The 71,141-nt window shown below is 46.1% G+C and overlaps 2 protein-coding genes and 1 long non-coding RNA gene across 3 annotated transcripts; 2 read left to right on the top strand and 1 right to left on the bottom strand.

Annotated features, from left to right (window-relative positions):
- Positions 1-13,002: 13,002 nt before the first annotated feature.
- Positions 13,003-20,947, top strand: GPRC5D (G protein-coupled receptor class C group 5 member D). Its single transcript, XM_044226354.1, has 3 exons — positions 13,003-13,897; positions 19,688-19,755; positions 20,876-20,947. The coding sequence occupies exons 1-3, from the start codon at positions 13,003-13,005 to the stop codon at positions 20,945-20,947; spliced, it is 1,035 nt and encodes a 344-aa protein (XP_044082289.1).
- An 18,001-nt stretch (positions 20,948-38,948) lies between these two features.
- Positions 38,949-61,962, bottom strand: GPRC5A (G protein-coupled receptor class C group 5 member A). The gene is made up of 4 exons (XM_044227765.1): positions 61,876-61,962; positions 42,560-43,488; positions 40,243-40,301; positions 38,949-39,916 (listed from the first exon to the last, which is right to left on the bottom strand). The coding sequence occupies exons 2-4, from the start codon at positions 43,479-43,481 to the stop codon at positions 39,824-39,826; spliced, it is 1,074 nt and encodes a 357-aa protein (XP_044083700.1). The 5' UTR covers positions 43,482-43,488; positions 61,876-61,962; the 3' UTR covers positions 38,949-39,823.
- A 500-nt stretch (positions 61,963-62,462) lies between these two features.
- Positions 62,463-62,904, top strand: LOC122892424. Its single transcript, XR_006381403.1, has 2 exons — positions 62,463-62,527; positions 62,619-62,904. It is a non-coding gene; the product is annotated as an uncharacterized LOC122892424 (long non-coding RNA).
- The last annotated feature ends 8,237 nt before the right edge of the window (positions 62,905-71,141 follow it).

The raw sequence follows: 71,141 nt of genomic DNA, 5'->3' as shown, positions 1-71,141 counted from the left end.
CACATACCAAGCTGTACAGATGGCACCTGACTGAGCCAGGACTGGAGCTCAGGAAGTTGGACTCCAGGACCAAACACTCCTAAACACTCAGTTCACTGCCTGGTTTCCTCCTCTGGCAAGAAGGAAATGAGACTGGGAGGGAGTGTACGGGGCGAGGGGGCGGGGTGCTCCCTCCTCCCTGTGTAATTTATTCTGAGGCTCAGCCAAAGTGGCAGTGATATCATCCCTATATCCCTAGGGTATATGCCGCTGCCTGAAATTTCATTGAACAAAGCTCAGGAACTTAGAACTGCAGAAACAGCACAGACACCCAGCAGCAATCTGTTTGCCACCTGTCCAACCAGCAGCCTCATCTGTCTTGTCTCTTTCTACCTCTATAGATCAAAATCCAGCTAAGAGAAGGTGCCTGTGTGGCCCAGATGGTTAAGCATCTGCCTTCATTCTTGTTGTGATCCAGCGATCCTGGGATCAAGTCCCATGTTGGGCTCCCAGCTCAGTGGGGAGCCTGCTTCTCCCTCTGCCTCTCTCTCTCTCTCTCTCAGGAATAAATAAATAAAATCTTCAAAAAAAAATCCAGCTAAGAGAAGGTCTTGTGTCACCCATGCAAACACAGGACCATTGCCCTTTCATAAATGACATCTACAATATACTTTTGAATATATAATATGTGTCCATAATTATGTTGACTCTGATTTTAGAGTCCTCTTATGGGCCACCAAATGGGGGCATTCTCACGGGATGTTTGCTGGATAAGCAGAGTGTGCTTCGTGAACAAAGAGGCTTACCCTAGGGGGAGAGCCCTGTCAAGCCTCGACCATTCTAGAAACTAAGAGGAACCTTCAGCACTTGGTTGTACCTGCAAAGGCCCCATAGAGGAAGTGGTCATGGGAGTCCATGTAATTCCTAAGAGAAGGGCTTGGGGGTCACTGGAGAACACCGTCCTTGATTCCTTCCCTCTCCTGGATGATGAGGGGTCCCAAAGTCCATCCAGGCTGGCTGGGGTTGGAATTCTGGTCCATCGTACTCCATCCTTGTGATTTCTATCCTTCCCTCTCCCCTGGCTCTCTCTTCTCAACATGGAATTATCTCACACCCTCCAGCTAAAGAAAAGAAACGTCCCTCGGTCCTCTCCTGTTTCCAGTACCATCTCAGTTCTCTCATTTCCTCCACAGATTGCCTTACAAATTACTTGACACACAGACTGTTCATTTCCTTTCCTTTTGTTCACTCTATTGATAGACATTTACTTTCTCTGACCTTCTCTGATCTTCATTTGCAAAGTCCAGCAGGTGCATTTTCGTCTTTGTCAGGGTAGATGACTCCTCTGTACCATGTGACAGAGAGCCCCCCCTCTCCCTGGCATTCCTCCTTTGGCACCTGTGATCTGTCATTCTCAGGTGCACCTACCTCCGATTACCCCCTACCACTTTTGTGGGCTTCTCTCTCCCTGCCCTGCCCTTAAGCCGCTGGTGTTTCCCAGGGTGGGGCAGGCATCTTCTACCCCACTCCTGCCGCATCACGCCACTCTGCATACCCTCCCCAGGTAAGCCCATCCACGATGCCACAGATCATACCTGTGGCTTTTGCGACCAGCCAACTGATGGTCACTCCCGAGTATTCAATCCCAGCCCATCCTCTGACTTAACTTCTTTCTTTATTTTTTTAAATTAATTAATTTATTTATTTGACAGACAGGGATCACAAGTAGGCAGAGAAGCAGGCAGAGAGAGGAGGAAGCAGGCTCCCTGTTGAGCAGAGAGCCCAATGTGGGACTCCATCCTACGACCCTGGGATCATGACCTGAGCCAAAGGCAGAGCCTTTAACCCACTGAGCCACCCAGGCACCCCTGACTTAACTTCTGTATGCATCCCATCTCCTTCCAGAATGTGTCCCCGCAGGAGTAAGAAATGGATCCATTGCTGAGACAAACACTGAACAGCATTCCCCGCTCTGTGACACAAAGACATAACAAAACCTTTGAAATAATCACTCATGGGGGTTAATAGGTCATTAATAAGATGCTCCCTCATTGGGGTTCTTTTTTCTGGTAGGAAACGAAATGAATGTATTCATTTATTCTTCAAGTGACACACGCCACAGAAAGCATAAATCTCAATATTTTCAGCATATCTCACCAAGGAGACGTGATTTCTTGAGTGCCGATATATAGTGTTCTTCGTTCTTGTCCTCCGAGCTCCCAGAAGAACAGGAACTCTTAACGAAAGCACGCTGTCTGATTGTGCGATGAAGAAATGCAAGAATGTGCTTCCTAATTCATACAGTTGCTGAGAGACAGCTGGAAACTGAGGGTGGAGGGGCACCCTGGCCACCTGTCTCCCTGTCTGCCACCCAGCTTGGTGCCAACAGGAAGCTGGCACATAAAGAAAAGGACGAAAAAGCAAAAAGAAAGCTATAAGCTCTAGGTTGCATTTATCCAACAAACTACTTGACATTCACACATGCGATTCCCACGTACCTCAGACTTGTCGTGTCCGAAACTGAGCTCTTGGTCCCCCAAACCTTTTCCTCCCTCCATCCTCCTCATCTCTCTAAATAGCACAACATCTGCCTACTAGCTCAAGGCAAAGACCTGGAAATCACCCTGGGGAGAGACAAGTCTTCCCTGGTTGCTGGGCAGTCCTCAAGCAGCTGCTTCCTATCCCACATGGCTATCATCTGAGATCAGAATGCTCCTCTTGCCAACAAGGCCATTCTCCTTCTTAGAATGACCCTGTTTTAATTTATTTTTGTTTTTTTTAAAAGATTTTATTTATTTATTTGACAGACAGAGATCACAAGTAGGCAGAGGGTCAGGCAGAGAGAGAGGAGGAAGCAGGCTCCCTGATGAGCAGAGAGCCCGATGCGGGGCTCGATCCCAGGACCCTGGGATCATGACCTGAGCCGAAGGCAGAGGCTTTAACTCCCTGAGCCACCCAGGCACCCCGAAAGCCCCTGTTTTAACTTGATTGGTTACCCAGTTGTTTCCCAACTTCTCTTACAGAGAACGGAGGGCTGGGTTGGGAAGGATGGAGACGCTCTCCCGGAGCACAGACCCACAGTGCCTCCAGCCAAGCCTGGCTAAGAGCAACGGTCTGGGGGACGGCATGTGTTTTGCTGACCCCCTGCATCTGAGTCTTGCCTGTGAACCATGGCTATGAACCATTAGGCTCTACTCTCCGGTGTAAGGCATTCGCCATCCTTCTTGCATTCATTCATTTCACAGATAGTTATCAAACCCCCAGTAGATGCCAAGCACGGTTGTGGGTGATGAGATTCATTGGTGACCCAAACAAAGATCTTGTCCTTGGGGAGCTGGGGATATAGGAAGTACACAGTAGACATAATAAATCACTTACTACCTTATATTTTAGAAAGTAATAAATGCTATGGCAAAATTAGAAGGTAGAGCAGGATGAGAAAACAGGCATTGTCAGAGGATGGTATGAGATTTTCACTAGTGTGGAAAGGCCCCAGAGAGAACAAACACGAAAGACAGCGAGCGTGTTAACTGTGTGGGTCTCTGGGGGAGGCACCTTCTAGGCTAAGAGCCTGGAGGAAAGAGCCAACACAAAGCCCTGAGACAAGGTGTGACTGAGGAACCTGGCTGGTGAGGGGGGCTGGAGCAGTGAAGGCGAGTGCACAGAAGGTGAGGTCAGAGAGGTAACGAGAAGGGCAGGTCATCTGAGGCCTTGAGGCCACTTGAAAGCATTGGCTTTTCCTCTGTACAAAAGGGGGAAGCCCATCACGGGATTTTAAGCAGAGGAGAAACATAATCAAAGCCAGCCTTTGAAAGACTCCCTCTGGCTGCTGGACTGACTATGTCCCGTGAGAGGCACAGGCCTGGGGGCAGGAAAGGGACGGCCAGCTAGGTGTCTTCTACAGCCTTGTAGGCAGCGATGACGGTGACTGCAGCCGGCCCGCCACACTGAAGTGGTGAGAAATGATTAGAGTCCGTATATATTTTCATGGTAGCACTTCCATTAAACTGTGTGCGGCGCAGAAAAAGAGGCAAGGTGACGCCAATCTGAGCAACTGGAAACAGGACTGGCTGTAAATTGCGAGGTGGAAAGGGCTGGCGAAGCAGGTTCGGGGCTTTGGGGGTCCAGTCTTCCTTCATTGTCTGTCTCTCAACCACCAGCAAGACCGAGATCCCACTGCCAGTCTGTCCCTTGAATCTCACGGGCTCTCTCCCACCGCCCCCCACCCCCAGACGTAGGAAACTAAGAGCCACCATCACATTCCCCTCGCCTCCTGCTTCCCACCCCGATCCTCTCCAGTCCACTCTCCCATGCCCCCAGTTCCTTGGCCGCTTACAGGGTCAACAGCCCAGCCGCATGGCATCCCGGGGTCCCAAGACGTGCACATCTGGCCTGTTCCACTCTCATCCGTTGCTGCAGACATGGTGGCCTTCTTTCCATTCCTCAGACACTCCACGTTTGGCATCTTCAGGCTCCTGCTCATTGTCCCCTCCCTCCTGGGATGGCTCTTCCTCCCATTCTGCATGGCTGTGGTCGCGGCCAGCTCTTTCCTGTCCCCACCCAGGTCTTCAGGCTGCAGGGTTGTCTTCTCGGAGGGCCTCTCCTAACCCGCCCTAACAGAGGCACCCCACTCCCTTACTCCCTATTATGGCATCTTTCGTAGGTCTTGCCACAATCAGTAACTATAGATACTTTGTATTTGCCATTTTACTGTCTGCTCTCCCACCAAACTGTAAGCTTGACAAGATGAGAAACGTGTCTGTCTTGTTCACCGCTATACCCACAGCATTCAACACGGGACCCTCACAGATGCTTTGTGATGATGTGTTGGGTAGAAGAATAAAGGAATTCTATTCAATGTAATGCAACATAAAGCTTAAATGCAGTAAATAAAATTACCCTCAGAATAACATCTATACCCTTCAAAATACGAGGCCCTGGGCCCCTCCTCCTCTCTCACCCGCTCATGCCCCGCACCCCCCTCTGACCTACTTGCCATTTCTGACCTTGGCCACTGCTCGGGCAGGCTGTTTCCTCCATCTGGAGCGCTCTGACCCTCGTTTCACATAGCTTAGCTCGGCTTAGATATCTCCTCCTCTGACAGGTCTTCTCTGATCCTCCCCTCTGGCATACCCGCAGATTATTTACTGAGTACCCGATGTTTCCATTATCCATTCACTCTCCACCCACCCCCATCTGTAAGCAACCTGAGTACGGACAACGGGTCCTAGTTCTCATGAGCTGTGGCAGCTCGGGCACAGACACGGTAGTGGCACAAAACAGACACTCAAAAAGAGTCACTAGAAGAGCGAATACGTGAATGAATGAATGAATGTCATAATACATTTCAAGAGAGAGGCTCTAGAAGTAAATAAATAGGCTACGTTATTCTGTAGACCTAACATTTGAATTAAGCATAGTAGTTTGCACGTTGAAAGTCCTTGAAAAATATTATCTGTACTTCCACTACAGAAAAAAGCTGACCTGTCACTAAGACATCTTTATCAGTGGGTTTTACAGAGCTTTCTATTAAAATCCAACAGTTTGTTAAAGTGATATTTATCAGGTAGGCCTGATGTGCACAAATTTTCCACAAATATTGCTGTCCACAAATTTTCCAGAGATATTCATTACTTCTAATATTAACTAAGCCAATATTTGCTCTCCTTCTAAGTACCATGCACTCCTTCAGATGGTAATTTTTGGTCATTTGACCATTCAGTGGGTAAGAAAGTAGGTATTCACCTCTAGAAATGAAAAAAAAGAAAAGCGCATTGGCAAGTCAGTTAAGAAAAAAAAAAAAAAAAAGACCAACCCAAATTTACTAGTGTAGATCTTTCTAGACTTTTGAAGTCATATTCCCTTCTGCAAATCCACTCAGTAGTGATTGCTAATGTCACCTCTGCCTTCAAAGTGGCTTTCCTCACCCAGTATTGACTTGGCTCTTTTAGAACTCTGTAGAAATAAACACGAACTTGGAGAAAACTCATAGTAATGCGAATAATTCTTGCGTATAAACATGTGCATAAAATCTGTTCAGTGAACTTTCAGTTGAACACCTGGAACAGAGGATTCATTTCCCAAATGGCTTTTCCATTCCCATGTCTGGTTCTTTGGCGTGGATGGCTGGAAGACCGGACTCGACTGGTGCTGTTGACCAGCAAACCTACATGTGGTCTCTTACGGGGCTTGGGAGCCTCAGAGCTGTGTCTCAGGGAAATCATCAGGAGACCAGGTATTCCAAGGGACCAAAGAAGAAGCTGCCAAGGTTCATTTTGACCCAGCCTCAGAATTCATACATCCTCACTTCCACCACATTTTATTAGTTACAAGAAAGTCAGCCAAGATTCAAATGGAGGGGAGTTCCGTTCCATTTCTTGAGGGGAGGAATGTCACATAATGACAGCCATCTTTTAAAACTGCTGTGTCTTTTGGAATCCTTGAATGCACTTGACATGTTAAAATATAGTTTTCTTCCAAAATTGTAGTGAAGAATGTTCCGAAATCAGCCAAATATGCACTTTAACTATCCAAGTATCAAGTCCCCTGATATTTGCCAAATGAGATATTTTCCCAATTGAAGAAATCTAAATCTTGGGACACCTGGGTGCTCAGTCATCAGGCATCTGCCTTTGGCTCAGGTCATGATCCCAGGGTCCTGGGATCGAGTCCCGCATTGGGCTCCCTGCTCAATGGAGAGCCTGCTTCTCCCTCTGCCTGTGCTCTCTCTCTTTTTCTCTCTCTGACAAATAAATAAATAAAATATTTTTTAAAAATGAATTCAAAAAAATTCAAAAAAAATTAAAAAATAAAATGAATTCACCTTCTTTTAAAAAAAAGTCTAAATCTTATTTCCGAGTTTATGTATCACGCTTTCCTAAATATTTTATCTTACAGCAACCAGGAATTCTACCATTTCTAGTAAGTAGATATGGTCAGCTCCAACATCTGAACAAAATATTTAAGTTTTGTTAAATGTCATCTCATTTGATTTCAATAAATCCATGAGGTTCAAGAGAAATTTCTCTAGCCGTCAAAGATTCATGATGAATGAACCATGGTTGTTAATGAGTTTTTAATAATTCTGACATAGTTCCTGGTCATATTTGTTGTCCAAGCCTATAATCCCTTTACAATTTCTCCAGTCTAAATAATACTGAATCAATGACATATTTTTTCAACTCAGACATTATAGCTTATCCAGTTGTAAGTAAAATTAAATCTATATAACACAAAAAAGTCCTCCACCAAAATTGTCTTGTCATTCAGACCTGATCTAACTGGAAGTGTTGACAACTTACATCAGTGCTTTTATCAAATCAATTCACAGAATTTATCTGAGACTATAATTATGATAAAACATAGCTTCTCTATGTTCTGCAATAGTACAGATTTGATGAGACATTATACTACAAAGATCTTCCTCAATTTATCATTGAGTCACATCCCAATAAACCCACCGCAAGCTGAACATCTGGTAAGTTGAAAATGCATTTACTACACCTAACCTGGGATGCCTGGGTGGCTCAGTGGGCTAAGCGTCTGCCTTTGACCGAGGTCATGATCATACTCCCTGCCGGGTGGAGAGTCTACCTGTCCCTCTCTCTCTGTCCCTCTCTTTCGCTTGCTCGCTCACTCTCTCTCACAAATAAATAAATAAAATTAAAAAAAAAATACACCTAACCTACGCAGCATCCTAGCTTAGACTTGCCTATCTTAAATGTGCTCAGAACAATTACATTAGCATAAAGGTGGGCAAAAATCCTCTAACAATCCAACTCAAAGCCTATTTATAATAAAGTGTTGAATATCTCAGTTAACTTACTGAACACTCTACTGTAAATGAAAAAGAGAATGGCTGTATGGGTACAGGCTGGTTGGAAATGTACAGGTTGTGGACCCTTGTGATCACGTGACTGGCCGGGGGCTGGGGCTGCCACTGCCCAGCATCATGAGAGATGTTCATTTAGCCCATCATTAGCCTGGGAAAGGATCAAATTCAAATTCGAAGTTCGGTTGCTACTGAATGGGTGTCTCTTTCATGTCATCATAGTCAGTCAAAAATTAGAAGTTAAACCATGGTAAGTCAGGAGGCTGTTGTACTAAGGGGTATAATTTTTAATTTGTCAGCTGATTTATCATTTTATTTTCAAAAATTATAACTTTGTGGGCCTATTTTCTTTTTTGCCACCTAATATATTACTAAATAGATGACTAGAAGGCTCTTTCATGAATAATAGTTGACAACCTAGAAACTATTGATCAATGTATGAATTTTTCTTTGGAAACATGTGAGGGACTTATTGACAGGATGTCCTGCTGTGTTCCAGGTGTGTTTTTAATTTTGAGGATTGTAGGTTTTCATTTGTAAAAATTTCATTATAAATGATATATGGACGCCATCATTTTTGTTCACCTTTCCTGGTTAATTAAACCCCATTTAAATCATCTTCATATTTAAGGTCCTCCATCTACTTTTTCCTTTTTATAATGCATCTCAAATAAAATCAAAGTTTTTATTAGTCAGCATTGTTCTCAATCTTGGTGTGTTTACATTCTCATCCAGCAGTTAAACTTGACATACCTCTATATTTCTCACATCATCTGCTTTCTTCTAATGCTGATAAAACATCCCAATATGAGAGCAATGTATACTAGTTCAATTAAAATGTTATAATAGTTACGAAGTGGAAAAAACTGTCAGATCATTTCTTTTCCAAAACACACCCTGCACGTTCATAAATGACATTCAGTTGAGTCTTGGCAATTTGCTCAGTCAGATAAAACATTGCATTTCTTCACAACTAACTATGCTTTCTATTAATATACAGCTAAACTGTACCCTGTTAATATCCCAATATAATGTTCATCAAATTAACCATCTTATACCAGAAAGTTTAATGAGATCCCCAAAGAAGCTACATAATTTGCAGGACCCAGTGCAGAATGAAAACATGGCACCTCCCTCAATGTAGGTGGGTCAATTCCCACTTTCCAAGAACTCACCACCTCAACCCGTGAGGACAGGTGACCACACAGGTGGAGTGTGGCAGCAATCACGACAGGGGCAGAAATGGAGAAGCCAAGTGACCCAGGGCACCAAGTGGCAATAGGGAGAGGAAAGCAGGAAAGGAAAGGGAGGCAGAATCATCCCCGAGCCCTGGCTCCAAGTCCCCAGTGCATGCTCCATTGTCGCATCTGACTTCACATGGAAAACACAAATTCACAAAGACAAAATTAGGAATTTCAAGATAGCGACCACAAAGCCTTAAGTTTCCAGCATGGGCTCCTTCTGAGTGGGAGTTCCTGAACAACCCTACTGGTTGAACACCTATGAAGCCAGCCCAGGAGCTGACAGAGAGTAAAATGAGCAAATAACCTCTCCTTGGCCAGCAACTCCCGCCATCACACAGCCAGTCATGACAGCGATAGTGTTTCTCACAGGAGGCAGAACATCTGATGCTCTCTCATAGCCTAGGCTTTTTCCTTCCTCCTGGTCCTGACCCACATGTCATGTCTAAGTGCTTGTCTCTTTCAAGGCTTGTCCTCCTGAGATGGGAAGCGTCAGGAAGGCAGCCGAGGATGGCAGCAAGAACATGCCAGCAGCCGGACAACCCTGGCTGGGCCCTCTCACATTCCCTACCTTGGGTACCTCCCTTCCTCCCTCTGGGCCTCTGCCTCTGTATTATGAAATTCCTCGTGCCATAATTTTGGTTTCCTTACTGTTAATTATCAGTGGAAGGGTTAGACCAGGTTACCTTCCAGCTCTGCTTCTGGAAGAGAGAGACAACACAAATGGGTGTTTGGCAAAAGGAATTTGACCTCTTGACTGTTTTGTCTTCGTCTTTATTGGACTTGTTGTAATCAATATACTTGGATTCATCAAAGCCGTATCTGAGCTGTCTGGTGTGATGCTGTTGCTGCATAAAAGTCAAAAGAAAGGAAACGTGAGTAATGTGGATTTGTGTAGGCAAAGGGAGACCTCGTTTCCTTAAGGCCTAGCAGCATATGGGTTAATTCCGTGACCCCAGGTTTTAGAATAGCAGTAATTAGTACCTGAGACGAGCTCTTTTATCTAAGGTGCTCAAAGGGCTTTGTGGTTATTAACCCATTAATTCACCAGCCTCAAGCCATCAGGTCAGGAAGAATCTCCTTAGAAGACAAGCATGCCAGAAATGGAAACAGTCACCAGTGAGGAGTGGCCATGAGTAACTAGATGGAAGGAGGGAGAGGGGAAGGGGACACCAGCATAGTTCTCTTAGAAGAATTAAATGGAAAACCCTCTGCCTTTCTAAAGATAGTAGTTTAACCACTCACCAAGCTCTTTGAGTGAATTCTCATGGATGTCACAACTCCTCATCTATCAGGAGAATCTCTTTACCCTAATGTACACTTTAGATTTACTTTTACAGATTCTGACAGAAACAATTATGCCTAAAATAAAGGAGAGGACTCTCCTCCATAAAATATTCTTCTCTCAAAGGGGAAAAAAAATGGCTCTTTAAAGTTGAGGAGTCCCTAAAGATAGAATGCCACTTCAGAATGAATTTGTCTGGAGTTTGTTAAGGTCCTGACATATTTGCAGGTGGTTTCCTTTAAAAAGCTTCTGTTGGAAAACCACACTGTTAAAACATACCTTCACAAGGCCTGGAATTCTGTCGTTAGACTCCGTCCTTCAACTGAACAGTCTACCCATCACCTGGGAGGTAATCGCCTCGGGGCCAGGTGCTATGAGGGTATAAAACGTGGAACTTGACCCCCCCCCCCAAGCAGCTATAAATCGAATCAAGGGGATGAGGCTAGTACAAATAAAATAAATTAATAAATTTATTACTTACTGCTATTTTTAATTTATTGTTTTATTTATTAAAATTAATTGATGCAGATAAAATGGGCAGAAAATATGGTTTTCATAATCATGAACAGCACAGCCCCAACAGGCTGTGGAATTGGTGGTAGGAGGTAGGAGTTGCTGGTGGGAGGTAAGTGGTGAGGGCTCCAGAGATTAGGGAAGGCAGGAGAGTTCTCTGAGGAGATATCTTACAGGTAGGGGAAGTATTTGGTTAGGAAACGGAATCGGTGGGAATAAAGCAAAAGGCAACTCAGACCACAGACAACATCCAAGAGAAGGCAAGCAGATGGGAGCTTTGTTTCTTTATGATGCAGTGGGGAAACTGACCTGGGGAAAACACAGGGCCAGAAGACCTGAAAAAAATACGTTGGATGAGAAAGATAAGGTCAGATCACAGGGATGACTTGAAACCAGACCAGCAGGTACTGATTTGGAGAATCTGGAAGTCTTCTGTCAAAATGCAAATATCCAAGGAAAAAAAACAAGGAGTCAGTTGCAGTGGGGAGTGTGGGGGTGCAGTCAGTATAGGCTGAACACTGCTATGTGCTCCACCGTATGTTGTAGCAGGAGGAACAGAATTTTTATACCAATAGCAGCTGGTAGATTCAACTGAGTTCTGTCCTGGGCCATGGGAGGGACGCCCCAATGGAATGAAACCCAGAACAAGTATGTTCTGATGGGGATGAGGAGAGGAATGATAAAGGGAAATTCTACCAAAGCCTTCAGTATTACCAGGACGAGATGATCCAGGTAGGGGCCCGCACTTGATGGACAGCCGAAGCCTGAGAAAAGACCTCCAATGGAGAGGAAAAGGGAGTAGGAGAGAATACAAATTTCCCCTAATTCACAATTTTGCCAACTACTGGCCCTTCTAATGCCCATGGCCCCTCTTTATGGCCCAGTAAAGCTCGTATTCCTTTGTTGAACGGATGCTCTTTTGGCTCTCACAATCAAAAATCGAGTTGTAAGGAGGACTCTAGAGAGGGCTTTTTAGGGAGTAGGTCAGAAGAAGAATGAAGTGTCCTGATGTACTGCCAACCGAGGGCCACTGGGGCTTCCTAAACACAGTGCAGTCTACGGAGAGGAAGAAGTCTTCCCTAAAGTCACCTCCAGCACCCCCTAAGGCCAAGGTGCCTCTGGTTAGCAATAGAATAGAAAAGAAAATAATTGTTCTCACCAAAGAAACTTCTGTAGAAAAGTTGCTGGGAAACTGGAATAGGCGTGTCTTTCTGACCTTCCGGTTCTTTTTATAGGCAGTGCAGGAACCTGAGTGAGGGCCTCTACTCCTTCCGCCCATTTGGGGAGAGATTAAAGAAGCTGAGATTGTCTCCTTCTTACTCATTGGCAGTTACAACCTTGCAGCCAGTAGAGCCTCAACTTCCAGCGTGGACACAGAGAAGGTAGGTCGGGATGAAGGGGCCATGCCCGTAGCTATAAACCCGATGGCTCCAGCCATCTGGCTTGGCAATAACTGAAGAGGAATAGAGAGCTAGGAGTATTCAATTGCAAGGTACTATTTTTCCTCATGAATAGGTGACATTTTTTTCCTAGGCAACCTCAGGAAAGACATAGATTTTGGTGCTCAACTGTTGAAAGAGTTATCTGATGGCAGGGACCATTCTGTATAATTCTTTGATGAAGAAAGAACAGATTTTTAGCAATAACATGTTGCGTTGGAATGGCTTAGATTAAAAGAAGGAACAGCCACTAGAACTAGGAAGAAAATGATCTGCCTGTCTCCTTCAGGCAGTGCAGCAGTATCTTGAATGATCCAGTGATCCATTGATGTTGACAACCTTTGTTCTGGAGCCTGATATAACTGTAATCTCGCCCATCAGGCAAACGTTGTCACACACCCTATTTTATGAAAAGGGTTCTGCCTCGAATTTCAAAAAGCCTTGGTACAGACTTCGACATGAAAATGGATGATGTATCTGGAACCTCCAAGTGAAGAGTGTTCTGTTTTTCCCGGCAAGACAGAGCTAGGAGAGGTTTAAGGAAGGGTCTGATGGTTTGGGGCTCTTGCATATTTGGGAAGGAGAGACATTACGGTGCCCAAACAGGACTAGCTGACAAGCGCTTCTGCGTGAGGTTGTGGTCCTAAGTCTGTCCCCTCTTTCTTTTGCAGGGAGACAGAAGTCCGTTCTCGTGAGGTCCACCCACAAGTCACCATGTATGAGGACTGCGTCAAGTCCACTGAGGACTATTATTTTGTCTGTGAAAACGAGGGCGCGTGGGGCATTGTGCTTGAGTCCTTGGCAATAATCGGCATACTGGTCACAATTATACTACTCTTGGTGTTTCTCTTCCTCCTGCGAAGGGTTCAAGACTGCTGCCTGTGGAATACCCTCCCCACTCAGATCCTCTTCCTCCTGGGTGTGCTGGGACTCTTCAGCCTTGCCTTTGCCTTCATCGCTCAGTTCAATCAGCAAACTGCCCCTGTGCGCTACTTTCTCTTTGGGGTTCTCTTTGCTATCTGTTTCTCATGCCTCTTGGCTCATGCCTCCAACCTGGTGAAGCTGGTCCGAGGTAGAGTCTCCCTCTGTTGGACAACAATTCTGTGCATTGCTATTGGTGTCAGCTTGTTGCAGGTGATCATTGCCATTGAGTACGTGACTCTCATGATGACCAGGGGCATGATGTTTATGCATATGACCCCTTGTGAGCTCAACATGGACTTTGTGGTCCTCCTGGTCTATGTCCTCTTCCTGATGGCCCTCACCTTCTTCGTCTCCAAAGCCACTTTCTGTGGCCCATGTGAGAACTGGAAGCAACACGGAAGGCTCATCTTTGTCACTGTGCTCATCTCCATCATTATCTGGGTGGTGTGGATCTCCATGCTCCTGAGAGGCAACCCACAGCTCCAGCGGCAGCCCCAGTGGGATGACCCCGTCATCTGTATTGCCCTGGTCACCAATGCATGGGTTTTCCTGCTGCTGTACATCATACCGGAGCTCTGCATTCTCTACAGATCGACCAAGCAGAACTGCCCTTTACCGGGCAACACCTGCCCTGCCCCAGCATATCAATGCAGCTTCAGAGTGGAGAACCAGGAACTCTCAAGAGGTACTTTCCCAGGGGATTTGGGGGGCAGGGAGGCTCTCCCGAGGGAGAAACAGGAGAGAAATTGAGAAACCGGGTGAACCAAGAGGGAACAATAAGGAAATGGCCATAATTTAGGTGGGTGACTTCAGAGTTCCTGCATGGAGATAGAAACACCCAGAATTGATGTTAAACTTTTATGAGAAATCGGTGCTTCCAAAATACCGAGATTTATGGGGAAGAGGCCAAGACAGAAATGAATCAAAGGCCCTAAATAAAGAGGGTGTGGCTCTAAGTGCTCACGCTGGGTAAAGAAAGGTACCCCCTATAAAGTGAGTTAACCAGCCCCAAATTAGGCTTGGACCAAGCAATTGCATGATGTATGATGCTAAGTCCAGATGTTTTGGCTATCAAGGGCACAAGTCAATCCCAGCAACGGGGATTGATTTTTTTTTTTTTTAATTTAAGTCTTGAAGTTAGTTTGCCCAAACATCATAATAAACTGATTCATAGGACTCATCACCTCATTAACAGCACAAAGCCCAATAACTCCTGGATTTCTACTTTTCATACCATTCACTGCATGAGAGCCTTCAAGGTTTGCAAAAAGTGACAGGAAGAGCCACTGAATCAGAATTCTAATAAAGGCTCAGATGTGTCATCACTAATAGAAAAAAAGCAACTTGCTTATGTGACATTTTCATAAAAATTTCTGGTCAGATTTTTATCATTCTCGAAGACCAAGCCACCTGACTACACTTTTTGCTAATGAATAAAGTAGATTAACTTTGACAACAAAAATGCTCGGACCCTAACAACCTGGGGGAAATAGTGGCTAATTCTGATTATCTAGAAATATGTCAAAACACATTCGTTCCTTTCTGAAACATCTGGCCTATTATTCATAACCCAATATCATAGTTTTACATCAATTTTTATGTCTTAATAGGCATCTGATTCCTTACAATTTATTTCTAATGTGCAAAAATTATGTTATTTTCTATATTGTAGAGCACACATAATGTTCACCAGGCTCAAAAAAATTAATAGAAGCCTTCCCTTTAAGTGCATACACGTTTTTTAAGCTATAATCTATGGCTAATTATACATTCAAATTAAATGCTGCTCAGATAGATGCATCCATTAATTCTTTTCAGTGTAGTTGACAGAGTCGGAAATTGACGCTATACATCCTTCCTATAAGAGTTTTTCTTTCCTTGTTGATGGTGCATCATCAGATCACTAAGGTTTGTGGCAGAATTGCAGAGTCAATCCCCAAAACTACTTCTCAAAGTCCTCATCAGCAGATAGGATAAAACTTCTGTGTCTGTTTTATTGTTGTCGTATGTTTCCAGGAAACAAAAGTCAGAGAGAAAGAGAGAGGAGTTCTCAGAGTTTTATAATACCCCAAACATACCTGGATTTATAACAACCAATATTCTATACCCCAAAACACAGGTGTTTCAAGTGTTCTCGGGATGTCTTGGTGGCAGAACAAGGGCGTGCAAAAAGCACGTTTCCCGGTAATATCCTCATTACTCATGCATGGTTAGAAAATTCGTTTCTGAGCAGGAAATGGCCTGCCAGTGACAGTCATTATCAATGTAGTTTCATATCTTTTTTTTTTTAATTTGACAGAGATTGCAAGTAGGCAGAGAGGCAGGCAAAGAGAGAGGAAGGGAAGCAGGCTCCCTGCTGAGCAGAGAGCCTGACTTGACTCGGGGCTCGATCCCAGGACCCTGGGATCATGACCTGAGCCGAAGGCAGAGGCTTTAACCTACTGAGCCACCCAGGCACCCCTTGATGTTTTATTTTTTTATTAAAAAAATTAATAATGTAGTAAAGAATATACAGATTGCTTTCCAAATTGGGCAGAATAACCAGAAACTTAAAGTTGGACAACAGAATCAGATTTTAGATCAACTGGGAAAAATACAAATATCAAAAATTAGAAGAATGATTAAAACTTAGTACAAAATACAGGATTACACCAAGCTGGGAAAAACATACAACACAAGATAGATAAGAACCAGACAAGTTGAGTCTGATAACAGGAACTTGAAGAACCCTAAGTGTGCCCTGTAGGTCACAAGCTGGTGAGAGGAAAGCAGCTTACCACTGTCTTTGTTTTCATTGGCTCAAAAAACAGTCACGGTACCGTATCAACAGACGTGTGGTCAGCCAGAACAATCAGGCTATTGTATTTGGCACTGGTCAGTCTCCAAGGAGAATACCCATTCCAGTTCTGGGGTCCACCAATGAGAAATATGGAGGAACTTGGGGAGGCTAAGGGAGAACCACAAAGATAATTAAAGGGTTATAACATGTGACCAAAGTGGAAAGGTTAAGACAATGAAACAGGTTCCCAATGTGCCTTCATCATAAACTATTCAAATTCTTTCTCTAAATTCTGTACCGAAACATGACATTTTGTTGAAGTCCATGAGACATGCCTTTGTCATGTGATTCTTCTGATGACTGCTGCTTGTTGCTGTGACTCCAGTCACATAACTATTTTATTTACCACTGGGTTGTGGGACCAGAGTTATTTATCAGAAAGAAGAGGAAGACCAGAGGAGACGAGCGGGGAATTTCACAACTATGAAGATCTCTCTTGAAGAAGCTGCTGTCCTGTTGCTTTCTGTCTCCAACGAAAGACAAGGTGTAGAAATGAACGCAAACCAAAGCATGAAGGATTTAGATTAAAAGTGAAAATAAGAGTTGGTAAACACTGAAATAGATTGGTAAAGGGGATTAAGACTCCATTTACCTGAGAGAGTCTTTCAAAAGAAGATTAGGCTTTATGTTCCTGAAGTGGTTATGGACTTAATTCCAAGATCGAAAAACATCTGGTTGGAGAACGAAAATGCATTCAGGCATGTTACTACGGACCCCCAAACAAATGGGCAGAAATATTTTTTGCCCCCTATTATAAATGCGTTCCTAGAAAGCTGTATATTGATTGCACTTTTAAAAAAATCAGTTGCCCTTTTAGCTGAGAATTTTAAATGCCGTATAATTTGTGGAGATCTTAAATATTGACTATCAGCCAAGATTCTCTCTCTCTCTCTCTCTCTTTTTTGTTTTTGGAGGGAAAACTCCTGTTAGGATTATCACTACTTTATCTGCTTTAGCATACTTAAGATATTGGTATGTCAAGTTTGCTAAAAGCAAGACCCATGAATATTTTAAACTATCACATTGCTATGGGCATTTTTTTTTCTGTTCATTGCTTGAAGGTATACAGACAAACCCCAGTATGATTCTTTTTTAAGGTATTAAGACAAAAATAGTCTATGCAGTGTAAAAGGGGATCAATAACTATAAAATGATGTGAAACAAGAGAATGTTCTTGCAAACTTAAGTCCATCAGGTTGTTTTCCTTCATATATATATATGAAGCTGGTATTTGCTATAAGGAAATTATACACACACACATACATATAAAATCCTTAATATAGGGGATTTAAAAAAATTATTTATTTGAAAGAGAGATAGCCCATGAGCAAGGGGAGGGACAGAGGGAGAAGCAGACTCCCCGCTGAGCAGGGAACCCAACAAGGAACTCAGTCCCAGAACCCTGAGATCATGACCTGAGTCAAGGGCAGATGCTTAACTGACTGAGCCTCCCAGGTGCCCTGCAAATACCAGCTTTCTCTGGATAACCCTTTTGGGGGAATTTTCAGTGTTTTGTTTTTGTTTTTTTTTTTCTTCAAGACATCCCCCCACTCCTTCCTAGAACAAACCCAATTCCAACAGTCCCAAGCAGTGTAATTTTTGGTTTTTTGCAGGAACAAATCACAAAACTGTTTTCTCACCCTCAGGAGCTACAAGTGACCGAGAGACAAGTGGCATAAAGTAGGGAAGAAGACAGTGAGTCTGGGCAGGACTTGTTTGGTCTGAGGACAGATACGGCAAGCATTCAGCATTCCTGAAGAGGCAGGGAGCGTGAGAAAATTGGGCAGTGTGGAGCAGCAGAAAGAATGCAGAATCTGGGTGCCCTGGCTTTGAGGCTCAGCTCTGCTTCCTGCCAACTTCGAGACAAAACCAAGCGTCTCAACCTCTAAGAGTTCAGGCTCCTAGTCTTTAAATGATGGTTATAGTGTCCCCACCTCTTCCCATGTAAACAGAAGGTCTTCCTTACTCAACTCAGATTTCATACCATGGAATGGTTGCAGGTTTAATAGAGAGAAACACTCAGCCTTTTGGTAAATCCATGAGCGACAACTAGCGCTGGAAACTTCGGGAGAAGGCAACTTCTCCAATTAATGATCTAGTCTGATGAGAATGTTGGATGAATGTTGGTCACCAAGGAGCTGAGTGTTAGAAAGTCTCAAGCAACTCAAGGAATTATGCCTCAAGGAGCAAAGTTAAACCAAGAATTCAGTTTACTCTGCCCCCAAGGAAGGAAGGGCATTCCAAATTTCACAGGATCCAACCCTCTAAAAAATATCAGTAGGATGATGATGTCAGAGCACCAGTTACGACCACACCACTGGATACTAACTCTCAAAGCACAGCAGTATTGTGTTTTCTTTTTCTTTTATTTTAAGATTTTATTTATTGATTGATAGAGACACAGAAAGAAAGGGGACCCAAGCAGAGGGAGTGGGAGAGGGAGAGCAGGCTTCCCGCTAAGCAGGGAGCCCAATGTGGGGCTCAATCCCAGGATCCTGGGATCACGACCTGAGCCGAAAGCAGACACTCAAGGACTGAGCCACCCAGGTATCCCAGCAGTATGTGTTTTCTATACATCATGCCCTATTTGAAGGGCTTTATATGTATTGATTAGCTTAATTTTCAAGACAAGCCTATGAAGTAGATTTACTTCAATGTTCATCATTGTCCCCCTTTTATTCCCATCAGGAAACAGAGGCAACCAAAGGTTAAAGAATGAGGCCCTAGGTTAGCCCACAGCTAGCGAGTGAGAGAGCTGCTAAGCGTGAACATTCAGGGTGAGGCCACGCCTGTGACCGTCAAACAATGAGTATGTACGGAGCGAGGCCCTGGTGTTAGGGCAGACACGGCCCCTGTACTCACAGAGCCTACAGTCTTGTCGAGGAGCCTGACATTAAACAAATAACCATGCATGTGGTTATTCTATGACAGGAGAAAATGATCTCTAGGGATCTTGTTTTATTACATCTGTTTTTGTTTTTTTTTTAAGATTTTATTTATTTGTCAGAGAGAGCGAGCGAGCACAGGCAGACAGAATGGCAGGCAGAGACAGAGGGAGAAGCAGGCTCCCTGCCGAGCAAGGAGCCCGATGTGGGACTCGATCCCAGGACGCTGGGATCATGACCTGAGCTGAAGGCAGCTGCTTGACCAACTGAGCCACCCAGGCATCCCTATTACATCTGGTTTTTTATAAAGCTGAACCAAAGCTTGCAGAGTATCAAGACTGAAGGGACGTTAGAGATGATCTAGGTAAGGCCTTGTATTTTCCTGTGGAGGACAGTGAGGTACACAAGGTCACACAGGTAATACTACGGGAGCAAAGACCTTGACCCACTGTGAGCCCCACTCTTTCTCTAGGTGATGATCAACATTCGGTATCTTCAGTCACGAAACACAGATGAATACGCAGATACTACCCTTAGCCTACCTTCCTCATAAACACTCTTTTTAAAAATCATAGATTTAAAAAACAAACCAAAACCAAAACCAAAGACAACAAAAAACAGCCTCAACTGAGAATTCCTTCTCAAAGGGTCAAGAGCCTCTTCGCAAGCCCCCAGGTCTTCTCATAGTCCTCATGTGCTGTTTCCAGGTGAATCTGACACTAACCCAGCCCTTCCCATCTTTGGCTTTCAGCCCGAGACAGTGATGGAGCTGAGGAGGATGTAGCATTAACTTCATATGGTACCCTCATTCAGCCGCAGGTAAATGTGCTCATCTATGCTCCCCGAGGGACAGAGCAAGGACTCCTTCCTTAGGAGAGTTGTCAGGCTTCGACCTGAGAGAGGAGAGGTAGGGTAGGCTTGTCTCCACAAGCACGCGGAGCTTGAGCTATCCAGATAAAACCTGTCCTCGGGCAGGGCAATAAAGGCAAGGGATGCCATCGCTTCTACCCAAGCCCCTCCCGATCCCCACCGCCACGCATCAACAAGGTACTCGGCTATAGGCGAATGCTGCTGGCAAGGAAAAGCAGCTCGAAAGGTTGGTGAGAGTGTGAGGAGGAAGAGGCTTACTGCTTCTCGCCTTGGGGACCGCAGGGAATTGTAAATATGTATGAGGTCAGATCTGTTTTTCCTGTCTATATGGATCCCCTGAGCCCTGCTAGCCGACTCTCTGTGTCACTGTGCAGCTCCTACAGCCCAAGCTGCCCCCGAGAACTGGGTTAGTGCTGTCACCCTCCCTCGTCGCCAGATGGGCGTAACCCATTTTAATCCTTTCAGGCAAAAGCGGAAGGAGCATGACTGAGTAGAACTGGAGGTGACTTGTGTTTGTATCGGATGACTTGAGGGCGTACAGAGGCAGGCAGCCCAAAATACCACGTTGTGACACAGTTCTTATATTCTGGTCCCCATAACTAAAATCTGAGGGTGGAAGTCATGCTCACACTGGTTGTTCGAGGAACTGTACGAGGCCACTCTAACTAGCTAATGCCTCTCGTCTGTTACCTGAGGCTTGGCCTTTTCCTGGAAGAAGGGCACACAGACCAGGACACAGAGAGATCATTTGCTGTAATTAACCCTCTACAGGGCATTAATAGGAGGAGAAAATATTTATCATCCTCTCCAAGAATTTCTTGGATTACTTCAATTTCCAGTGATCAGCTCTTCAAGAATCTTGCAGAAATATCTTTGTTACTGGTTAAAAGGGAAGAGGGTTTAAAAAAAAAAAGTTTTTATGTGCATAGCCTCCATGGTTTTTTGTGTTTTTTTCCCCCCCTTAACAAAGGATTAAGTGATGCTGAAATGATATTTCAAACATAGCTCTGGAAAGTATCACCCCTTGCATTGACTCAGAAAATTGACAATGGCCTTTCTTCTTTTCCAGACTGCTGATCCCACACAGGAGTGTTTCATCCCACCAACTAAACCAAGCCCCCAGCAAGATGCAGAAATATAAAGTCCACAAGAAACATGCATAGTGGAAACTCAGAAGACCATCCTAATGTAGCCCTGATGGGTCACTGGGGAGCCCAGAGTCATGTTCCAGCCAAGTACCGGCTCATCCTTCCTTCCCTGCTTCCCAGCCCTTTCCATCCATCCGGACCCTTCATCAGAAGACTACTGTCTCAGGCATAATTACAATCTTGCTGGCCACCCTACCTTGACTATGTGTCTCTTTCTTCTTTCCTGAAACTGAAGGACTTCTTTCCTTAGCAGTGCAAGAACAAATTGGCACCTCTTACTAATGGGGCCAAAAGTCCTTGGCCTGAAAAAATTAGGGTCATGTTACTTTGATAAAATATAGAGGTTAGTAGCAACTTATTCCTGCATTACTTCTGTAGTCATTTTTTATAAAGGGCCCCTTTATAAATATGATTGAACCAGAATTTGTGATAAAAGTTATAGCAATCCTCAGGATCCCCACAATTGGGCATTTTATTTTATTTTTTTTAAGATTTTATTTTATTTGAAAGAGAGGGAAAGAGCACATGCAGGGGGAGCAGCAGGAGCACCCCGCTGAGCAAAGAGCCTGATGCAGGACTCAATCCCAGGACCCTGAGATCATGACCAGAGCTGAAGGCAGACCCTTAATGGACTGAGCCCCCCAGGCACCCCTCAATTGGACGTTTTAAATAACACAGACTTCAAGGCTTGGATTCTGGCAGGGCTTCTCCCATGGTTTTAGCACCCCATGCCAGCAGACGTGGCAGAGGTCAGTAACCTGCTTTGATGAACCAACAACAGCAAAGAAAGAGCCACCCTAGTTGATGCTCATAAATGATTTTAGGTGGTGCATATAAAAAGCACTCTTCCTGTCTTGATGTTTCCAGTGAGCTGAGCCCTCTGCACTAATTACTCTGCCTTCATTCCTCCTGCAATCCCACATCCTTCCCAACGGACCCATCTGTTCTCACAGCCCACGTGCTGTCCATAACAGGTGCAACAGGACCAGAGTTAGAAGTGTGCCACCAGAGGGCTTCTTAGGGTCTGATTTAACCCTCTCACCTTCCAGATAAGAAAACAGAACTCTAGAGCGATGAAATGACTTGCCGAGAGCCTCACACAGTATTAGTGGTAGCCCAGGTCTTCCAATTCATAGGCCGCTCCTCTTCCCTTTCAATAAGGCTTCTCCATGCCTGTATTTCTGTATTGACAAGTACAGTGTGGATCCGCTGAGAACCAAATGTGATAGTTCAGACCAGTGAGCGTTGAGTGCCTCCTATGTGAAAGCAATCTGAAAAATAGCTGAGACTCCACACATGGGGGGAAAAAAACAGCCTTTTTTTGTGAGCAATATACAGACTGAATTGCTCAATGCCACCAAGCATTTCCTGAGCACCTGTGAGGTACCAGGAGCTGTTCTTGGTTTGAGCCCTAATCAGATAAGGCAGACAATGCTGCTCTGGTAGAGCTTGTGTTTTTCCTGGGGGAGATAACACAATGCAGAGAATTTCAGGAACCCAGCTCCCTCCTTTTCCAGATGAGGAAAGAGATTTGGCCCAATAATATGGCTTGCTAGTGGCAGAATCAGCTAGAATCCAGATCTCGAGCTACTGTTCGAAGGCTCCCTCACCCTCTACACAATGTTCCCACACTTCATTGACTTTCTGCTACCCTCAGATAGCAACTCCTTGTTAAAATCTGCGTCCTGAGCAATGTTCTCAGAACAAACCAGTATGTAGGTAAATGCGCAAAGAGTTTGACCTTCTGCCCTTATTGGTAATACCAAATTGAGGGAGAAGGTTTAAACATTAAGACTCTGACCTATCTATTAGATGGCACACTATTTAACAAACCACATAAAGAACCCAACCTGAGAGGGAAAACAACCCATGGAAACTTAGAACAGCTCTGGAAGAAAATCATCATCGCTGATGCTCCTAGTTTTTAATCCTAAAGATGGTGACAATGACACCTTCAACATAATTCTGTTGTGGTGTGGAGTGGTGTGGTGTGGTGTGGTGTGTTGCAGGCAGGAAAGGTTTCTGTTGAGTTGGCTGTCACATTTTAATAAACCCATTAAAACCATAGATTTTGTTTCCCAAAATGTTTTTCTTAGTATTAGGAAAAGTAAAATTGAACCTCTGTGTGCCAAAATTTGGACTACGTATTAGTTAGATTTGGGGGGATTGTAAGGTGACAAGTGCCTCGATCAGGCTGTTTCCAGAATGGAGTTGTGGTGTAAGGTTACATATGGCAGCGGGGAGACAAATCTCTTCTCTGCGAACCAGAACAGCCACTCAGCCAGCCTCATGGCCATGGAATACCGTCAAGTGTTCGTAGGAGCATGGTGTCCTCACCCCAGCCCTGCAATTCCCCTCAACCATTTTGACACTTTCCTCACTGTCTCAATTTCCTTTTGAGGATTGACAAGTACAGTGTGGATCCGCTGAGGGTACCCACCCTCTACCGGCTGACTGGTTCTCTCCCCATGTGTCGTATTCAGATTCCTGAGAGGGAGCCTGAATGGTCCAGCTGACCATCATTGCTTCTGACTGGAAGCTCTCTGGAAGTGGCCCTCTTAATTTACACTCAGCCTGTGGACCAACTGTCTGTGGTTCCCGTCCCCACCTTTGGTCCATTCAGCTATGCCTGGCTTGGTCATGCGATACAGACTTGGTCACATATATCTGCTCCCTCAGTGGGAAGCTGGGGGCAGGGAATTATCTTCCACCCAGCAAGGCAGAGCATGCACCATGAGTAGCCAACACAGGAGAGTTTGGTCCAGAAAAATGTGATTTTGTGAAGTTAAAGAATATTTTAATGAAAATTAAAATTTGAAGTTTATGCAGCAATTTCCATAAAGCTAAAAACCCCAATAGTCCTCTAAGTCAAGAGCCATGAAAAACCACTTAAAAGAATAGATAAAACTATTTGTGATGGGCATGTTGTACTCAGTTACTCAATTCAATGAGTATTATTTGAAGATTTAAACTCATTTACTGGGGCGCCTGGGTGGCTCAGTCTGTTAACCTGCTGCCTTCGGCTCAGGTCATGATCACAGGGTCCTGGGATCGAGTCCTGAATCAGGCTCCCTGCTCAGTGGAGAGCCTGCTTCTCCCTCTTCCTCTGCCTACCTCTCTGCCTACTTGTGCTCTCTCTATATATATAAAATAAAGAAATAAAATCTTTTAAAAAAATAAAAACAAACTCATTTACTTATATGTCCTAGGTTGTATAATTGGAAAGCATTAATTCTCTTAAGTATTTTAGATAATCCTCTCCTGATTTTTATTTATTTATTCAAAAGGAAGTATATTGGTGAAAACCGTTATTACAAAATCTCTTCCTTGTGGGGCACCTGGGTGGCTCAGTCGGTTGTCTGCCTTCAGCTCAGGTCACAATCTCAGGGTCCTGGGATCAGGACACAGGTCAAGCTCCCTGCTCAGCAGGGAGTATTATTCTCCCTCTGTTCCTCCTCCTGCTCATCCTCTCTTTCTTTCTCCCTCTCCCTCCCTACCCAATAAGGAAATAAAATCTTTAAAAAAATGAAGTATCTCCCTGGTGTAATGCAGCTGGTTTGCTCAGTTAGAGCATGATGCTAATGAAATACCTGTAAAGCTAACATATCCTTCATCTTGATGATTTTTTCCCCTATCCTAAAGACCACCAAAGATTTGTTTCCCTCCACATTAAATTTCACGGTCTCCCCATAAGCTTTAAAGGCCTTCCAGATATCATGCCTTATCTCAAGCTGTGGTCTAGTTAGGCTAAAATTTTCTTACTCTATCATTATGTCTTCTCTCTTCTTTTAAATAAATGATCCCTTTTGCTAAGATTATGTCTACTTCAGACTGGCCAGATTCATGCCTTATTATCCTTCTTTTCCTCTTTCCACAATCAGTTCCAATTCTACCTTTTCCCTTCTGGGAAAAAGTAGAGTTGATGACATAAGGACCCAGGATTGTCATACACCAAGCCCTTAAGTTAAAGCAGAATGAGGTTCTCTTTTTTCCCTCAAGCTCAGATGGTAAAGAGGATACTTCTATAGCCTTTTCCTCAGATTAAGCCTAATCATCTATTTTAAAGTCACATTTAATTTATGAGGAATAAACTAGAAAATCTATTTGTGCTTCCTTTGATACAAAAGCCTCTGTATTTTTCATGTAAAGAAGGTGCTTCTCAATTAACATTCAACAGGGGCAATTGTGACTTCTGAGAAGACATGCTTGATGTCTCCATAAAGACTTCTTGGAGTCACTGAAAATATCTTCATGGCTCAGGCCACTTCTAAGCTGTTGGTCTCTTGTGAGAGATCATATTTGCTGCTCTTCGCAGATCAATGAGTTAGAATTAGGTTTACGTTTTAACATGTAGCAGAACTTACTTATTCAAAGGACTTCAATGTGGAAGACTCAGGAAGCACAAGGATGCATCCATCACTCACAACATTATTAGAATGCCTTCCCTGGAACTGCCTTCAATAAATCCTCAAGAAAATCACTGGGATTGGATTACGGTGATGGTCTCTGTCAGAACTGAGAGCTGAGTTGAGTGGTGTATTTCTAATATTGATCTCACCCATCACTCAAAGAACAACCAAGTGCACTTTGGAAATGCCATTGGATATCTTTCTGGATTTTTCTAAAGATGGTGGAACTATTAGAGTTTAAACCACATTCAGTAAGTGGTTAAATCAAGTCTGGGTTTGGAAAAGTTACACCAGATCACCAACAGGTTGAATCCTTCAAGCAGACTTTTTTTTTTTTTTTTAATGTAAAAAGTAAGAAGATTTTATTGACTTTTATATGTTCTTAGAGAAAACTATTCACATGTGAAAGTTTGGCATTTGATAGGAGATGTATTTACACTTTATTTTACACATAAATTCTTTCATTTGGGGTCAGACATAATGTTTCATTTCAACAGGACTCCCACATGATTATGGTCCCAAGCTCTTGAGATAATGGCATCATCATAGGGCAAGGTAAACTACACTGGTAGGGATTTCACTTGTATCTGTTTGGCTGGCAGAAAGAAAGGGCTACTTAAGATGGCGAAAGTCCCTGCCACAAAACCTGAGCTCAGGCAGGAGAACAAAGACCCAAGCAGGAATCTGAAAACCCTCCCGCCCCGGGCTCCCATGGACCAATGGGACCCTGACAAGCTGGAATCTGAGACCCCCGTCCTGGGCTCCAGTGGACCAATGGGACCCCTACGAGCGGGCGAAATATCCAAATAAGGGAAACTTGCCCAAAGACACCTGAACTCCCATCCAGGCCCCTTAAAAGCCCCCTTCTCCCTGCCTTGGGCGTGACTTCTGCCACTCTGCTTTCCAGAGTTGTAGAACCTCGCCCAAGGGTGCCCACCTCCACCCTGCACAACTTTCCTGGCTCCCCTTCTCCTGAGCCCTGAAACTTCACCGGAGAGTGTTTTTAATAAATCTTGCCTTGCACCCACTTTGCCTGGTGTTGTGTTTATCTCGCCGGAAAAACTTTACAGTATCTGTTATTGTCCAATTACTATAGCATAATGGAGTACATGCTGTAAGCAGATACAGAGGAAGCTATCCATAAAAAAGGTGTAAAACACAGGTAAAGAAAATATACAAATTGTGGTATTGCATATATATTTTAATCTATGGAACTGACATTTTTAACTCACTCACATTTCTTTTATGTGATATAAATGCACCAAGCCTGCTTTTAAAATTCCTTTTTTTTTTTTTAAGATTTTATTTATTTATTTGACAGAGAGAGATCACAAGTAGGCAGAGAGGCAGGCAGAGAGAGGGGGAAGCAGGCTTCCTGCTGAGCAGAGAGCCCGATGTGCGGCTCGATCCCAGGACTCTGAGATCATGACCTGAGCCAAAGGCAGAGGCTTTAACCCACTGAGCCACCCAGGAGCCCTAAAATTCCTTTTTAATGTGAAATTTACCTCTTAGTTATTCTCTTTTTTAGAGTCTACAAATGACACATCTTCGTAAAACAGGACCCACTTGAATATACAAACAGAACTGGATTTTTTTGAAATATATTCTACAATGCATTTTGTTGTAAATCCCACCCGGACTTTATTTGTATGTAGAAGAATCTTGGGGAGAAGTCATCTGCAATTCATTTTTAAATTCCTAACTGTTGAATTCAATGTCATTATTCCCAGGGCAATTCTGTCTGGAAAAACTGAGCTTTTTTATTTTTGATTTGAATTTACATCTGATTCACATTTTTAAAAAATGTTTGCTATATCTCTGATATTATTAGAGTTTTGTTTTAAGAGCAAATTAAAACCTAGGGAAAAGAAACAAGGAAACGCCCATAGCAGCATAAAATCTTAACATCTGGATATTTGGGATGACTGGTCCCTTAGGCTAATGGCAATTCACTTTTAAATACCACTTTATAGGTGACAGTTTACAATTTACAAATGGTTTTCACATCCACTATCTTATTTCATCTATTGGACGGATTAGGCAGTTTATTTCAATGTGTGTGTGTATGTATATATTTATAGTTTACATATTTATTTAATGTTTATGTATATTAATACAATAGTTATATATTTAATTTTATATATTTATACAGTATTATATATTACATATATGTATTTTTATATATACAGACACACATATATATATTTACACATATATATCATTCTAAGATACTAAGAATCTCATCTAAAATTATGTTTGGGCCACAGCCACTCTGCTATTTTTTAACAGTATAATTTAAATTGCATCTGTAAAATGAAATAGTCACATATCCCATGAGAATCCTTATTTATGGGCAGAGATGTCACTGAAAATTTTCCAAAAAAGACTGTGCTTTTGGTTTTTAGCTACAGTTGTTACCACCATGTCCTGCTATTGATAACTCTTTTTTCTAAACACCAAAACAAGCAGCAGAATGTGTCTATTTAGGAAATAAAGTCAATTTTATATGAAATGTTAACTCTGGTAGTCGTAAGTGCTCTTTGCCAAATGTTTTCAAACTCTCCCGCCTCCAGGCACATGGCAGGATTGCACTTTTGAGGTTGGGTGGGACCATGACACTAATTCTGGTCAATACATTAAGCAAAAATGATGTCAGTTCCAAGGTCTATGCCAGGAAGAAGCAGTTAATTGTCAGTCCAAGACCCTCAGGAAATTGAATTATTTCTACCATGGTGGCAAGCAGTGGCTGCTCTATCCATCTGGATTCCAAGATGAAGATGTAGTAGGAGGAAAAAATAAGACTCTGTTATTAAATCACCTTGAGTCTGAGCGGTTACCATGGCCAGCCCAGCCCATTCTCACTAACTTGGCCCCGAGCCGGTTGTTTGGTATCCTGAAGTAAAACGAGGAGTTACTGGTCTGAATATTTTATTTTACCACTGATCGTTCTCATGCTCTTCAAAGACATCCTTAGATTAAAGGAGAACAACCCTGTTCTTGACTGATAGATGCCAGAATGATCTGCCAGTCACCGTTGTTCGATCCACCGTTGTTCCCACAATTACAGTTTACTGCTGATAGCTGCCAGCCTAAAAGCATGTAGAAGAGTGAAGTGAGGTGGTAACTTAAAAACACAGACTCACTCTGGCTGACCCACTGAGGGCAAGGAAGACTTACTTGCCAGGTCAAAAGCCTGAGCTCTGTCTTAAATGGTAGGAAGGAATTCCTAGGGCAGATGACGGAGAAAATGAAAGAACTGCCACCAGCAGGGTCTTTGTGCAAACTAGAAAAATGTGCCCCCTTTGGGTGGATGAATTAAAAAATGTACCCCTCTCCCCCAACCCCAGGGATGCAGACTTGTGCCAGGACACGGGGCTTGTTAAGTGAAGCAAGGCTGCTTTCCAGCTCCACTCACGATCTCAGCCAAGTGTTTCTGGGCGGTACAAAAACCAAAAACCAAAACACCGCCACCAAAAAACTGCTCAGCTGACTGCAATGACCCAGATCTGCCAGGCAGGAAAAAAATGCCTGGGGAAAGGCATAGCTGCAAGCAAAATCAAGACCCGTCCAAAGACCCGTAAAGCGTGCGTTATTGCTAGAGCACACGTGCACGGTAGTGGGCAGCAACAGCTGCGGAGCTGGGCTGGGTCAGCTCACAGAGGAACTTAATATCCCAAAGGCAGGAATCAAGCCAGGGTGTGAGTGAGGAGCTTGCATGGGGGGAGCCCATGCTGCTTTGAGCCCTGCTGGACTCCTAGGCAGAAAGCAAAAAGAGCACTCCTGTTTACACTTATCCAATTGGAAACTCTCCATTGAAACAAATCTAAGCCCATTGCCCAATCTGTTTACACGACTTTGTCAATCCTCATAAACCCAGGGAAGGACATGACAGCCACAAGAGCCTGGGAATGGCAGCCCCATGGGAAACCATTGCCCCTGTTGTGAAATCAGGCAGGGCAAAGACAAACCACAGCAGCCTGTTTTTATAAAATGGTGATGTATTGTTTATCATGGACTTTGGGGCACTGATTTCGGTTTTTAGACATATTGTCACTGGGGGTTTGGGTGCTCCCTTGAATTTTGTGCCCCAGGTAAGTGCCTTACTCTCTCCCCACCAGCCCCAGCCCCGCTGATCAGATTTGCCTTGCGTGGGAGGGTAGAACTGGGAACAGAGATGGAACCTGGGCCGCACAATAGAATCAGCTGGGACTTTTTAAAAACTCTCCACGACTTGACCTCACCACAAACCAATTAAATCTGAACTTCTGGGCGCGGAGCCCAGGCATGGGTGCATTTTAAAATCTTTCCACATGGTTCTGTTTTGAAGCCAGGGTTGCAAACCACTGCCTTAAACAGATATGTGGGAATAGATGTAAGGAATGAGGAAGACGGAAAAGTCAGGACCCTGGCCTGGGTAAGCAAGTGGATGATGATTCTGTTTTGTAGGGGAGCTAACTCAGAGGAAGGAGGGTTCCAGAGAGAACAGATCTGGGGGTGGAGAGGAGAGCAAATGAGTCCTGTCTTGTCCTAGCTGAGTTTGAAGTGGAAATGCATAGATGAACGTAGGGCTATGGACCTTCCAGTAGAGACAGAGACTCAGGAAGGAGCGTAGAGGCAAAGGTAGAAGTTGAGAGGAGGTGCGATTGTACCCGCAACACAAGGAGGGGGCCCGAGGTGGGGACCCCCTGCTGAAAAAGACCATTCCATCCCTAAAGGGATTTTTTCCCGACGCCCAGTTCCATCTTAACCACGGCAGCAAGTGCACCAAGATCCCTCCAGAAAGGTGACCTGAGTACTGTTTGTAGAACCACATCATAGCCCTGGAAAAACATACTGGGATTCTTCCTCTGGCTCAGAATTCAAATGCTAGGGAGGAAGTGGACCAGGGCGTGCCTGCAGAATCCTTGGTTGATCCCGAAGAAGAAGAAACACAACTAATTATCCACTGTCTTTCCTCAAGCCTGCTGAATCAGAAGAATCAGCTAGGACACCTCTTCCAAATAGAAATGTTCATACTCAGACCCAGAGCTGCTCACTGAGAACCTCTAGGAGAGGGCCCTGGGACTCTGCATTTTTAACAGGTTCCCAGATGACTCTTAAGAGAGTGTGAGTTTGGGGGTGCCTGGGTGGTTTAGTGGGTTAAAGCCTCTGCCTTCGGCTCAGGTCATGATCCCAGGGTCCTGGGATTGAGCCCTGCATCAGGCTCTCTGCTCCGTGGGGAGCCTGCTTCCTCCTCTCTCTCTGCCTTGCCTGACTACTTATGATCTCTGTCTGTCAAATAAACAAATAAAATCTTAAAAAAAAAAAAAAAGAGAGAGAGAGAGAGAGTTTGGGAAGCGCTGCTCTGTGGACAAGAAAATTCTCCCTCTTTGCCCTGGTTTGTAACAAAGACTGTCTGGGCTTTTCTAGTTTGGCCCAGGATGGCAGAAAGTGATTGGCTCGATATGGCAGAATCAGTGGAAAGATTTTATGAGTTGATCCTGTCACTGGAAACATTCGGTTTCCCATTTAGGGCTTCTTTTCCTCCCCTTGCCCAGTATGATGTTCAACCCCGGACACACTCACCCAGTTCTCCTAAGAGAAAACGTTACCAAAAACAGCTTGCTGCCTTGAAATTTAGGAAGATAAATCCTTCCTGAACCTATCTGCTGGCATGTTCATCTATTTCCAGTTAGTTTTATACAGACTGAAATGTCCATGTTCATGCATTTGGTTCGAATCTGTTTAGAAAAATAATGCCCTTGAAAGAAAGAAAAGATTGCAATTGATCTTTGGGGGGAATCAATCTAAAACGCTTCTCCAAGTTTTGCTTTGGGGTATGTTTTCCTCTTTTATATTTGCAGCTTGTTCTTGTGTGGTTCTCCTAGGAAACAGTGCTTTCCCAAGCTTGACAAAGAAAAGCCTTGGGGAAATAAAACTTGGATGTGATGAAACACACACAGCCCAACAACTGGAGAAGCTCCTTTCTTGTCTCCAAGCCTCGGGCTTGTAAGTAGCTCTTCACACAGTGGATTTAAGTGTTTATATATGAAAAAAATCAACTCTCAGTTAATCAGCAGATATTCATCAAAATTATTTCAGGAGAAGTGGCACTGAAGACCCCTGAACAGACAAGACGAAATCTGACCATGGTGTTCTCTGAATGAGGTAATCCATCCCAATCAGCCTGTGATGAGCAAAGGAATACGTCTCCCCAAAATTAAATTCATTCATGCAACAAAGGCTCCTATGTGTGCAGACACTATGCTGGGCTCTGGGAATAGAAAACAAGTTGCTGTCTTCCTGAAGCATACAGAGGGATAAGAAAAAAAACACACACACACACAGGTGAAACAGCAAATAAATACAATATCAGATTGTAAGTGCTCAGAAGAAAACAGACCGATCCACTGAAGACCAGCTACTGGGAGACCCCAGCATTACCATGATGGATGAGGGCTCACAAAGGAAGCCATAATGGACTGAGGTGTAAACACCGTGAAGAAGATTTTGGAGAGCTTTGGGAAGAGCTGGAGTCAGACCCAAGTAGGAGGCATGTAGAATTGGCCCCTCAAAGGAGGGACTTAAGGGAAAATTTGTCTCTAAGGGAATGATTGAAACCATCCAGAACCCTAACTTGCAGATTCAGACCCAAGAAGGGCTGGCAAACCAGACAGTGAGTCCATTACAAGATGGCGGAACCTTGATTCCCTAGATGCGGGGGCAGCCAGGCAGGGTTTGAGGTGACCAGCGCCCCAGACTGGCTACATCTGGCAATGAGTGGCAGCATCCATTCACCCCCCCCCTCCCCATTCAACCCCATCCATTTAAAATATTTGTGTCACTTTCTAAGTGTCCCAATAGGTGAAAATGTTTGAGAGGCCTTGCTTCAGGGTTTAGGCCCACCCCAATAGCCTTGTAATTACCTACCTGGGACTAACCACAACTATGTGTATAGGGTACCTCCTCAAGTTTCTTCACTATCTATAGGAAGCTCTTTCACACTGGAACGCATGTCTGGCCGAAGACACATGCTGAGAAGAACAGGGATCTGGAAAGCTGTAGAACGTGAGGGAATGCTATTTGATTGTGACACCACCCTAAGGCTACATGGGGAAGGTTGGTGGAAAGCTAGGTCACAGGGGCGGGTTGTGAGCCCTAGGGAAGGGGCAGCTGGTGGCATGCCTCCTTCTCTGCTTCACCACCAACAATCTTCTGTTTTGTTAACTGATGTGAATGGAAATTATTTTTTATTGGCACCATAATCTGTATGCGTATATACCTAGAGTTAGTCAGCTTAAGGATATGATCTCATCTCACTGTGGAAAGGGCTGTGTACCTAATGGTCAACATCTGCTCTATGTGAACATGTATAGATGTGCTGTGGGGGGGTGGTGTGAAAACATTCAGGTGTGTTTATCAGCGGACACCCCACACATAGACTAGGGATCTCAGAGACTCTCACAGACTGCTGGAAAAAATATTTGGAGAGCCTAAAAACTTTTCCACTTTCCCTCTATGCAGAACTGATAAAGCATTATATTTCTTCTTCTTCTCATTTCCTCTTAATTTGCAACACACATGTGCATGTGCACGAACACACACATACACACCCACACACCAGCCACCTAAACAAAGAATTCAGGTTCCCATGTGGTATGTGCCAGCTACCAGGTGTGTCAGGAAAAGGAAGGCACAGAGGACCCAGCTGTGCCTTCCTTCCTTAAGGCATTCTTCCTTAAGAAATTCTTCCTTAAGAATTTCTGATTCTTAAGGCCTTAATTTCCATTTCACCTCATGATGCTTGTCTCTTCGTTATTTGGCCAGCCCCTGATTCTCGAACCCTCCCTCCCACCCACCGGCCTTCTCTCCCTCCCGCTTCAGCCCACCCCCACATTTTCTTCGCAACTCAGCCTGGTCCTCCTCCCTCTCTCACTGCTGCCTCAATACAGCCATGCTTACTCTGACCCGCTGCCTGCTTCCCAAGTGTTCACAGGGTTCATGGGTTTATGACTCAGACTCCAAGCTCAGGTTATGCAAGCACAACCCACAAACATTTTTGATTTTGCTGAGCAATACAAACCATGATTTCTTTCTTATGCAATGACTCAGCCTCAAAGGACAACAGGGACCGGTGTTTTGGTACTTAAAAAAAAATGGTAGCTTTTGCGTAAAGAACTCAAGTGGGCGATATTTCAGGCACTAGCTGCATGGACCTCAGGCAGACATGGCACACCAGTTTCTGTTCAGTTCAAGTGCCTTTGCAGAGGAGTCTACATAATCACCATTTGCCAACAGAGTGTTGTTAACTATAGCACGCAAGGTCTTCACATGGCACCTTCCAGTCCTAAGCAAGGCTGTGAAGAATTGTTTTGTAAAATAAAACTACCAGCCAGGGGATAGATGGTGACAACCAACACTGACATACAAACAGGTAAGGGTGTGTCCCAACAATAAAGAGCATTTTCATTCTCACCTGAAGGCTGGGGGTGTGGGGGTGGGGGGCTGCAGGGGGTTGGCGTTGCAGGTGTGGGAGAAGAAAACTACAGTAACACTGATAACCCCTCCATGGTTTTTAGACTCCAATACCAGGAGCAACACAGCAATTGCAAAGTCGAGAACCCTGAGAGTTCCAGCACTCCCTGGAGCTTATCTACTCCGACCGACTTCTAACACAGAACTCCCCCATCATCCTCAGTGGAGTGTCATTGAGATCGAACACCTCCAGCGGAAGATGACCCACCACTTGGCAGGAAGCTTTTCTGGGATCTGCCTTCCTGAAATTTCTTACCGTTGAACCACCTCTTAGGCTGTTCTAATTAAAGACAGCTGAGCAGCAGCATGGGGTTATGTGTAAGAGATCCCGCTTTGACCCTCCAGCCCTATCATTTGGTAGCTGTGCCACCTTTGCGCTTCCGTTTCTGCAGGTATGATGCAAAAGCAAGATCATAATCAAATAACTCATAAGGTTTCTATAAGTAGCAAATGATATTGCACAAACAGAGCCCTTCAAAAGGAAGCTGGCACAGAGGAGGAACATGGTAAGTATTCCTCGCTATGCCCTGCAAAGTCTCGCCCTCTCGAGGTCAAACATCTCCATTCCATCAGCCCTGTTGTGTATCATGTCATTCTAGAAAGAGCTCCTGTCTTAGAAACTCCTCCATCACGGTGAGATGCACAGAAGTGGATTTAATATTCCGTTGTGGTAGACTGTGCCCCCTGATTAGGTGGAAACAGCACCCACCCTGACCCAGACTTCACAATTTCACCAATGCTTGCCTAGGATGCCATTGGCTCTTTGTCCTTCTAAACCACATCACTGGGTGCTGTCAGTCTTGTAGACACCTAAAACTACCAGCCCTTTTTCATGAAAACTACTGTCAAAGCAAGCCTTTCCAAACAATGTTTATGTGATTTATTTTGGGGGTAAGAATGCATTTACATCTATTAAATTCTTGGTGTGGGATCTTGCTTCCAGTCCTTTGCAATACAGTTGCCTTCCGTTTTATTATTCAGTCTTTCCTAATGTTGTGCCATGTGCAAAACTGGATAAATATGTTTTATTTTTATTCGAGTGGTGGATTAAAGTGTTACCCACACAGAGCAAAAGAGAGAGCCCTGTGGAAAACCACTAGAGACCTCTATCTCTAAATGATCAGGTCTTCTGGAATGTTTGACTTGGGACTCCACCTAACTTTATTACCATTTCCCCTGCCTTTTCCCATCTTGTTCATAAAGATAGCATGCCAAACGCAATATATGCTTTTTCTGTTTCAATTTCTTATGGGTAAAAAAAAAATGTTGATCTGGAATTATTCCTTCTTAGAGAGAGGTAATAGTTTTACGTAATCCCTGGGTACAGTGCTGGCCCCCACCACCATGCCCCAGAGCTCAGGGCGTGGCTACATGGGCTTGCCAGAGGTTCTTTTTTTTTTAAATTGAGTTGATTAAAATCCAGCAGGATTAATAGATCAGAATATGGAAGGGAGCCTGGAGGAGAAGCAGCTGAGACCGGACGGTTTGGTGTTGTACCTGTGGTAACCAAATTCCATTCAAGGGTCACCTTCTTTTCTGTAGAAGATCCTGTTTGGATCTGGTGCTCGAGACCGGAGGCTCAGGTCACGACAATAGAAGGGTTACTCCCAAAGGTTTTCAAGGACTGCCTCAGAAATCTGCGCTCAGGAACTACAGGGGGAGCGAGAACGCTCATCCCCCCTGGCTGTAGCAAAGCCCCCTGAGGGAAGCACTAGCTTCACACACCAAAGGAGAGCAGGAGGGACCTGTATGGGTTTTGACTTAATATAGGAGTCAAGGAAGTTGAAGGATTTTCATGCTGGCAGGGAAAAGAAGAGCTCTGACTTTTTTTTTTTTTTGAGAGATAGAACATTCGAGCAGGGGAAGGGTAAAGGGAGAGGGAGAGAGAGAGAGAGAGAGAGACTCCCAAGCAGACTCTATGCCCAGTGTGGCGCTGACTTGGGCTTGATTCCACAACCCCAAGATCATGACCTGAGCTGAAATCAAGAGTCAGATGCTTAACCTTAACTGGACTCCCCAGGTGCCCCTTTTTATATAATAATAATAATAATATATTATTATTATATTATAATATTATTAATATTAATAATAATATTATTGTTATTATACTTCTGCCTTGTCCTACAATTCCTCCTTTGCCAGTCTACTTTCCCAAGAGGGAAATGTTCATTTGGCTTGGGGCTCATGGGAGTGTGACGTGGGGTTAACCAGAATATGCCCAACTTTACCATGTCCTTCTCGCCACAGCTTACATGCAGGAGGGAAAGATGACTAGAGGGGAGTTCAGGGGAAGAAAAGGCAATGGAGGAGAGGGTTGATGCAAAGGAAAATAAGAAGAAAACTTAAAATAGAGAGTGACTGTGGTCATTTTATTTGATTCCTTACTCAGACATCCACTTTGGGGGGGAAAAGGCCTAAAACTGACCACACAAGTGTTGGCAGTAGACAAAACCAGAAATTTGGTCCCAGTTGTCTTAACTCCATTGGGCCTGAGCTTGTTCCTCTGTACAATAAACACCACAAGGCACCAGCAAAAGAAGTTCTGTGACCTTCTCAAACACCGACATTTTAGGCTCTGGTGTGTTCCATTCTGAAGGGTTAAGAATCTTCTAGCAATCTGGAGGTTACAGGAATGAGGGTCAGGCCCTGATTCACGGCCACACAGAGCCATCTGCATACCCGGATTGTCCTAAAGCCAAGGCAGGGGCAAAGCATTGTCAGCCCTGTGTGGAAGGGATTCCAGATGACCACAGGTTGAACACCCAGAATGTGCAAAGGCCTCCCATCTACAACCTGGAGGCCGATGGCCCTGATCCCAGATCTCAGCAGTCCAGGACACTGGAGAAAGATTTCTCTGACGCCTCCACCTCCAGTTCTGAAACAATTTCATGTTTCAGAATGGGGCTGGGACGGAGGCAGCCCTGCAAACTCTGAGAGCTACAGAAGGAAGCAGGCCAGGAAGGAAAAGATGAGTGGGACACAGTTCAGTCTCAGCAGTAAGGACAAGTGTAGAAATACAGGAAGGGAACCCAGAAGGCAGGCTGGGGCTGGGGCTGGGGGCGGGGGAGGGAGGGGAGGGGGGGAATTTCCATTTCCAGGGCCAGGCAGTGCTCTTTGTTTGGGCACACTTTTCCTGTCAGAAAGCCGATGTTCTCACCACATAAATACTTGTCCACATTAATAACAGCATATGAGGCCGCTGTCTGCAAAGATGCCAGGTTGCATGCAAATGGATTCCAAATACCTTAGAGGGTTTCACAAAAATAAGACACGGGACCCAGGAAGTCTGTCAGAGGAGATGTGTCCTCTAATGATGGTGGGAGGGAACGCGTGAACAGCTCAGGCACAGGAGCCTTTTAAAATGGGACGCATTGGCCCAGAGCCCATTGAACGTCACCGGAAAGCTGCTGCAAGAGGTTTGCTTCGCGGAGGCTCGGCTCCCCGAAGGCCATCCCTGAGGTTTTACCGCCATCAAGTGGACACCTGGAGTATGGCGGCTGCGGAGCGGCCCCAGCCTGAAGTGAGAGGCCCAGAGGGGAGACAGTCTATTTCCCACCTGGCGGTGAAATCTGGGAGGAAGATTGTTGAGGTTCCTTTTATTACCTAGTTCAAAGCAGAGGCCATTTGGGTTCCCAACAGACAATCAACGGGCATCACTCAGGGACCAGGCTGGGCTAAATCTGCACATTCTATTTCAGCCCAGGGATGGTGGAGACCTAACAGGAAGTCTTTGAAACCCTCTTCTCCGGTATCACAGCAATCGCCAAGTGCCAACACTTTCAGTCCCTGCAATGCCCCTATTTTAACAGAAGAGTTTAATTATGTCCTGAACATGTAAGACCTGAAGACAAAGTAGCAGCCACAGGGATGACAAGGGCTGTTTGAATGGGGGGAGAGTTTATCTACCTCCTGGCAAGGAAAAGAATTCTGTGAGGGGATGGTCTACTTGTCCCAATGCTGTATTTCTTAGAAGAGAGTACCATTCCAGTGTTTTCCCCCGTTTTTGAAGAGGTTGAAAAGATACAAAGGTCTGGGAGATGCTCTTCCCTAACAAGAAAGCAGATCCAGGGTCCTCTGAGGCTTTACCTTTCACTCAGCCCCCTTTGCTTGGTTGATGGGCTAAAGTCCAGAGGAGGAAAGAAAAGAGGTGGAGGTGGGGGATGTGTATTTCTTGACTACCTACACTGTGACAGATAGACTTGGAATTATATTGTGTTTCCCTCATAACAACCTCACCAAGTTATGGCCTCTTAAGAAAAGACTAAAATGGTCTAGAAGGATCCGAATCATGATTTGTAATTCCCCCTTTTCAGTGCAAAACTAGGCTAATGTTAGTGCAAAGCCATGTGAGAAACAATCAACCAAATCTCTGTGGCATGTCCATATCCTTAATTCAGAGTGTCGTTCGTTCACCTCCAACATCACCTCAACCCTCTTCCCACACCAGGTTTTCCTTTTGATGAAAAGCAGAGCGTCGGGCTCTTTAGGAGGTAACCCCCTAACTCAGCTACAAGGTTTTGAAATGTCATCCAATTTCAGTACATGGGGATTTTTTTTTTTTTTTCTTCATCAAAAACTGTTCCCTGTGGCCCTGCCCCACACAGCTGTTTCTGGAATAAAGTAAATAAAAACTGTCAGGTACTGTGTCTTTTCCAAAGGATATTATGAACCAATTTTGTCAAATAGGGATCTGAATATATGTCCTCCTACAATTAAACCTGGGGACCATGAAGCTGCCTTTGAAATCTCGTCCCTGTCTGAGTTGGCCTGCCAAGCGCCATTCCAAGATCGTGACTCCTCTGCCTTTCTGCAGCAAAACCTCAGGATCCGTGACCCTTCCTGGCTCCCCGTGTCACCCTTGCCCTTCACCTCAACAAATAGGGAAAACACACACATCTTTGACATAAGGAGGAGAAGGAGAAATGTTTAGAGAAGGGTCAAGTGCACACCCAGTGGACTTGAACTTTGAACTTCAGCTCCAGGACCTCAGCTCCATGTGAAGATGAGTGCCCGCCGTCTCTCCTTCAGGTCCAGTGCACACCCCTCATACTGTCCCTCTGCCACCATCAAGGACCTGCCACCATATCTTTATTGCGTCTCCACCTGAGGAGCAGGGAATAACTTATTCTACAAGGAACACTCCCCATTTGTAGACAATGCCCACTTACAGAACACAGGTGGTGAACACAGTGTGAAGCTATTTACAGAAGCTGAGAGGCAAGGGGACAACAGAAGAATCCGTGCCAGGAATGTAGAGCAAGAACAGAGCATGAATTCTCCCACCAGGGAGAAATTGGGACTTGTCCCCTGCCCACGAGATACAGAAGAGAAAGTTCTGGGAAAGCAGATAGGGGACAAATGTCCAGGGATGGACACCAAATTTGGAAATGGAGACCAGTGAATTGGTGCTGGGGACCCACAGGACCCCATGGTAGCACCACAGAGATGGGTACATTTGGGGTGACCCGTGGCCTCTTGTACCCAGGCAAGATGGGAGCGTGCCAGTGAGATGGCTTCCAGTGTAGATTTCAGCAGGGACAGGCCTTGGCTCTTCTCACTCAGATTTGCAGTTCTGCTCTGGGCTGAGCGGTCCTCCCAAAACCAGCCTTGAGCGACCAGAGCAGGATCCTGAAGCTCACTGAGCCAGGAAGCGTCAGATGACCACGGCTTTAGTCACTGGTGAAATGACTGGGCTCAGTAAGGGGCACACCCTGAGTTGCTGGAGGCTCCCTCCCACTTAAAAGAAGTGCCTGGGACAAAGGAAAATACTAGTGTGCTAGGCCTTGGAGTCTTGTTAGCTGCCCAGCAACTCCAGAAGCCAAAGCAAGGCAAGTTCTTCCCAAAAGGTTTTGTACCGTTTCCTCAGGTGGCTCGGGATTAAGCCCATAGCCCTTGGAACTCCCCATTGGTTGGCTGACTTGCTGTCTGTCCCACTCTTCAGAACGGCTAACTGCCATCTTTCCTTCCTTCATAGTCATTGTAAGGGCTAATCCGAGTCTGGGCCCGTGGGATGGAGAAATCCTTTTGGGAGGTCCGATTCTGAAAAGGAAGCAGCCACATTGTTAAGCCCACTCCAATTCCCTGATAATTTCAACAGAGCTCTAATCTGGGCAGGAACCTTAACTTTCTCCCCCTTCTCCCATCCCTCCCCCTTAAGTGCCCCTCCCTGTGCCCTGGGAATACTCCAGAACGCTAGAAATACTCCAGTCTCCAGTGCTAACCCCTGAGGCAGATCAGAGGGAAGGAGACACGTTGTCCTTCCAAGATGGCCATCTAGGAGCCCTCAGAATGGCTACAGCCTGTGTTCCTGAAGGACAAACATACCCGAGAGCTAATGCCCTGATGAAAAAAGAGAAACCATTTACCTGCAGCTGAAAATGGGTCGAATAAGGAGCGTAGAGTGTATCCCCTAGCTCTTCAAGACCTGGAAGAGAGGAAGGGGAGGGGTTAAAGCTCCGGGGCCAACCGGCTTCCTGCTCCCGCCTGTGCTCACCCCCATTCAGTCAGTCAGTCATGCCCTGCTATCTGCCTGTCTCCCCAGTAGAACGTTAAGGTTCATGGAGGAAGAGACTGTTCCAGGCCCAGGGCCAGGCACAAAGCACGTACCACACTAATAAATGAATAACTACCAACAGAGGATCACTAGGGATGCACCTTTCCAGAAAGTTCCCTGCCAGGGCATCTCCTCCCAAGATCACCCCAAAAGCAATTTGAAACCAGTCTTTTCAGATACAGATCTGGCCAGAAGTGAATCTCACTGAGGATTTACCCACTTCCTTAACTGTCCACAAGGAAAAAAAAAATTTTTTTTTTCTTTTTACTTTCTTTGAGAGGGGGCAGAACTTTTGAGCAATTGTTTTCTGTGTCTTTAGGGAAAATGAGAGGGATTTAAACTCTGGAACAGAAGAGAAAACGCATACCATCATCGTGAATACAATTAAAACAATCCGTTGACTTCCCCCCAAAATGTACCTGTTCAGTACACTTCACACATACCTCAAATACTTTCTCTATATAAGATCCTGTGGAAAATCTAAAGACCAGGGACGTCCAGGCGGCTCAGTCAGTTACATGTCTGCCTTCGGCTCAGGTCATGATCCTGGGGTCCTGGGACCAAGCCCCACATTGGGCTCCCTGCTCCGCGGGAGCCTGCATTTCCTTCTCCTCCTTGCTTGTGTTCTCTCTCTCTCTCTCTCTCTCTCTCTCAGATAAATAAATAAAATCTTTTTTAAAAAAAATCTAAAGATTAACCAGAATGACTCCTGGCCCTATGCTAACGCTGGAAAACTATCTGACAGCCACGCAAATAGCTATGAAATGGGACACACTCTGATAAGAGCATTTCAAAGTTCTACAGCTTGTGGGCATAGTGAATAATGAGACTAGGGAATGTGTGCCTGGAAATGGATAAGGGCAGGGAGAAGGACATTCCTGGAGCCTGGACACACTGACAGGGAAAGGCGGTGACTAGAATAGTTTGGACCGAGCATGGCTTCCATGGGTCTTGGGTTCTGGCTGTGAAAAGCCTCCTCCCTGAGCAAATATGGTGGGTACTGGGGAGCCAGTGAGGTATGTGAGCAGGAAAATGTGGTAGTCCAAGAAGTATTTTAGGGAGAGGAGGGTGACAGTGGTCCATAAAATGAATGCAAAGAGGGATGGAAGGGAGGAATTGTAGTTAAGGTCTGATAACAGGGAGTCCAGGAGTGTGGTGATAGAACCAAGGCAGGAGAAAGGACAGGAGCTGATGGGAGCTAAAATGTCCCCTCCAGCCATCCCCGCTTCCCTTCAGGCTTTCCAGTGCCCAGGAGAGGGACCGCAGCTGCTGTGAGAAGCACAGGGAGCTTTGCGCACACACACACACACACACACACACACCCGCCCCCGCTGCAAGGGCAGAGAAAATTGTTAGCTGAAGCTAAGAATCTCGCTCGCTCCCATCCCTCTAGCCTGTCCCAAACCCATCCCCCTCCCTTGATTAGGCCCAGAAATCAATGTAAGCCCCAGAAACCAATGAATAGATTCCTTGGTTGTGTGTCCTTGGGGGCAAGGACAGTCACTAGCTACGCGTTTAGCCCCTTGTTTGTTGTGAGAACAACGTAACACCTGGTTTCTCACAACTTCAGGCAGGAGCCAAATCGCTAGACTCTTTCATGTCAGACAAAACCTCTTCCCTCCCACGGCCCCAGATGTGACTCTTCAGGATAAATCAGGATCCCCAGTAGCTTTATGGAGATCCCTGCTGGTTTATGATAAAAGGGCTTTCTCCTGCCTCTGTGCTCTGTGACCATAGCAAGAAATCATGGCGCAGCTTTCTCTATTCAAATCTATAAAGGCTCCACATTTCTGGAAGGAATACCCATTTCTCTTTTATAAAGAACACAATCTCACCTGCCTGTCTCTAGAGATTTCTTCAGTGATTCCTTTGCTGCATCTTATTCTGACTCAGAGAAACCCCCAGTGTATTGTGTAGGAAGTACGAGATTAAGACTCCAGAGGCCAGCTTCTAGTTCTATTAGAACTCTAACTAGCTGGATGTTTTTAAGCAGGATCTGAACCTTGGGGACCTTATCTATTCTGTCAGGGGTATGACCTGGACTGTCTTGAGCGTTCCTTACAGTTACAATATCCTACGGTTCTCCCCCCATCCTCTACAAGGGATCCTTGCCCAGCCAAGCTCTGTACCTTGGGTGATTTCCTCTTGAGAGTAGGCTCTGTTCTCCACACCATAGCTCTGCTTCATGAGTTGAGGTTTACAAAACGTATCCTCAACTGGGTAATCCATGGGGTTCCGTTGCTTTGTAAGCAGCCGAAACTCGGGGGCAATGTAAGCCAACAGGAACACCCAGCCATTGGCCACCAAGGCCGAGCTGAGGATGGTATCATCCCACGTGGGGCCAAAGGTGGAAATCAGGAGCAGGGTGATCCACGCCACCCAGATGGCGATGGAGAGAAGCATGGTGAGGAAGATGTGGACCCCATGTCTCTTCCAGCCGCTGAAGGCCCCACAGAAGATGAAGCAGGACATGAGGCATGTCAGCGCCATCAGGAAGAGGACGTAGATGAGCAACATGACAAAGTCTTCATTGCGCCGAGAGGCTGAAAGCTCAGAGAAAATGGCAATGTTGGTCCTGTTCATGGTGAGGATGAGGTACTCCGCGGCAATGATGTCCTGCACGAGGCTGAGGCCCACGGCCAGGGCCAGCATCACCAGCAAGGACAGGGGCCTCCTCCCGTGCACCAGCTTCGTCAGGTTGAAAGCGTGAGCCAGGAGGCAGGAGAAGCAGAGGGAGAAGAGGACCCCGAAGAGGAAGAAACGGGTGGGCCCGGTGCTGCCGTCGAGCTGGATAATGAAGGCGAAGGTGAGGCCGAAGATCCCCAGAACGCCCAGGAGGAAGAGGAACTGGGTCGGGAGCACTTTTCGCCTGTTGGAGTCTTGCACCTTGCAGACGAGAATCAGGAGAGCGAACATGAAGGCCACTGAGGTCACGGCCCCAACCGCGGCCACTGCTTCTAGGACAATGCCCCAGATTTCAGTTGTATCACAGAGTCTGTGGTACCTGGCGGCCAGGCTGGAGCGGCAACCAGGAGGGGATGTGGTGGCCATTCTGGTCCTGCGTGGAAGCAAAGTTGGGGGGAAGGAGAAGTGAATCTCCTAACAAACTCAGGCACGGGGACCCAAAAAGATTGACCAGGGTGTTGTCCCTGAACTTGCCTCCTTAGATAAAGCAACGTGTCTCCAGCTTTCCTGGCAAATTCTAAAGACTGAGGAAGGAAAACCTGAAATCTCCCCACACTTAAGCTATACTAATGGGAGGTACCCTGACACCAGACGACTCTGTGCTCTGGTGAAGGGTTCTGAGGTCTCCTTTCAAAAAACGTGCCAGGGTTCCTGATATTGGGCTAGTAATATGTCAGAATTCACGAACTCAGAAATCTCTAAGCTTAAACTTTAATCATCATTTATCGGTCTTGAGGGTTTTTTCCCCACCTTTGACTGTTTCAGGCATTTGTAAGTATCCCATTCTTTTTATTTTTTTTTTTAAGATTTCTATTTACTTATTTGAGAGAGAGAGAGAGAGCATGCAAGCACGTGAGCGGGAAGGAGCAGAGGGAGAAGCAGACGCCTCGCTGAGCTGGGAGCCCCATGTGGGACTCGATCCCAGGACCCCGGGATCATGACCTGAGCGGCAGGCAGATGCTCAACCAACTGAGCCACCCAGGTGCCCTGTATGCATCCCATTCTTTCATGGATATGAGGAGTTAATCTGAACTGTAGATTTCTCTGTGGAAGAACAAACATCCACTTCACCACTGCTGAAACCTCTTCGTCAGCTCTGTCATCATATGTTAGAAGGGTTTTTTTTTTTCCCCTCCCTAAAGTTTGTAAAGCTGGCTCTAGTCTTATTCCAAAAAGTGATGGAAAGAGTCTTCTCTGTCCCAACGAGTTCTTTATTAACTATCTGTAAGGAGGGAAGTTCTGGAGGAGACACCAAAACCAGTGGATAATCCAGTGAAAGATATTACTGATAGCTACTGCTCATTTTTACTCTGGATCAGAAACTCTTCCAATCACCTGTCATATTTATTAGCTAAATTTCACAGCACCTCCAGGAGGTAAAAAATATTAGTCATGTATTACAGATGAGAAAACTGAGGCAGAGACAAGGGATGTTACTTTCCCAACATCATACCACGAAGAAAATGGCAGAAGCAGGATTTGAACATAAGTTATCTGGCTCTAGGATCCCTGCTCTCAAATAAGTAAGTAAACAAAGTCTTAAAAAAAAACTGATTGGCTATACTTCCTTTATATTTCTCCTTATCTCCTACACCTGCTTCCTTCTCTGCTCCCACAAACTTCAAGTCAATTTTAAACCCAGCTGATGTCCCAAACGTCACGAAATCAAATTCCTAAGAATTCAGGGCATGGTAGGAAGATCCAATGGGAAACTGGAAGAGAAAAGGAGTTTGTACATTTCCTTAAAATACACGTTACTCAAAGTCCAAAGTCAATTTCAGGGAAGATGTTGAAATTCGAAAGTTTATCATTTTTTTCTAGATTATCTGGCTGTTTCTCTAGGACACAATTCCTTTTGTTTTATTAAATGCTATTTGCAACAGATTTGGGCAGGGGAGGGGGCTGTAGATTTTCTTTTCCTTGATAGGATTGCTCACTCCACAGCGAAAAGTTAGTTGTGAAGTGACGAAAAGTTAGTTGTGAACTGACTCGAGGAGAAATACAGTCAGGACGGGGAGTAGGGGACCAGGCTGGAGGAAGAGAAGGCTCATTGAGAACCCCTCCACAGAAAATAACCAGTGAAAGATGTTGGCCTCCTCTAAGACCTAAGAGGGACACACTGTGCAGAAAGGAATTGGAAGGAAGGGAAACCCCTGGACCAGGAAGCAGGGAAAGGTACAAAACATTCACTCCAGCTTGTCTCTTTCCTGATAGCAGGTAAAACAGCCAGAGTATCTTCACCACATGCCCATACATGCTTATAGACAAGATTTCTCTGGCCCTTCACAGCTCTGTGGGACGCTGTGATCACCCCAAGGAAAAAGAACACCTGTGTCTCTTTCTTCTATCTTACATCTTCAAGACCCAACCTCAAGCCAGGGAAACAGCACAGTGGGAAATGGAAGGAGCCATTGCTCACTAACTGCCCAGGAGAAGCGAGCATCTTCGTCAATGCAGACAGAACTCAAACACCTGCTTCCCTTAAAGATATAAAATCCGGGGGTGCCTGGGTGGCACAGTCGGGTAAGTATCTGACTTTTGGTCTCAGCTCAGGTCCTGATCTCAGGGTCGTGGGATCCAGAACCTCATATGTTGCCTGGGCTCTGTGCTCAGCTCAGAGTCTGCTTAAAAATTCCCTCCTGCTGCTCCTTCCCACCCTCCAATAAATCAATAAATCTTAAAAAAAAAAAAAAAAAAGGTATGGGGCACCTGGGTGGCTCAGTGGGTTAAGCCTCTGCCTTCCGCTCAGGTCATGATGGAACCGGACATCAGGCTTTGTGCTCAGCGGGGAGCCTGCTGCCCTCTCTCTCTGCCTACTTGTGATATCTCTCTCTGTCAAATAAATAAATATAATCTTTTTTAAAAAGATATAAAACCTGCATTTCAGTAGGATGAGATAGTCATCACCCTAGCATTGTTTTATTCTCATGGCAATTAGGGGAAAAATTATATATGTATATATATGCAATATAAAACACACATACACATACACGATAAAGCATCTGCTAGAATATTATAGGTGTGGTGTGTTAAAATAACTTAAGTGATATAAATAACAAATAATGTATAGCTTCAATCTATCTTCCTAACTTTTAAAAAAGATTTTATTTATTTATTTGACAGAGACACAACGAGAGAGGGAACACAAGCAGGGGCAATGGGAGAGGGAAAAGCAGACTTCCCACCAAGCAGGGAGCACGATGCCGGGCTCGATCCCAGGACCCTGGGATCATGACCGAGCAGAGCAGAAGGCAGAGGCTTAACGACTGAGCCACCCAGGCATCCCTATCTTCCCAACTTTTTTATGAAATTCAACCTGCCACACTTAACTTGGTATTGTATCAGCCATTCACTCGACAGATGTTTCCTGAGCACCACCATGTGCCCGTCACTAGGCTAGAGAGTCAGTGGTTAAGGAGAAAACAGACAAGTGCCCTAGCAGAGCAGAAGGGACAGACAGACAGACAGACAGACTGGGCCACTACTGCGACGGGCTTCCCATAGCCCTTTGTCACCAGGGTGTGTCACCTGCTCTCTACCGCAGAGTCACGCCCACCACAAAGAGAGCACAGAGCAAGGAACAGAACACGGTCCTGTTCTACCTCTTCAGGGCAGCGCAGGATGAGAAATGGGAGGAAGAGGGCAGGCATCCCTGAAACCGAAGTCCCCAGGGTCTGTTCTGCCTTGCGTAGGTGCACACCCACTGCAGGGGTGGTACCGGGAAGGGAGGAGTAGACCGGCCAGGCTGGGGGGTGCCAGGAGCATGGGAGAGGGAGAAGCCCCCAGCCCAGGGCTGGTTGTGAGCACAGTGTACACCGGGGAAAGGAGAGACCCAGGCTGGGTGCATTTCCTCCGCTCTCACCTTCACCTCTCCACCTCACCCCTTTTCAGATCTGTCATAAGGCTGGGGCCTCGCTTCAAAGGTGGTTCCCCCTCTCGGTCAGCCCTGCCAGCTGATCCCTCCCCAGCTTTCAAGGTAGAAATGTCCCTTGAGGAGCAGTCATCAGCATGGCCCCATAACCACAAAGGACTTTGGCCCTGAGGACTCTAAATCTTGACAGGGATAGATGAGGTGTTTGCCTGAAGGAGGGTCGGTCGTGGTGCTAGCCAGAGGAACAGTGAGGCCGAACCTCAGGCCCCCAGCTGAGACGGCCAACTGAGACCTCTGGGCCCCTCCCTTCTGGTGGCAGCTGCGTAGGACCTCTTGGCATCTGCAGACCGGGATCCAATGAGAGCAACAAACCATGGGTGTGCAATTTCCCTGCATTTCACCTCCACCTCCCACCCCAATCATACACGGGGAGATGGGCAGACAGTCCCTGAAGTGCCTTTGGAACACTGTTTTTAGGGGCACCTGGGTGGCTCAGTTGAGCAGTGGCCTTTGGCTCTGGTCATGACCTCAGGGTCCTGGGATCAAGTCCCGCATGGGGCTCCTTGCTCAGCGGGGATCTACTTCCTCTGCCTCTTCCCTCCCGTGCCTACTTGCTTTCTGGCTTTCTCTCTTCCTCTTAATAATTTTTTTTTAAACCCACTGTTTTTAAAGAAATGTTGACATTTTCAAGCAGACTCGAAGAGCCCACAGGCTCATCACTTGGTTTCAGAAATTACCAATAGATGGCCGATTCTGCTCGAACACCATCACCACCCCCACTCACCAGATTTTTTTTTTTACAGGAAATGACATTTTAATGGAAAAATACAATCCGAAAACTATAATGCTAAATCTACTTGAATAAAAGCAATTGTAATATCAATTAAATAACTACCTATTAAGTTAACTACCTATAACTATCTATCTAAATAATACCTATACTAAAAAGAGATAAGTCCAAATAACTTTAAAGACAGAAACACATGCAGATGTTATGCTGTGGTTGTGGGAGTTCAGGACCAGCCTGCGGTGAGCTCAGTCAAATCCGCAGGGGTCCCTGGTGGTGTGGCCCAGCTGCCTGGGCCCTCAAGGCCTGGCTCTTCTCCTTCCTGGGGGTGTTGATGATCCAGGGGTTCTCTGACACTTCTGGGCCTCTGTGGGCGGCTGGTGGAGGAGCAGGAGTAAAACGGCCACTTGGGAAAAGCTGGAAGTTGGACTCCGCTTTGGCCAACATTTGCCTGTTGTGATCAGTTTCTTTCTTTAGCTCCTTGAGGCTTCTCTCGGTCAGCACAGCTGCCATCCAGCTTTCCTGAGCTCTCTTTGCATGAAAGAGGATCCCCTTTCGATAGTGCAAGGTATTTTCCTCCAATTCTCTCCTGGTGTCTTCAGCGATCTCCTTGTATAAGTCTCGAGTCTGAGACATGGCCTTGATGTTTCTACGTGTGCAGGAAAGATTCCACTTCATGTCTGTGCACTGCTCTTCTGCCTCAGACGATTTTCTCTCAATGAGGCTGGTGCTTTCTTGATATAAATTAGGCAGAATTTGAAGCTTCTGTTTCAGCTGCTGAATCTCCTCTTCAAGCTGTGAATTTTCACGCTGCAAAGAGGCCTCCTTGGCTTGAAGATCTGTTATTTGTCCCATAAGCTCCTCATTCATTTGCTTTCCTTCCTGCAATTGTCTGGCTGGTTCCTGCTTTTTCCCTTCAGCACTTTGAAGGGACACATTAGAATCAGCATCCTCAGTGACACCCTTCAGATCACCCTCTGACCCGTGGATGGGGCCATCATCATTTTCTGTTTCTATCTTTTCCTCGACCTCACAGTTGACATGACCCAAATGATCTCCAAGGTGAGTGGGCCCGGGGAAGGTCTTCAGCAGGTTTTCACCCACCGGTACTAACTGGCTGACTTTCTCGTTCAGGGCCTGTTGGAATCCTGCGTTTGACTGTTCTAGCCTTTCTTTCTCCTGCTCCATTTCTTGGAGTCTCTGCTTCCATCTCGCAGTTTCTTGGGCAAGCCATTCTGGACTCTGTAGATCACAAGGGTTTCCATTCATATCACCCAGGGTTTTCTTCCAAAGCTTTTCTCCATTCTTCTCTGATGCTTTGAAGATGGGTTTGTCACCAGTCTCTTGAGATGATTTAGGAGGCTGGCCCTTCAGTAACTTTTTCAGAAAGTCAACAGTGTTCTGAAGAGACAGCCTACAGCAGTTTGTATTTACTGCTGATAAGCACGAGGTTTTTAAGGTGGGAAAACTGGCCTCCGCCCCGGGCAGACCTTGAGCACCATCAGCTTGTGTCAGTGGTTCCATATTCTCACTGCCTTTCCCACAGACTTCAGCGTGGGCAAAACACCTTTCACCTGACACCTTCCCACTTCTCACAATGTGTTGTTTCTTCACTGGCAAAACCAGTATCCCAGTTTATATCAGGATCTCTCAGGGAAATCCACGGAGACCTGAAACGTGTCTCCAGCTTTCAGTATCACCAGCGGAGGACCGCACAGGTGGTCTAGGACCAAGTGGAAAGTGGATCTATGGCAGGCAGGAGGCCATCCAGGGCTATGGAGAGCTCCCCAGCTCTGCCTCCATAGGCCAGTGTTCTCTGGGTCTCCACTGAAGGCTCAGAACCTTGGGGGGTGCTCTACCTCTAAGGTAAACAGTTGCCTGGCAACCAGAGCAGGGCAGTTGGATTGGGGGATGGGGAGGCCAGCCAGCTTCTAGGAGACAGTTGCCCTCTAACTTTGCCCTAAAATAAAAAGTGATCTCACTTCTTCAGGCATGGGGGAAGGTGGAAAGCACTGATTGTAGCCAGGTGCCCAGCCACTCAAGGCCCACGTGAACTGACAGGAAACCTATGGGTCAAAACAGGGCCAGACCTTGACCATTCTCTCAGGGCCCCCATCTGTGAGGGAGGCTCATTCTCCTGATTGAAAGCTTCCTTCTGCTTCAGAGAAGCCTGGCACTGTCCTCCAAGGTCTCAGGGATCTGTCTCCTTTGAGGTCCCCTCAGCCACTCTGGCCAGGCAGCTTCCCAGGAGTGAAAGGGTTTCCCAAAGGTATTAATTAAGAGACATGGATCCTAATTCTAGCAAGTCAGAAGAAATCAGCAGGAGCTGGCAGAGTCTCTTGAATGCATGAATTTTCTGTGGAACTAGCATATCCAAGAATATTTGGAAGGGATTAACTCTGCTCTAGGGGTGACTGCAGTGGTCTATGTGGTTCTCCATCTTTAACCCATCACCCCCAAGATGGTCCCCAGGAGGGTCTCTGGTCCACAAAGTCATTTCCAGAAGCGGGCCTCTGGGGAGAGGGCAGGTCCTTTTTTGGGCTCAGTTTGCCATCTTTTATTTCATTAAACCCTGTCTCACTCCCCAGGCATCGCTCTGGCAGACACAGCTCAGAAACTCCTTGTCCATCCCCTGGGGCTCCCTCAGGAGCAACTTGTCCTTAGTCCCTTTATCTGATGGAGAAACAAGAGAACCGCCAGCTGAGGCCAGGCTGGGGGTCCTGAAGACTGTTAATGTTCAGACCACAGGGGCTGCATGTGAAAGAACAGAGGCTCTGGCCCAGCTGGTGATGCGGGCAGGAAACGGCCAAATGCCTACAGAGAGACTGGGATCTTTTCTTCTTTTCATTAGACCATTTCTTAAGAGCGATCTTAGATTTACAGAAAAAAATTGAGCAAAAACATACAGAGTACGCATGTTGTAGTTAACTTTCTCTGAAACTCAACCTGTGTTGTATTGGTGTAAAACCCAACATTTGTATAACCCCCACTTTTACTGAGATACAATTTACCTATCACACAATTTATCCACTTTTAAGTGTACAATTCCACGAATTTCAGCATACATAGTATTACACAACTATCACAATGAGCTTAGAACAGTTCAATTACTGTGGGGGAGGGGGGGAAAAAGACCTCACCAAGCCTGTCATTTCTATCCCCTTTGGCCCATTAGGTGTCAGAAGGAAATCTAAAATTTTGGGGGCTTAACAAATACCCTCAGGTCAAACCTTTCTTCCCAGTTTATGTACCTACCTGCATAAGTAGTTTCTTTGCCATATAGGATTAGCGATTCCTCCCTGTCTTGATAAGCTTTCTCATTACTTAAAAGACTTAAAAACAAAACAACAACAACAGCAGCAACAAATCCCCAAAGCCTTTTCAGGCTCTTTCACCTGTTTGCAAGTGCAATGTGTGTATGCGTGCTCAGGTTCACAGAAGTCCCCTCCTGGTGCCTTCTTTGCCCCACAGCTTGGATCTGAGAATTAGGGTTAGTCTCGCTGGTGAATGAGCTTCACTGAGCAGAGTGGGGAATGGAAGGGCCTAGTGTTTGCCACGTGCTTGGGACCCTCAGTGCTGCTGCTTCTGTGTGTGAAGCCACCTTTGCTGGAAATGCCTTCCAGTTTGCCAACAGGATCAGATTCTTTTTGGCTCATGGACGTCTCATGGGAATTTCTCCTCTGACTGGTATAATTGCTGAAGACGCTTGCTGGAGCCTGGGGTAGGTGGTATGCAAGGAGGCGGCCGAAGTTGTCTAGAACCAGGGGAAGTGTTTGGATCCAGATTCCAGGAGGACGGGTGCCTGGGTGGTTCCGTCAGTTAAGCGTCTGTCTTAGGCTCAAGTCATGATCCCGGGGGCCTGGGATGGAGCCCCACATAGGACTCCTTGCTCAGTGGGAAGGCTGTTTCTTCCTGTTTCTCTGCCTGTTGTTCCTTTGTTCCTCCTGCTTGTTGCTCTTGAACCGGTCGCAGGCTCGGTGAGCTCAGAGTGCGGCCAGAGGTCAGGAAGACGGGAGATACTGGCGCTGTTCTCTGAGGGCGCACTGAGGAGCGGGCCCCGGGCTCTCGGCTCCTCCGGGCCGGAGACCAGGAGGCCGCCATTTGTATTCCCGTCCTCCGGAACTCCACCAGATTATTTTTAAGCAAACCCCAGACATCCTATCATTTTATGCACAAACACTTCAGTGTGTATCTCGAAAAGATAAAACTCCTTTTTAACTTAACCGCACTTCAAAAGTTAATAGCCCTGTAATATCAAATATCCAGTTAGGGTTCATATTTCCTAATTCTCTCACAAACCTCTTTTTAAAATTTTTCTTAGCAAACACGTTTTATCTGAGTGACTAATTTTGTTGGAATTATCCTTACTTCACCTCTGTTAGCCCTCCTCCACCTCCTTCCCCAGCAATGACAGGCATTGTGCAATGGGTCTGAAATGTTCTAAGTACTTTGAATTTGGTCAGAGGGGAAAAAACCTCATCACACTTATTAACAAGCAGTTCTGTACAGAGAAGACCCTGTGTCACCCAGGGAGTGGCCCAGATGAGTAAAAGAGACAGGAAAGGTGGCTCAGGGAAAGGACAGGGTTCTGAGAAGCTAAAAAGGACTTCTAGAAAGCGAGGTTGGTGGGAAAGAGGAAACAATCAGCATTTGAGAATAGGAACTGCCAGGAGCTAGCGAAACCACCTTGGAGAAGAACGTGAGGGCAGGAGCAAGAAAGAGAAAATGGGATGCAACCCGGGGTTCTTTGGGCATCCTCTGGAACCAAAGGTAAGGACAGAGAGATCCAGGTTCCAGCCAAGAAAGGACTAGCGCCTACAAAGACCACATGGGGGCTGAAAGAAGCAATGCACTGTTGGACTGCTCTGAATGGGGACAGAAAGTCTCGTCACGAACTCACTCTTAGCCCACACCATGCCTACTCTTTAGGGCTCTCCTCTCCTAACCATCACAAGCACCTCGTGCTGTAGCTCGAGCCATCAGGACCCCTGTCCTCCACCTGCAGCAACTGAGGCACACGTCAGCTGACTCAGCCCAGTCATGCAGAAAGGAAACGGCAGGGTGGGGGTTCAAACCGGAACTCTAACCCCAAAGTTACACTGAGGAGCTTGGTCTGGAAAGAACTTTAGAGCCAGGCGAGACCTGCCCTCGGAAATGGGCATGACTACCTGGGACCTGCCCCAGCTGTTCCAACTACGCATAGTCTCAGATTCCTATATGGGAAAACAGTGATTGTCCCCCAGACTGGCTGCAGGAGGCAGGGCAAGAAAGGAGGTCTTGGGAGAGAAGGTGAGACCGGGCCAGGAGGCATCACAGGGGTCTCCCCATTTGTGAACGGGGGCAGAGGCGCTAAATGCCAACTTCACATCTACCTCTGATTTGGGAAATGGCCTGAGAAATCCTTGTCCCACATTACCAGACCCAACAACCATGTCCTATGGTTTCCCTCTCTCCAGTATCTCTTGAATATCCCACGTCTCCCCGCCCTAAGGCTGTCCATCTCTCCTGGACCACTTCAAAACACCCACCTGCTTCTCTGGGCTTGTTCCCTCTAAGCCACTCTTTTTGCAGGGAGGGGGAGTCGGGGAAGAACCATAATCCTGCCCTGTGCTTCCTATAGCACACACAGCCCTGCTATGCCCATTGCTGAGTCTGTATCTTCCTCTGGATTCAAAGGCTCTGAGTAGACAGAGACGTTCAATGTTTCTCCCTAGTCTCTGGACTAGCCCCCGACACGTAGTAAAAGCCTAACCAGGATGGACAAGTGTGCACAGGGATAGGAGAGGAGTCTGGTGGGCGAGGTGGGGCTGCTCCTGAGATGGGGTGGGGTGGACCTGGTTTCCTCACGAGCTCTTGTTTGCTGCCCTGAGTTCTAACCTCCCTTTCTCCCATCCTCCTCCTCCTGCAGGCTGTCTAGAACACACTTTGGGTCCGAGGCTAGGGGCTCTGGGCCAGGTCTGGAACCGTGCTCCCGTGTAAATGCAACCATGTAAATGACTCCAGGGGTCTCCCAGGAGAGCATGAATCCTGAGATTTCCCAGTAAGCCGAGAGCGATTTACCAGTATCCGGTCCTCTGTTCCCACCCAACTCCCTGATGACTAAATCCTGCACTTTGGAGGAATGTGGTACAGTTTTAGAGCATATAGCCTTTGACCTGGGACGTGAGGAAAGGACTTTCATTAGTCATAAGAGTGAGACCTCCTTCATTTATTGCAGCCACTAACCACCCACCATCCAGTAACTCACCAACACCTACAAATGAGGCCTTGAAGTCACCCAGCACTGTCCTAAGTCCTTCTGGAATGAGTCAGGGCATGAAAAGTTATAAAGAAAAAGGAGAAGTAAAAGGCAGAAAGGAAGAAGCACAAGAGGAGGAGGGGAGAGGGGAGGGAGAAAGGGAAGGAGGGAAGGGAGGAAGGGGGAGGCAGGAGTCACTTTCTGGGCTCAACTCCAAGCCCAGTCTTTACCCCACCCCTTTAGAAAGAAGAGGTTTCAACCGCATCAGATGTGGACACAAATCTCCTGGAACGTCCCTCCTCTCCCCTGTAAAATGAGGGTGGGGTGCTGAACAAGGGGGTGAGAACCCACTCCAGTCTCACTGTTCACCCTTCTAGGAAGCTCCTTTTAGACAACTGCCAAATCTTTTCCCCTCCCCTTCATTCTTCTTCTTGCCCCACCTCCCGTCATTAAAAGCACACGTCCTGCCAACTCCGGATCAAACTCCGTACAGGGCTGGAGGTGACTCAGGGTCTGAGTGCAGGCCAAGGAGAGGGCCACCAGGCAGAGGTGTACCTGTGGGACAAAGCCACCAGGTAGTGCAATGCTGACCCTAGACCTAGACTCAATCTTCACAGACACAGACCTATGGCACTGACTGCTAGGCAAGCACAAATGCCAGCACTGATGAGTCCTCCAGCTCTCCCCGAGGCTCCTCTCTCCTCCCCAGTGGGGTGGGATGCTGAAGCCTACCTAGACCTGGAAGGTGGCACAGGCTGGCTAGAGGCCCTGAGCCCCTCCCCTCGCCCCACCTCACCCCAGAGTATCTGAGCATGAATAACCTGGGGCCCAAGGCCTTGCCAAAGCCAATCTTATCTTCCTCCTATGAGACATATCTCATTCTGTCATCTGAAAATGCAGAGGACCGTACTTACCTGTTAACAATGCCTGGGGAATAAATACCAAATAACCTGTGATTGTTGAAACTGAGTCCTCACATACCCCAGCCAGGCAAATGTGTGAATTTTTAGCATTTTAGTTTTCTCCCTCCTCCTGAATTGCCCCATTTGATATATTGTAATAGTCACTACATAATGATGAGTAAAAATAGTGAGGACTAGTGTCACATACTGAGCTCCCCAGAGCCAGGCACAAATGCAGATTGTTCACGTGTTTATAAGTATTCTCTCATTTACATGTTTTTACATCTGTTATCTATCTCATTTACTATTTCTTCAACCCATTTTACAGGTGAGAAGACTGACCCTTAGGAGTTACATGTCCAGGGGTGCCTGGGTGGTGCAGTGGGTTGAGTGTGGGACCCTTGGTTTTGGCTGGGCTTGTGACCTCAGGGTCATGGGATGGAGCCCAGAAATGCTCTCAGGGTTGTGGGATCAAGCCCCAGCCCCATATCAGGCTCTGAGTCTGCTTAGGACTCTCCATCTCCCTCTGCCTCTCCCCCTCACTTGTGATTGCTCTCCTAAATAAATAAATAAATAAATAAGAATTTACATGTCCAGTGTCAAGTAGCTGCTAAGACTCTCCCTTTACAAGCAGTCTTAAGCATAATGTAGTTTTTCATTTCATCTTGAAATCACTGTTAGGATCTCTGAAGCTTTTCTCCCTGACTCCAGCCTCTCTCCACTTAAACGGGCTCTGAGAAGTCTCCACAGTGAGCGAGTCTACACTCAATCAACAAACATGTAAGTGCCTGTTTTGTGTCAGGTACTGGGTTAAATGTATGAGTCACACGGATCCAAAGTGTGGCTGCTGCCCCTGGGAGGACCGGTAGGGTCCTACCGACATACAAACAAGGGGGCACAGGGTATGCAAGGAAGGCTGAGGGCACAGGGGAACAGTGAGTTCTTCCACCGAATGGGGTTTTGTTTGGTTTGGTTTTTTGTTTTAAGTTATAGAGACCAAGGAGGTGAGGCATGAAAGATGTGCGGCAAATAGTGGGAGATTTTTAGGAAGGCAAAAGAGACAGGGCTTGGGGAATGAAGGAGCCCAGGTTCGTTCTCAGATTTCTGGCTTATGCAACTGAATGGAATAGAAACGCAGGCCGGTGGGGACCGAAACCAAATGGAGCTGTGCAGAATCTAAGATGAATATGGGACATGCAACGCGGGGGGAGCATCCAGAAACGATGAGCACGAAGTCCTGAGAGCTTCCTCGAGGCTACACACTGTTTCATTCAATTCCCGCAACAACCCTTCTTCTTATGCCCCTTTTTCACAGCTGAGGCACAAAGAAATTAAATAACTTGCCTGAGATCTCACAGCGCTTAGAAGCCAGGCGCCAGGACCCCAGGTTGTGCTGACCCCTGCCCCTGCCCTCCGACCTGTGAATCTGCGGCTTCCACCTTACACGTCGGTGGGTCTAGAGTTGGTATCTGAAGCTTTAAGAGGAGAACCAGATCACACAGGGAGCAAGTATGGAGAAGGGGGCCAAGGGCAGGACCAGGGGAATACCACGTCGTCAATGTAGGAGTCCGCGAAAAGAGCTTAAAAAAATGATCAGGGGTTGTTGATGATGATGATGATAAGCCGGAGTCATTTCCCAGAAGCCAAAGAACAATTTCAAAAAATAAATAAAAATAAAAGAGCAGTCGATACAGTTAAACGCTGTAAGGAAGAGGAACAAAGAAGGGAAGGGATCTCTGGATTAACATATTTGCCCCTTTTTATCTGTTATAACAGACTCAGTCCCAATTTGAGCTTCATGGCTTTTCTCCATGGGTCCTCCCACCCCTCTCCTCCTGCCTTCCTAACTCCCCCTTCTCCACCTCCACACAAGGCAAGCCACTCTTCCAAGAGCTATTTCTCTCCAGAAGGGAACGGGGGCTTACCTAAGGCCTTGTGATAAAGTCGTGTTCTTTGCCCCAACGTGTACATTTTTCTCCCAGCCAGAAAGACCCTTCCCCTCCTAGTCACAAGCCATGTGCCATACTGCTTCAAAACTTAGCCCAAAACATACCTCTACCTTGAGGTTTTTAAAAAATTATTAGGCCCGGGGCACCTGGGTGGCTCAGTGGTTTAAGCCTCTGCCTTTGGCTAGGTTCATGATCTCAGGCTTCTGAGATTGAGCCTCACATCAGGCTCTCTGCTTGGCGGGGAACCTGCTTCCCCCTCCCCCTCTGCCTGCTTCTCTACCTACTTGTGATCGCTGTCTCTCTGTCAAATAAACAAATAAAATCTTAAAAAAGTAATTATTAGGCCCATCTCATTCTGAATTTGTGGATCTCTTCATTATTTCTTAGCTCTCAAGTTTTTCCATATATATGCTTTATGTTAAACATTAAAATCAATGTTGACTCAACCATCAGCTAACAAGCTTCTTAAGATAACAGAGCCAATTTTCCATTTGTAGATATCGTCCTCGATAGGCACCCTGCTCTACACCAGGGTTGCTGAGCCAATGTCTTGGACTAAGACTGACCACTGAATATTTACTCAAAGCAACTTATTTATTATCAAGTGTGAGTAATGGAGAAGAAGTTCTGAAGATGAATACCTACCGATGCTTATCCTTGTATTTTTATCTAGGCTGAGTTCTAAAATGAGGGTGGAGTCCCACAGGAATTTCTCTGCCCTTGATGAAGGATTAGTTATAAATGGAAAGTGTCTGCAAGGAAATCTCCAGGATCCCCAGTTCCGAGGAGTCATCCTAATTCTGATGACATAAAAATGATTTTGGCAACAGCTTATGAATAACATCTGAATAACATCACTGAATTGAGTTTCTTTGTACTAACTGGGAGAAAAAAAATTACCGAACCTCCTTGGGCAGATCTAAACAAGTATAACTACAGTGCTGATGGCCATCTTGTCACTTTCGGGTAGTTCCCTGCGATCATTACATACCATCTTCCTCCATTCTAAACAAAGCACATGAAATTTAGATTACTGTAACATAAAATGCCGGAATATAAAATAAAATACTGGAAATCTTTTTATATATATATTTTTTAAGATTTTGTTTATTTATTTGACAGACAGAGATCACAAGTAGGCAGAGAGGCAGGGAGAGAGAGAGAGAGAGAGGAGGAAGCAGGCTCCCCACTGATCAGAGAGCCCGATGTGGGGCTCCATCCAAAGACCCTAGGGGATCACGACCTGAGCCGAAGACAGAGGCTTTAACTCACTGAGCCACCCAGGCACCCCGGAAATCTTTTTAAAAACACAAAAGAAAATAAGATTTTGAGTGAAACTTCCAAAGCTATTAGGCCCAGGAGTTTAAGAAATAAAATATCCAGGAATAAGATGGATAAAGTCCTTTACTAGTATGCCAGCTCACAATCCTCAAACATACCTTCTTCTAAATATTTGTTTTAAGATTTTATTTATTTGAGAGAGAGAGAGAGAGCTCAAGCGGGGTCAGAGGCAGAAGGAGAACCAGACTCCCCGCCAAGCAGGGATTCTGATGTGGGGCTTGATCCCAGGACTCCAAGATCATGACCTGGGCCAAAGACAGATGCCTAACTGATCCAGACACCCCTTAAATATTTTAATATATAAAGGGAACATATTCATGTTCAATCCAACAAGTCCCAAGCTAAACTTACCATCCCTCCTTACAAGGCTGTGTTTCTAAGCCCTTAGAATAACACAACCAGCCACTGAAGTGCCCAAGTAGACAGAGGCTACCTAATGTGGGAAAAGATGGAGAGAGCAGACCGTGTGGCCAAAAATTATTTGGCAATAACAAGCAACACTTATTACAATAAATGTAAATGGTAATGTTTTCATCTGAAAAAAAAAAACTAGGAACGCCTGGGTGGCTCAGTCGGTTGAGTGTCTGCCTTTGGCTTAGATCATGATCCTGGGGTCCTGAGATCAAGTCCCACATAAGGCTTCCTGCTCTGTGAAGAGCCTGCTTCCTTCTCTGCCTCTCTGCCTCTCATGAATAAATAAATAAAATATTAAATGTAAAAATATATATCAAGTACAAATAGCTTGCTGAAGGTAAAGAAATGAAGAAATAAAAGTTAAGGTATTAATATCACACAAATGTAGTTAAAGCAAAAAGATATAATATGGACCAAAAAGCTTGCTTTTTAATAATTAGGGATACTCCACATTTAAGATACAACTATTATAAACTTTCATGCACTGAATAACATAGCACCAAAATACATAAAACAAAAACTACCAGAAACACAAGGAGAAATGAAAAGAAATACTAGTTATAGGAGACCCTAATACTTCTAGGAGACTTCAATATTCTTTATCAGTCTTCAGCAGATGAAAAAAAAACAAAGGAATAATAATATGGTAAATTTTTATAAATGTTCTATGGATACCTTAATTGAAATATTCTCTATGTTCATATGTTTTCTATGTTCATATCTATTGTTCATCTGTTCATATCCCCATTGTTAATCGTATAATTCAGATCCTCTATATCTGTGATCAGCAAACATTTTCTGTAGAGGGCCAAGTAATAAGTAGGTTAGGCTGTGCAGGTCATATGTTTGTAGCTGAAAGCAGCCATAGATATGAGCATGGCTGTGTTCCAACAAAATTATTTACAAAAAGAGGCTGTGAGATGTGTTCGGTCATAGTTTATCAACCTCTGCTCCATATGATCACTTCTATTGAAGTGGAACATTTACAAAAACAGTATGTTTTAGGGGTGCCTGGGTGGCTCAGTGGGTTAAAGCCTCTGCCTTCAGCTCAGGTCATGATCCCAGGGTCCTAGGATCGAGCTCTCTGCTCAGCCGGGAGTCTGCTTCTTCCTCTCTCTCTCTCCCTCTCTCTCTGCCTGCCTCTCTGCCTACTTGTGATCTCTCTCCGTCAAGTAAATAAATGAAATCTTAAAAAAAAAAAAAAAAAGTTTGAAAAAAAACCAACAATATGTTTTAGACCACACATACAAAAAAATCTGAAATCCTAAAATACAAACTATGTATTCTGGCCACAAGGCAATAAATACAGAAATATAGAAACAAACCAAACTACTCAGAAAATCTGAGACCCCTTGAGTAAAAATACCACTGAACTCATTGTTTTTTAAGGTCCTAATATACCAACACATCACTTCCTGACCATTTTCTCAGCTCCATCTGGATTCTTAGAAGCAGACCTGAAGACAAACTTCCAAAATCAGCAGAATGAAATCACAGTTAGAGTCCATTTTCAGGAGTGCCTGGGTGGCTCAGTGGGTTAAGCAGCTGCCTTTGGCTCAGGTCATGATCCCAGAGTCCTGGAATTGAGCCCTGCATAGAGCTCCCTGCTCAGGGCGGAGCCTGCTTCTCCCTCTCCCTCTGTCTGCCACTCTGCCTACTTGCACTCTTTCGCGCGCTCTCTCTCTGTCAAGTAAATAAAATCTTTAAAAATAAATAAATAAATAAACTCCGTTTTCAGTTTTCACTAAGGAGTAGACTCCAAGGTGGACTCCCAAAGGGACATGTGCAGACACAGAGGTGCTAGAATTTCAGCCATGGGAAGGAGCTGGGGGCCTTCCCGAGACTCCTTAGGAGGAACAGGAGGCCCAGGACCTGGCTGCCTCATAGCTACACCACGAGGTAGAGCCTAGACCAGAAATCAGTCTTCTGGACTCAACACCAAGAGCACTTCACAGGAATGTTCTGATCCTTTCTTTCTGCCCTAGAAGCCCACATCTCACCATACCTCAGAGGAGCCCCTCTGTTTCCCAGGTAATGCTTTTGCTGACTCTTCCCTTCTGCCTTTCGTTCCCTCTCTGAGTAGGAGCCAGCACACAGACCTGGAGGCTGGACTTCTGACCCCCATCCTCACCCCCTTCCATGGGCCCCAGCCCATCCTATCTGAAGCAGTTCAGGTATTTCCCTGCAGGAATGAGCCCTAAGCAGTGGCTGATTCAACTGAACCCTTCAACAGGTGTGGCCTGAGGAGAAAATCAGCATGGAAAGAAGTCAGGAACCAAAAATCCTTCAAAATTCCTAGATTCAGAGCAGACTTCCCCTATGACTAACCCTTCCTTCCCCATGGAGTTTAAGGGAGCACTTCAGACAGCCTTGAGGCCATACCTGGGTCCTATCTAGCTGTTGCCACAAGGTAGGCTGTTAATGGATATTCAACTTCCATCTGCAACAAGGTTCCTGAGCAGCTCAAAGGACAGCCAGGGAGGGAATGTGGTGGAGCCCACAGCCTGACACAAGAAGGAAAGCCATGGCTTCCACAGTCTACCTCCCAAAACTCAGAAGGGTATGCTTGTTGTGGAAGGACAAAATCAATCGAAACTTTTCAGGCAAGAAATAGTAATTGTCACCATCTCCCCTACTCTCAATCCCCAACCCTCTCCACTCCCAATCCCTTCCTCTAAAATCTTCACCAGGGCGGGGAAGCATGACCTAGGTGGCTCAATCAGTTAAGATAAAGTGTCTGCCTTCCACTTGGGTCAAGATCCCAGGCCCTTGGGATGGAGCCCCCCATCTGGCTCCTTGCTCAGTGGGGAGCCTGCTTCTCTCTCTCCCTCTGCCTGCTGCTCCCTTTGCTTGTGCTCTCTTTCTCTGTCAAATAAATAAATAAATAATTTTTAAATAAAATCTTCTTCCTTCTTTTTTCTTCCCCTACTAGGATCCTCAAACTGCTCACCTGCCCAGCTAGGATTCCACCTGTTAAAAGTCTGTACAACCTATCTGAGCACAAACTATAATTCAATCTTTTGGCTCTCCGCCTCTGTCTTAGCCTGGGAAGCTCAGCGGGGGGAAAAAATGAGTTGAGTTAAACTAGAGAAATTCCTTTCTTGGGATTTTTTTTTTTCCTCATAGACAGTTGTAGTCCATCACCAGGGAGCTAGCTCTCTTTTCTTGTACCCACCCAGCGCTGCACCCCACCACCCCCCACACCCCAGATTTAAATCCGGAGGCCCAGCGCGCCCCGGCGGCGTGCACCTCACTTACCCTTAAGCCCTCGCTTTGGCGCGTGAACTTGAGCTGCTCGCTTCCCGCGCGTCGGAGGCGGCCCTGGAGCCCCGGGGTGCTGGGGAAGCCGGCAGGCGCTATCCCGCCCTCGCGGCGCCGAGCGGTTATAAAGGCAGCAGTCGCCGGAGGGAGGGAGCAAGCGAGGGGGTGAGCAGAGGGACAAGGGGCGGGAGAGGGTCAGGGGGAGAGGACACGCCTATTCCAGTTCCGCGGCACTGCTTGCTGTCATGAAAATAAACTCCCCGTGCCAGGGAATGAACCAAGAGCCGCCTGACGTCAGCGGCACAGTCACCCTAGAAATGGGGGGTGGGGGAGAGCAGGGGGAACCACCCCGGCCCCACCCAGCGCATCCGACGGCCGCGGGACGCGCGCACCGGCCGGTCCCAAGAACCGGAGGAAAGGCGACACAGGGGGACCGCTCTTTATCGGGCCGCCAGCTGTCACGTCCGGGGCGGGGGCGGCGGGGAGCGACACCCGCCCCCCCCTCCCCGGGCACAACCCCCGCCGGGCACTCCCCCTCCGCCAAGGGCAAGGGCTGGTCGGGGAGGTAGCGCCTGTGTTAATCCCGGGTTCCCCAGCTCGCGCGTGCGAGTGCCTGTGCGCGTCTGTAGGAAGGAGAGCTGACCTCCAGGTGGGCCTTCCTCCCCCGCTGCGGGAGCAGCCAGATTTTCTCACCTTTCCCCCTGACTTAGCCTTTCTATCACTCTCACCCACCTGTGCAGGATGGGAAGCCCGGCGCGGGAAACAGGCTGACCACACTCTGGCTTCGTCGGCGAAGCCAGGTGGAAACCAAGGAAATTCCTCGGCGGTCCAGAGTCAGCTCCGCAACTCCACTGGTCGGAACTGTCAGATGAGCACCATTAGCGCTGTCCCAGGGCGCAGACATCATTATCTCTGTGCTTTCCTAACTGCCTCTCTGAAAGCCTTGACAATGAACGTTGATGAGAATGCGGACGCCAGATAAAAATTATGAAATAAAGGAATTTGCCTTTGGCGTCTGGTTCCCCCTCCCTCGCAGCCCACTCCTCTTCCATTTATCAAGCCAATCCTAGTGAAACTTGGCTTTGTTTACTTGTCAAACAATCCTTGAGTAGCTGCCCCTCCGTGTCAGGTCTCAGGAAAGGCTCAGCCCCAACTGTCATGGGGTTGGGGGGTTGGGGGGTTCTGGGCTTTTAAGGTGCCAATTGTCACACCTGGTAAACTCATCTGTGTTACTGTGCCTGTGAATTCATAGGGGGAGGCCTAGGGCTTCCCAGCTTTGTTCCCCACCCCAAGCTTCCAGAGTCTATTGGGTTTTTAAAATGTGATTTTATGTGGTTTTCTTTTCACTCCCAAGAAACCACAGCCAACATCGTGTGAATTGGAACATTTTGCTTGAGGCCTCCAGCCCAGGGTTCTTTGGTCTGCTGGCTCCTCTCCCAGGCTCCCAGGGTGGGTATGCGGGTGTGTGGGGTGGGGGGGGGTGTAGGGGCAACTGAGAGGCTGGTGAAAATGACAGTGTTTTTTAGTGTGTGCCATCTGCTAAGTGAGGTCTTTGGCCCCCGTTTTCTTGTTTCGTGTTTCCTCAGGAGGAAGTTGGACAAGACCGGCGGAGTCCAACAAATCTACCATTCAAGCCACAAATGGGAGCCACATATGTAATGTTAAATTTTCTAGCAGCCAGTGTGCAGAGAATGCCTCTCCAGGGAAATGGGGCATGGCCAGAAGCCCTTTGAATGGGGAACTGGGCACTAACCCATTCCTGCTTCTGTAGGCAAGGCATCTATAGGTAGCAGAGCAACTCCCTCCCACGATCTACTGAAAGTTAGCCCCTCATACAAGGATTCGTGTAAAAAAAATTAATATATCTTATAAATGTTTAAATTAACAAGATGGGATCAGGAGAAAGACAAACCATAAGAGACTTTTAATCTCAGGAAACAAACTGAGGTTTGGAGGGGTAGGGAGAGGGGGGTGGGGTTAGGGACATTGGGGAAGGTATGTGCTATGGTGAGTGCTGTGACGTGCGTAAACCTGACGATTCACAGACCTGAACCCCTGGGGCTAATAATACGTTATATGTTAATAAAAAATTAAAAATTAAAAAAAATTATAATTAAAAAATATTTTTCCAGCAGCCACTTAAAATAAGTTAATTTCACTATATTTTATTTAACCCATTAGAGCCCAAACATTATCATTTCAGTATAGTCACGCTTTTAAAAGATAATTAGTGAGGTATTTTACACTCTTTTTTTTTTTTCAAACTAGGGCTTCAGAACCTCCGTGTCTGTTTTACACCCGGCACTGGTCAGTTTGGAGGAGCCACACTGCAGGTGCTCTGAAACCCTGTGTGATAAGTGTCTCCCAGGATTAGGAGACCCTAAGGGCTCTCCAGCTCAGGCATTTTAAGACTCTGAATCAGCAAGCCCAGGGCGAAGTCCCTGATGTCCAGAAAAAGATGTCAAGTATCTGAGGATGGAGTGAAAACAAAGAGGACATGACTTTGGAAATTTCTTTCCCATGTTTGACTTCCCTAGGACAAGAAACTCCGGGAAACCTGATGAGAAAGGGATGGCCGTGTTCTGGTCTCTCCTCCGCTTCTTTTTCTCTGGGTAACATGTGCGACATCCGAAGCTGTATGTGTGTGAGTTTTGTGGGAAAAGCTACCCCTGACCACATGAACCCATTATTCTTGCCCTTTTTTTTTTTTTAAAGTTTTTGTTTAAATTCCAGTTATTGGGGGCCAATAGCTGGCTCAGTCTGTAGAGCACGCAGCTCTTGATCTTGGGGTCATGAATTCAAGCCCCATGCTGGGTGCAGAAATTGCTTAAATCTTTTTAAAAATCTTTAAAAAATAAACTAAAATAAAATTCAGTTAACATACAGGGTAATATTCATTTCAGATGTCCAGTTTAGTGATTCAACACGTGCATACAACAGTGGTTCCTCATCATGGCAAGTGCCCTCCTTAATCCCTATCACCTATTAACCCCTTATACCCCCCACCCTGGGTGAGACCATCAGTCTGCTCTCTATAGTTAGGAGTCTGTTTCTCAGTTTTCCTCTCTCTTTTTTCCCCTAGGATCATTTGTTTTGTTTCTTAAATTCCACAGTATTGAGGTTCCTCAAAAAGTTAAAAATAGATCCAGTAATTGCACTAGTAGATATCTACCTAAAGGAAACACCCATTATTCTTCACTTTGCCACGATTTCAGATTCTTGTTTTCTCAGCACTCAATCTTCTACCCTCCTTTTGATCTCTTTTTCTCCTCCCATCCCTTTATTAATACACCAGCCCAGCACCAAGCCAGGACACCCCAGAATACAAAATTTAAGGAGGTACTTATGCAGCCCTGAGAGTGAGTGCTTCTTTAAGCACTCACTTGTGAGCCTTGAGTACCTTGCCTGCCTCTACTAGTCCCTGCTCTGCCCCTCAAAAGCCCTGTGGGGTCTGGTTGTGGGGTGGGGGATAGCTGGGGTGGAGACCTGGGAGTATGGGAGAGCTGAGTAATTTTGAGTTCCCCCTGATGGGGACAAGGAGGGGGCCAGTAAATGAAATAATTTGTTTGCTAGGTCTCTTATTCGAGACTAAAATGGTCTGGAGAACAAGGTTGAAGGCCCTTGGAAATCAGTGGAAGAAATGGTATAAAGGGAATCTGGAGACCCAGGTGTGACTCCAACTCTAGTTAGCCAGCCTCCTTTGAGTGTTACCTGGCTTCCAGTGACAGGTAGCATTGTGAAGGAACACAGAAGAGAAGCTCACATGACTGGAAATGAGATGAGTAGAGAGAGCCTCACAATAAGGGTGCCTTGTTCCCCCAAAAAAGAGGCTGGTCTGATGCTGGAAAGAACCTTCATTCAGCTGTAAGGCCAGCAAGGGGTCACTTTCCATGGGGATGGGCCAGGGTCAGCCTCAGGCTGGGAGTCCCAGAACCCAGTCCCTGCTGACACCCCCTTACCCACCCCACCATCCAACATCGCCGAGATCCCCACTCTTTTTTTTTTTTTAAAGTAGGTTCCATGCCCAGTGTGGAGTCCAACACAAGGCTTGAAGTCATGACCCTGAGATCAAGACCTGAGCTGAGATCAAGAGTCAGATACTTAATGGACTGAGCCATCCAGGCACCCCCCTGATCCCCACTCTTGATTGCAGAAATAAACCAGGAACCAATGTCCTGGTTCTGTCCCCCCCTTTTTTCTTTTTAAGATTTTATCCATTTATTTGACAGAGAGAGACACAGAGACAGAGGGAACACAAGCAGGGGGAGTGTCAGAGGGAGAAGTAGGGTTCCTGCTGAGCAGGGAGTCCTCTACCCCAGGACCATGACCTGAGCCGAAGGCAGACGCCCAACCGCTGAACCACCCAGGCGCCCCCTGCTTCTGGCCCCTTAAGCAGCTCTACCTCAGAATTCAGGAACCTCAGGCCTAGGGCTCCCCCCATTTCTTTCCCTTCACTTCAGTGGCTTTTCCATTCAATGGCTAAACCATACAGGAAGCTTCGGAGAGCCAATTGTGCACCAAGCATTGTAAGGAATATAATACAAGTATGGGAAATATGCTCCCAGGTCTCTATTCCCTGAAGGGAATGTCCATGCTTATTCAGCCATTGAACAGCTGTGGACCATCTTCTGTGTCACTGTGGGGGCCTGAAATGGTAGCTGCCTTTAAGGTGCTCAGTTTGGTGGGGAGGTGGGCGATAACGAAGGGAAAGCAATGCATTGTGTTGGGTGTTGCGTGGGAGAAACACCCAAGGACCACAGCTGGGACGAAGGCCACAGTCAACACTCCCCACAGCACTCAGGGTGGCCCTCAGGCAGGGGAGAGGCTTCAAGGATGCCTAAGAGCTTTTCACCTGGAGAGGGAAGAGGGCTGAGGAAGGCGGGGAGCATTCCAGTCCGAGGGCAAAGTGTGGGCAGTGGGGGGCAAAGCTGGACAAGTGGACAACGGCCAGATTGAGTGCAGAACCCCAGACTCGTCTTGCAAGCAGGGTTCCCACTGAGCAGGAGCCTGATGCGGGGCTCATTCCCTGGAGCAGGAGCCTGATGCGGGGCTCATTCCCTGGAGCAGGAAGCAGGGGCCCAAGAGGAAGCCATGTTAAGATGGACAGCAACTCCAGGGCCCCGAAATCCAGTGACTTGTGTCCTTAGAAGAAGAGGACACAGAGAGACCCAGACACAGAGGAGATGGAGAAGAAAGCCATGGGACACAGGCAGAGACTGGAGTCACACTGCCACAAGCAACAGCAAGGTTAACAACCAGCAGCAGCTAGGAGGGAGGGGCGGGATAGTTTCTCCCTTAGAGCTCCAGAAGGAACCAACCCTGCCAACACCTGGATTGCAGGCTTTTAGCCTCCAGAAATGAAAGAATAAACTGCGGTTGTTTTTAGCCACCCGGTTTGTGATACATTGTGACAGCAGCCCTAGGAAACTAATACACCTCTGAAATGTGGGCAATCTTTCATTCCCCCCCACCCCCCACCCCCCCACCCTCCCTCCCACCACCGGCAGCTGGTGATGGGAAATGGTAAAGGGAGCCAACCTAGCACAGCGGGCATCTCAAGGGCTTCAAGTTGAAGTGGCCCAGGTTTGCCTTCCCACCTCCACCAGGTGAAGGGAGAGAAGTGGAGTGTGCAAAGGGTAAACACGTGTGGCGCGGGAGAGATGACACTTGAAGCCTGGGAATGCAGGGTGCAGGGAGCCCGCGCCTGCGGTCAGCACGCTGGCCAGCCACCAGCGCCCCGGCTCTGGTGAGCGGGCTAGGAAGCAGGCCCCGGGCCAGCCCGGGCCTCCCCACCGGCTTTGGGACTGACTTTACGATTGCGCCCATACTCAGGGTCTGAATTCCAGAGGGAATTCAGCTGAGGGAATTCGCGCTGAGGCGACCATGCTGAAACCAGAGAGCCATTGCCAGTAACCCTGAGCCTGGGTTAGAGGATCACATCCCATGAAGTGCCCAGACTGGTTCCATGCTGGGAAACCCAATGCAGCTTCTCTGAGTCTCCTCCCCCTCCCAGGAGCTCTCATTCAGAGGATCTGTCCAGAACTCTCTTCTCCTCTCCCATTTCATGCTCTTTCTTTTCCTCCCTCCCTCCTCTTCTTCTCCTCCCCCTCTCTCCTCCTCTCTCCCTCATCCTCCTTTCCCCCCTCCCTCTCTCCAGCTGGGCTGCACTTCCTCCAGGGACTTAAAATGAGCTTGAATGATTGAACTTCAGAGTGAGGAAGACCAGGCTGGAATCCCACTAATGGCTCCAGGGCTGTTTCCTCATCTGAAAGAAGGGAGTATCTGACATGTAATTCACAGTGTTGTCAAGCACATTGAATAGGATTACACCCAGCACCTAGCAGGCGTTCAGCAAGACTCATTTACTCACTCTTGGATTTCACGCACTGATGGCAGGAAGGCAGCTTCTAGAGTCTGTACACGAAAGTCAAGCAAACTGGTGATGCTGGCAAAATTGCCTTTCAGCCTCTTGCCTTTGTCAGGCCTCCCCCCTCATTTCCAGTTACCCAAATGTTCTTCTTATACTTTCCATATATTGCTCAACGGAAAAAAAAAAAAAAAAAAGAAAAAAGAAAGAAATTCATTTCAGACTAAAGTGTTAAGGGACTACCACGATTGCCAACTGCCCACCCTGGGAGGGTTTTCTATTTAATAGAATGGTCTGCTAATTTCACCCGGCAGTAAAAAGGACGAACCACTGATACGGAAACTATCATGGATGAGTCTCAAAAACATTCTAAGGAGCAAGAAAATGAAGAGTACATACTGTATGCTTCCAGTTATATACAATTCTAGAACAGGCAGAATTTATCTGTGATGACGGGAAGCAGATCCGTGCTTGTTCAGAGCCAGTGCTTAGGACTGAGGACCTCCTGCCGAGGGACATGAGGGACTATTTTGGGGGGTCATGGATGTGTTCGATTGTCTCCACCGGGTGGTTGTTACACTGCTGTGTGTGTTCGTCAAAACCAACAAACCAGCCCTTAAAAATGATGCATTCTATTATATGTAAGTGCTCCGTCCATAAAGATAAGTACAAAAGGAAAAAAAGGCCCACGAAAAAGGTTGATGCCTAGCACTAAAAAATTCATCACTGAGAGGAGAATTCTAGGGAAATGGAGGATAATAGAGCCAGGTTGTGGAAGGCATTTCAGAAGAACAAAAATCTTTGGTCTGGCAAAAACCTTTCCAGACATGAGAAGCTATTTTGGAAATGTGTTCAGACACATGAGTGTTTAGGGGTCTGTGATGACCCACACTCCTGCCTGTTTGTTCCGCACTCCCCAGTATGAGTGATATTTCATCTTACAACAGATATATACTGAGTATCTCTACAGGCCAGGCACTCTTCCAGAAGGTAGGGCGTCCACAGCGAACAAGACAAAGTCTATCCTCACGGAACTTACATGTTAGTGGAGGGAAGAAGGCAACAATGAGATAAATCACTTCTGATCAGCCGAGCTGGGCAGAGGAGGTGGAGGAACAGATGCTACCTAGGGGGCCAGGGAAACCCTGAGGGGGAGGCTGCATTTGGGCAAAGACCTGAGTAAAGGCGGAGTAATGGGGTGAGCCTTGCGGATATCCAGGAACAGTAGTGCAGGTCCTGAACTTGGCGTGTTCACAGAGCAGCAAGGAGGCCCCAGGGAATGGGGAGGAAGGTGCAAGGGAGAGAGAAGGAGGAAGATTGCAGAGAGCAGCTGGAGCAGTGGGGACAGTAGGAAGTAGCCAGATTCCAAATACATTCTGGTGATAAAGCCAACAGAACTTAATTAATTGAATGTGGGATAGGAAAGGAGAGAAGAGTCAAGGACTTGTCTAAGGTTTGAGGTTTTGCATATACAGCTGATGCTTGGTTGGGGGGCTGACTTCCTGCACAGTGGAAAATCCAAGTATAATTTTGGGCTCCCCCAAAACTCAACTGCTAAGAGACTACTGTTGACCAGAAGCCATAGTAACAATAGAAACAGTCGATTAACACATATTTCGCATGTTACCTGTGTTATTATGCACTGTATTCTTATAATAAAGCAAGCTGTTATCAAGACGATCAAAAGAAAGAGAAAATTCATTTACAGTACTGAACTGGACTTACTGAAAAAGCCACATGTAAGTAGACCCACACAGTTAAACCAGTGTTGTTCGATGGTCAACTGCAATTGAAAAGAAAATCCTTTTGTTATATACGTGTTATGAAGAAACAACTTGAGGGGCACCTGGGTGGCTCAGTCAGTTAAGTGTCTGCCTTCATCTTGGGTCGTGATCTCAGGGTCCTGGGATCGAGCCCCACATCAGGCTCTCTGTTTGATGCAGAGCCTACTTCTCCCTCTGCCTCAGCCTTCCCTCCCCCGCCTGTGCTTGCTCTCTCTCTCTTTCTTTCTCTCTGTCAAATAAGTGAATAAAATCTTTAAAAAGAAACAACTAGGGCTTTTGTTATAAATTATTCTCTAAACTAAATGACCATATTTTTAAAATTAAAAATGAAATTGCGTGGGCCACCAAACAGCGCTGTGTCGCACACAGGTGCAAGGGGCAGTTTCAAAAATATGAAGACTTAAATATTGAAATTTCTAAGACATTTTTAAAGGCCTATGGGACCAGCCGTGGGATGAATATTTGAAACTGGGATGATCCCATAAAATGTTACAAACCAACTTTCCCCAACAGATTTATAGAAGCGATTTTTTCATTGATTCTCAAAAGCATCATGGTATTATGAATTATTTCTTGGTCAAGGCCCTTGTGCCATCATGGCTGAGCTGGGTGAATTAGAATAATTTTGTAGGGAAGCCATTTGGTGACACAATCAGATATTAAGATTTAGAAACTCACATGAAGTTTTCTCAGTCCCCAGAGTGATTTAGAATAAGTCGGTCATCATTTAGTCAAAGGGGGAAAATATGACAGGAGCCAAAATGATAACTTTTTCTGTATTGTTTTTATCCTCTCTGGTGTCATCTTCCACGAGTTTAAAGTCAAAGGGTTTTCTTCTCAAGGGTTTACAAGCAATGATTCATTAGTCCCAGCACAGAACCACACATTCTTTCCTCTGCCTTATCACAGCATTTATCACTCAGCAAATAAAGTAAGACGAAAGGGATGTAAACATTTCTACTCACAGAGGTTGGAGCGCTCCAGACTTTCAACTTAGGAAGACGCAGAAGACCTTTGTTTCCAAAATTGTTTTCTAACGAACTTGTCAAATGCCCCCAGTCTCCCTCTGTCCCTGATTTGGTAGGCCTGGCTAAGACCCACGGAAGAAAAAG

This window comes from Neovison vison, chromosome 12, assembly GCF_020171115.1.
Source record: "Neovison vison isolate M4711 chromosome 12, ASM_NN_V1, whole genome shotgun sequence".
Classification (NCBI taxonomy): domain Eukaryota; kingdom Metazoa; phylum Chordata; class Mammalia; order Carnivora; family Mustelidae; genus Neogale; species Neogale vison.
The sequence above is the reverse complement of the archived record's forward strand: the minus strand, read 5'-3'. Positions and strand labels throughout refer to the sequence as shown.

Coding starts and splice junctions, on each gene's coding strand:
- GPRC5A (XM_044227765.1), bottom strand. CDS start 43,481: ATGGCCACCACATCCCCTCCTGGTTGCCGCTCCAGCCTGGCCGCCAGG. Junction 40,302..42,559: donor TCAAGAGGAAATCACCCAAG/GTACAGAGCTTG, acceptor CCTCTCTTCCAG/GTCTTGAAGAGCTAGGGGAT. Junction 39,917..40,242: donor CGACCCATTTTCAGCTGCAG/GTAAATGGTTTC, acceptor CTTCCTTTTCAG/AATCGGACCTCCCAAAAGGA.
- GPRC5D (XM_044226354.1), top strand. CDS start 13,003: ATGTATGAGGACTGCGTCAAGTCCACTGAGGACTATTATTTTGTCTGT. Junction 13,898..19,687: donor GAACCAGGAACTCTCAAGAG/GTACTTTCCCAG, acceptor TTTGGCTTTCAG/CCCGAGACAGTGATGGAGCT. Junction 19,756..20,875: donor GTACCCTCATTCAGCCGCAG/GTAAATGTGCTC, acceptor CTTCTTTTCCAG/ACTGCTGATCCCACACAGGA.